This window comes from Stenella coeruleoalba (genome assembly GCF_951394435.1).
Source record: "Stenella coeruleoalba genome assembly, chromosome: 3".
In the NCBI taxonomy this organism is placed as follows: Eukaryota; Metazoa; Chordata; class Mammalia; order Artiodactyla; family Delphinidae; genus Stenella; species Stenella coeruleoalba.
The window spans coordinates 93,549,268-93,621,356 of record NC_137148.1 but is presented as its reverse complement, the minus strand read 5'-3'; positions in this window follow the sequence as shown (position 1 = coordinate 93,621,356).

Sequence of the window (72,089 nt, the reverse complement as noted above, 5' to 3'; positions counted from 1 at the left end):
TGCCTCACTCTGCCCACTTCCTATGTCCTAGAAGTGAAGGGAAAGTTGCTAAAATATGAGAGTAGTAAATTCCTTAAAGCCTCAACTTCCTAAAAGATATCTTCTTGACACACTTTTCTACCTAAAGGCTGGGTTCTCTAGTCAGCTGTTTTGAATGGTGATGTTCATTGTCATACCTATTCCTCATTTTTTTGTGTCAGTATCTCAGAAAATAAAAAAATAGCTGAGCCAAGGGTGGATATGTAAATTTGACTCTCCCAACTTCTCAAAATAATAAAGAGCAATAAAAACACAACCGCACAAACTTTTCCATCATCATAACTATAAGTCAGACTGGTCCAAACCTTGAATTACCAGCAAGTGGAAGAATAAATATGAAATCCCAGCATGCTATCTCTTGTGTTCCCCACTGCAAGCCTTTGGGAGACTGTATGGGTAGTTCAGCAAAAACTACACAGAAGAAGTAAAATGGGGAGATAGCAGTAGGGGGAAAATAAATCCAATAGAAACCACCAACAGAAAGAAAAAGGCTGAGAAAATACAGAAAAAGTATAGTGGTGGCAAGCCAGAGCTCTGACTGCAGGGGAGGGACTTAAAAGTATGTGTGAGACATGAATAAAGAGTAGCTGAGTGGTAACACTATAGGCAAAGAAGAAGGTTAAGGTAATGGAGAGCCATCCTTGGAAAGTGTCTGGTGGAGGGAAAAGGAAACAAGATGGGGATGTTTGGACAGAAGAGAATCAAAATATGAGAGGACACACCACACCCCTCCCTCATTTACCTCTCCCCCCAACCCCCAAAATACAACACTTGGTTAAAAAGAAAAATTACTCCTTGTTACACTGTGGTAAGAAATTATTTATTCTTTCTCACAAGCACCTCAAACTGCTGGCTCTGTCTACAGAAATGCAGAAGCATGTTTCCGTCTTGTTTTTAAGGTTATTACAAAAATACAGAATGAGAATAATCCAAATGTTTAGCTGATTAAAGACTCATCCTCTAAAGAAGGTGTGGCACATATATACAATGGAATATTACTCAGCCATAAAAAGAAACAAAATTGAGTTATTTATAGTAAGGTGGATGGACCTAGAGTCTGTCATACAGAGTGAAGTAAGTCAGAAAGAGGAAAACAAATACCGTATGCTAACACATATATATGGAATCTAAAAAAAAAAAAAAGGTTCTGATGAAACTAGGGGCAGGACAGGAATAAAGATGCAGACGTAGAGAATGGACTTAAGGACATAGGGAGGGGGAAGGGTAAGCTGGGACGAAGTGAGAGAGTGGCATGGACACATATACGTTACCAAATGTCAAATAGATAGCTAGTGGGAAGCAGCCGCATAGCACAGGGAGATCAGCTTGGTGCTTTGTGACCACCTAGAGGGGTGGGAGGGAAGGAGGGAGATGCAAAAGGGAGGGGATATGGGGATATATGTATATGTATATCTGATTCACTTTGTTATGCAGCAGAAACTAACACAACATTGTTAAGCAATTATACTCCAATAAAAATGTTTAAAAAAATTAGGTTATCAAATAATAATTAATAAAAAAGTTTTCGTGATATTAAAAAAGAAAACTCATCCTCATCAAAACCAATGGCAAAAAAGAAAGAAAATGGAATGCAACACTTCAAACTGAATTCAGTATCCTCAAACAAGCTTTTGTGGTTTTGGAGGATGCTTTGAACTATAAGTCCAAAATCTGAGAACAAAAGGCTCATAAACTCAAATGAAACAACTTTACTGAACTGAGGGAAGAAATAAAATAAAAAGTTAAAATCATATTAGAAATGTAGACTAACTTATAAGTTAGCAAAAGAAGAGTAGATTAAAAAAGATAAAAAAGGACATTGGAAAAATGTAGAAAAGCAACGAAGAAAATGTGACAAAGGATGTAAAAAGACTCAGGGATGGCAATTGATTTGGAAGACAACCACAGAAGGAATAACATTTAAATAGTCGGAGTCCCAAGGAACAAAAACAAAAAGTGGAACAGAACTAGTAGTTACCACCATTAAAAACAAACAAACAAACAAACAAAAACCTTTTTGGATGTAAAGGACTTGTGTCTACATTTTGAAAGGGCTCACTGACACTACTGTAAACTAACCCTTAATAACCAACTCAAAGTCATGCTCTCATAAAGCTACTAAACAAAGATAAAGATTCCTTAGCACCATCAGGGGAAAAGATAGAGTAACTTACAAGAGAAGATAACTAGACTGGTATGAGACTTCTCAAATACAACAGAAAAAGCAAGTCAACAATAGAACATCATTTTCAAAAAAAGTGTGAGCCAGCGATTTTTCCCTCCAGCCAAGCTGTCCTTCAAGTGTCAAGGCTATAGAAAAACAACTTTAAACCCAGAAGAGCTCAGGGAATTATGTATCCTTGAGGCTTTTTTGAAGAATCTGCTAGAAAATGAACTCCTTTTAACCAGGAGATAACGAGGGAAACTTTAGCAAAAGAAGCGATGGACGTCATTTAATAACTTAGATCTAAAACTAAAACAAAGGTGAATAAGAAGGGTGAAGAAGGACTTCTCTGATGGTCCAGTGATTAAGCCTCCATGCTTCCAATGTAGGGGGCGCGCCGTGGGTTTGATCCCTGGTTGGGGAAATAAGATCCCATATGCAGTGCCGTGCAGCCAAAAAAAAAAAAAAAATAGTGAATAATGAAATGTTATATGACATATGCTAATGTTATGTGTTCTGTGTTCTGATAAAGTAGACATAATGTGATTAGAAAGGTGAAAACAGAGTAAATTCACTAATTATTGTATAGGTGTTAGATGGGGGCTAAGAATACCATTAGAAACTCATAAATGATTGTAATGATTTAAGAAAACAAGGGAATAATGGCATTTAAAACAGTATAAACAAAAATACAAACCTTAAAAGCCAAAAAAAAGTAAAAACATATAGAGAAAAAAATTATACAGTTGAGATCAAATGTGGCAGTCTTAACAATAAATGTAAATGGGTTCAACTCACTTATTAAAAGAAAAGGCTGTTCAACTGGCTCTCAAAGGAAGGCCTACCTATATGCTATAAATGTAAGAGACACACCTAAAATGAAATAATTTGAAAAGGCTAACAAGAAAGAAATAGGCAAAGTGTATCAGGCAAATGGAAAAAATAAGAAAGCAGGTTAGCAAAATAATATCATACAAAGTATAATTCAATCCAAAAGCATTAAATGTAAAAATGAAGGATGCTTTTTAATGTTAAAAGGCCTAATTCATGATATATAACAATTATGAACATTATGCACCAAAAAAACACAGCAATCATCTTTATAAAAAAAAAAAAACACAAAAAACCTAACCAGAAATGTAAAGAGATGTAGAGAAAGCATGATAATATGGGATTTTAAGACACACAAAACAGATCAAATTGACAAAAGCAAGGATGGAAAACCTAAACATCATAACTAAAAGATAGATTTTATGATATATTGAACTTTATACCTCAATATAGATGATACATGTTTCTCTGAAGCACAGGTGAAATGTTAAAAAAATTAGATAACAAAGAAAGCAACAGTAGAAATATTAAATATTACAAATAACACTATTAGATTACAATGGACTAAAATTAGAAATTTTTATTAAAAAAAAACCCAAAGTACTTGCACCTGGATACTTAACTTTTTGTTATACAGCTCTTGAAAGGGAAATATAAAATTTTATAACTTCTAAAAAATTACATAATTATAGAATTTGTCATTTTATGTAATTAAAAAATATGTAGTTTTTAAAAAATGAAAACATTCAAACAGTGACATGTTTAAAGCAGTGATAATAGGGAAATCAGCAACACAAAATACCTTTATCATAAAAGTGAAAGAATAGAAAAATGAAATTACAAGCACAAAAGTTAGAAAAAACCTCAACGTAAACCAGGAGAGAGAGCACAAGGAAAGGGCTAATAATGATGAAAGCAAAAATTAAAGAGGACAATAGAAAAACAGATCTAGTTAAACAAACTCCTGGTAATTTGAAAACATTAACAGTCAAACCTATAGATACCATGATCAAGAAACAAAGGGACAAATCACAAATATACAAAATAAGAAATGGAAAGGGAGAAATGGCCCGAGTGAGTTGGACAAAATTTTAAAATATCATCAGACTATTTTGCAAAACCCAAAGTAATACATTTGAAAATGGAGATGAAGTAGATAATTTCCTAGGGAGATAAAAGTTTACCAAACTGACCCAATTAAAGATAGAATGTTTACTCAAACAACTTGCCCTAGAAGAAACTGAGAAAGTTATCAAGATACTACCTCACAAAAAGTACCATATTCAGGTGAGAATTCACAGCAAAGTTCAAAGAGTAGATGGTCCCAATGCTTTATGCATTATTCCAGAGCATTGGAAATGAAGGAAGACTTACTAATGTTTTAATGAAGCAAGTATAACATTGACATATAAATTTGATAAAGATAGTACAAAAAATTTATGAACCAATATCATCAATGAACATTGATGCAAAAGTTCAAAATAATATATGGTGAACAGAATCCAGTGCTACTATAAGGAAACAATACACAATGACCTGAGCTTATTTTAGGAATGTGAGGTTAGTTCAATATTTGGAAACCCATTAATATATAGCTAAATAATATACCAAAATAATATGTCTAAGGAAAAAACAAAGGATTGTCTCCACTGATACTAGAAATTTCAAATTGTTAAATCTGTTAAATCTGTTAAGATTTCAAAACATATTCCTGATAAACTACACTCAAGCAAATAGGAATTGATGTATACATTTTTTTGTTGTTACAGATTTAAATAAAAAATATATATACATATCCTACTCCTGAGGCTGGCATCCTCCTTAACTGGGAAGTGCTAGCAGCATTTCCAGTAACATCTGAGAGAAACAACTGTAGTAGGGAATCTGGGTGAAGGTATCTGGGAATTCTTTTGACTAGCCTTGTAAATTTTCTCAAAGTCTGAAATTATGTCAAAATAAAATATTTTAAAATGTGTAGAATGAGGTTACTAATGCTTCTTTTCTTTATTACGACCTAGGACAGATATTTCTAGCTATCTACCCAATGCCTAGTTTTCCATTCTTCCAAATTACTTTTTAGGGAGGTCTGAGGTTAAATACCTTGTAATGCAACTCTGCCGCCTGAGATAAACTTGAAAGGGTAGGGCTTCTGGGAAAAATTCCAAAAAGGGGCAGGCCTGGCTAATAATAGCCTCAGGCCTTTTGCCCTTCAATACCTTCCTGCCGTGAGGCAGCAGCCACCTTATCTCCACAAGGAGGAAATGCTCAGGCTGAAGATGAAATGACAGATATAGAAGGAGCTTGAGTCCCTGGTGGAGTCGGGGAGTCATTACATCAGCCACTGAGGGCCAATTTTTGGATGTTTTGCGTAACAGGAATAATCCTCTTCCTCACTTGGCCGTAGTTGGTTGGGTTTACTGTTTCTTGCAGCTGCGTGAATTTAATTTTTTCATATAGGTATGACATAGACTTTAAATGAGAAAATTAACATAGTTGAGAACCACCACAAGATCCAGGATTAAATCCCAAACTGCATTTCCAAGTGAAGGTTTTAGAGAGTTCACACTATGTTGAGAACCACTCCAGTGACTTGAAAAACGAAGCACAAGGCAATAAGCATGGGTAATGCTTTCATCCTCTCGTTTTATCAATTCCATATGATTTGTTGGGAAACTACTAAGTGAAAAATACTGGAAAACAGAAATGTGTCTCAGTAGTTCACAAGGACCTTATAATACCTGCTAGCAAGTGAATAGAGATGTGTGTGCTTTAAGAAATAAAACCCGCGCATGACATTATGTTAAAAGTGTCAATAAGCAGTATGGATGGTACAAATCCTACATAAATTCAAAGACGTACTGGATTGAGTGGAGAATTCATGGAGGAGGTGGTATCTGAGTAAGTCTTGGCAAAAAGATAAAACTTGGATCATTGGAAGGGGGATAGATGGGAAGGCAGTCTTGGCAAAATAAATGCCATATACCAATGGGTGGAAGTTAGGGACAGTAAGACAGTCAGTTCTTTTGGAGTAGAATGTTTTGGGTTTTTTTTGTAAAGAAGATGTTGGGGGTAGGAGTTTATTTATTTATTTACTTTGGCTATGTTGGGTCTTCGTTTCTGTGTGAGGGCTTTCTCTAGTTGCGGCAAGCGGGGGCCACTCTTTTATCGCGGTGCGCGGGCCTCTCACTGTCGCGACCTCTCTTGTTGCGGAGCACAGGCTCCAGACGCTCAGGTTCAGTAGTTCTGGCTCACGGGCCTAGTTGCTCCGCGGCACGTGGGGTCTTCCCGGACCAGGGTTCGAACCCGTGTCCCCTGCATTAGCAGGCAGGTTCTCAACCAGTGCGTCACCAGGGAAGCCCGGAGTAGAATGTTTTTGACATTATAAATTCTTCAGCAGGGTTATAGTCTGACTGAAGCAGAATTTTAGAGTTATCTAATATGTAGGATGAAACAGAGGAAACTTAGAATCAAACAGGATGGGAAATTTAGTAACCTTAATCATAGTTGGAATGGAAAAGACAAATTTAAGAACTATCTCTAAGGAAAAATTCACATGCTTTGGTACCTTATCAGATTTAGGGGTGGATCATAAACTATCCTAAGGTTTCTAATGTAATTGCTTATTAAAAGAATAGTGGTGTCATTGACAGAAACTGGTAATTAGAAATGGGGCTCTTTGCTTGGAGAGAGCTGTGGGAAGAGTAAGAAGATACTAGTTTAAACAGTTACACTTACTGTCAAAGCTAATATTGGGTCTTTTTCTATGTGTACATTTACAAACTTGGTTTAAACTCTACTGTTCTTTTTTTCTAGTAATTTGAAAGCTGTGACCCTACTCTAAAATGTAAATTTTGGTTTCAAAAAATACACTAAAATATGATGTCTCCGTTTGTTAGTATTAACAATGAAGTAATAGTTAATAAAAGTATATTACCATATTACAGGTTGAAGCAATTTTCTCCATTTTGATCTAATCCCATTTATCTTATTATAATCTGACTTTTAGACTTAAATTGTTTTCAACCTATCTTATTGTAGACACCTTTTATTTTGTATACATTCTTTGCTAAGCTGACCAGAAAGAAATAACTGTGTTCAGTGCTGTTATAAAGTGGTATTTAAAACATCACTTCTTCAGGTTTTTATTTAAAATTCTTATTCTCATATCATGTAATTGGGTATCCCTCTGTGTGTGTGTGTGTGTGTGTGTGTGTGTGTAAGGATAAATTAATGTAATGTTTTGAGTATTTGATTAGCTGAGAAAGATTTACTCTTGCTTTCTTACATTGACTATAGCTTAACTACTCAGAATTATTAGGTGTAAGAATTACCTTTAGATAAATATTTATTTATTATCTCTGTCCTTCATAGTATATAAGAAAGCACAGTTTCTTGAGAAACTCCTTCCATCGAAAATACATTTTTTCATCTTTGCTCCTTTTTTTCTTGGTGCTTGACATATCAATATTGTATGTAGGTATGTTTATATCTTGGTTAATTTTAATAAACAATATTGTATGACACTGATAGAACTCTTCCAAATTATTGTTTGTCCTTTTTAGCTCAAGCAAGTGTTGTAAACTTTGACTACTACTTTTGTTCTTTTTACCCCCAGATGTTATCTGTTAACAGAAATGGTAATAAAACTCTAAAAAACTTTGAGAAATCTACCAGAGTTGGTGTATTTTATCTTACCTTTCGTATAACATATTTGTAGTTTACATTTGAGGTAGCAGAGATGTTAATATTATTACCTAGGCACAGTCATTGGTAAATAATATGATTAATCATAATTATAGACACTTCAGAGGTTTAAGGTAGTTGCTCTCTCTAGATAGCAATTACATCTGAATTCTAGGTGTTTCATAAAACTCTTTTTGCAAGGAGAGTTGGTGATGTGGAATAATTTGCTTTTTCTGCTGCAGCAAAAGAATAGGATATATTTTCTTATCATGCAGATACCTTTAATAGTAGTTAGAAGAACATAATGGCTTTAGAGTAAGTGCTAAATCCATTAGCTTTTGAAAAAAGGGACATCTGAAAAACATTAAAAAAGAGGTCAAAATAAGATTATTAACAAAAGGAATATATGGCATGTAATGCTTTGCAGCTCTATTTTTGAAAAAAATATCAGTAAGATCTAGGCTGACTTCATTCTCTCTTCATTTAAGTTGTTTTTCTCTCATAATTTCAGTTGTCACTGTGTCTGCATTCTGAGAGGTTTAAAGTTTCTCTTCCATATAACTGATTGTATTTTCAGCAATGTAAAATACACTTTTTATTGCTTTGCCTGCTCATCTTAATTCTAATGTTGCATTTAAATTTTATAGTCATTCTTAATCCTATCCAACTTCCTTTTCATTTCTGCCTCTATCTTGGTTCTAGTTAGCTTTTCTATAATGTAAGTTCTCTTGATTTTTTTTTTTATCATCTTGCCCAGAATATATTTTCAGAAGAAAGCTTTTCTTCTCTTTATTGGGTGTTGTGTCCTCATTTAAGTTGTAGAATCTCTATATAACCCCACATTGACAGTTTCTGAAATCCTTGTTCCTATCCTATCCAGGCCTATGTAAAGAGGTAAGTATTTGTTAACAGACCAAATGGTTAGGTTTGCCTCACCCTTCCTGCCTTTTCATCTGTGAATTAACACAGCCCCACTAAGGTGTTAACCTGAAGAACAGATTGGTGTTCATAGCTCCATGCCAAATTCCTGGCCCTTTTCCTGGGGTGATTCTGCTAGACTGAGGAGGGATATTATCTTCCTCCTGCTTTCTACTTTTCTATTGCTATTAGACTATTCATAAGAGGACACACTTGATCCTTTTCTCCTGGTCATGAATGATCTCTGGGGGCCGTGGGGTGTGGTGGCTTGAAGTGGGGTCTTAGTTCCCTGACCGGGAATTGAACCCCGGGCTGTGGCAATGAGAGTGCCGAATCTTAACCTCTAGACCACGAGGACCAATGGGCTTGAAACAGGAACACGGTCCTTGTCTTTCTTGAGGAAAGAATTCAGCAAAGAGAAAGAAGGTAGTGAAGCTTGTCAAGCATTTATTAGAAGCTAAGTACGTGTGAAAGGACACTGGTGGGCTCAGAGTGAGCTGCACTTTTGGGGTAGCTTATTTGGGGGCAGTTTTCTGGGTTTCTTCTGGCCAATCATCTTGCTCGTTGTTCACATCTGGTCTGACTCAGGGCCTTTCTCGATGTGCACACTCACCTTTTAGCCAAGATGGATTCTAAGCACGAGGGTCACTGGGAGGTTGGCAGGACATAGTACGGGCTGGCACCCCTTCCCTTCCCTGGCTCCTGAGGATATTTTCTGCGCATGTGTGGTCTGGGAGGTCGCCTTGATCCCAGGAAAAATGTGGCTTCCTTATCTTTTACTCAAGCAGAGCTCTGCCCCTGCTGTTATCTTTATCTTGAAGTAACAGGAGACAAGTTCCAGTTGCTCAGCCTGGGGCCCGGCTATCTCCTGTCTCATTACCAGCACACACCAGGCTCTCAGAAGGCAGTGCTTTCACATATCTCTACTTCTGCCCCTTCCTATCACCAAGCTCTTCCTCAAGATGTGGAGTCTGCCTGCTCCTTCCACAAGCAAATAGGCATTGCATTCATCAAGTTGGATGTTCATCGAGTAGGTGCAGTGAAAGAAGCACTGATGAGGGTAGTAGGGACAAGAAATGCTTTCGTCTGACTCAAGCTGATTTGGGCAGTAGTTAGGTCACTCCTTTAGATCAGAGAAATCCTGTGTGTCTGAAGTAAGGGTCTGCCATACTGTTGGGTAGAAATTTTCCATGTCTTTTTCTAACTCTTGTAATTCAGATACATTCTCTCCCTTTTCTTAGTCAAAATTCCTCTGGGTGTATTGCAAGCAGCTGTTTAATATTACCTGTGTTGCTCTGTTTTGCATCCCTCAGGCTTCTATGAATATTTTAATAAATGGATGAAGGAAATAAAAAAGATTTTATCTGCTTTTTAAATCAAGAAGTCTCAAATTTCCTTTATTTTAACAGAGTGTTCATGGTATTAGGAAGTTACTGGTTCACCAGTAACTGCGTTCATCTGTTTTGGGCCATTGACACCACAGCACAAGTCTCTGGATTGAAGTAGAACTATGTGAAGTCCTCAAAAGATGTATGGAGGCAGCAGGCACCATACTCAGGACTTTGTCCCATGACACACATTACACATATCACATGTGGATATTTAATAAAAAGCCAAAAAACTCTCCAACAGGCAGTGGTTCCAAGCAATTAAATTTAGATTGTTTATTTTGCAGAAATAGGATCATTAGAAGGAGAATTTTAGTTGATTGCTGAAAAGAATAATGGGTGTGAAAATTGCCTTCAGGGATCAGAAATGGACTTTAATGGCATACTAAGGATAAAAATTTGGTATGTTATAAAAAACTGTGACTGGCATGGTTTAAAGCAATAAATGCTGATACCTCTTGTGAATCCATATATGTAACTCACTTAGGACATAATCAGAAGGTGCTGGAACTCTGGAGAACTGTTTGCATTGCCAGAAGCTATGTGACATCCTTCTAGGATATATAACAATAGTATCGGTTAGTTGCCTTGCAGAGATCTCTCTTTCTGTCTCCCCACCCCCACCCCATTTATCTATTTCCACAGTGTTGTATATGTTTCTTCTCTAATCCTGACTTGTCCAGAATCAGGATCAATAGTAGTTGGTGGAAAAGAAGGAATAGAGATGAGAGAAAACAAGAAGTATCTCCTATTTGTAATGCAATGATAATGTTGGGACAACTTAATTACCTGAGAGCAGTTTTCCTAGTATCATGGTCATGGTTGCAAATGGTAGCCTAACCTATGTGTGTCACTTGGAAAGTTATTTCAAATTCCAGGGCATTGAGAAAATTTTCATGACTACACTGAGCACACACTTGCCATAGCTTTCCAGAAAAGAGCAGCGGCAGAAGTTTGCTTTAGTAAACACAGAATGCTGGTGCTGGAAAAGATCTGACAGTTCATCTGCTTCTTTCTCTTTATTTTACAAATGAGGAAATTGAAATCAGGCAGGTGAAGTGACTTCTCCCAGATCAAATGTGAGTTTAAGGACACATTCTGGGCCTAAACCCAACTCTCCTGCATCCTACTCCAGCACCCTTCCATTTCCCCATACTTCTGTCAGGAAAAGCCCTTTTGGGAAAGGCAACAAAAAATTGCCTTAAATATTAAAAAGTGCCACATTATTTGGAAAAGTAAAAAATCAGACAGTTGAGGGAAAGAAAAATTCCTTTAGGTTAAGGAGCAGAAATGAAGAAAAGACAAAAAGGAGAAACTTGGTTCTTTTACTTTTCAAATCTTTTTAACTTATGATAAAATGTCTGGGGAATTTTTTAAAAGCTGAATTTAACCCGAACTCTACTATAGTGCCCGTTTTTCTTCTTTTTTTAAAAAGCAATGGTCTAGGGCTTCCCTGGTGGCGCAGTGGTTGAGAGTCCGCCTGCCGAGGCAGGGGACGCGGGTTCGTGCCCTGGTCTGGGAGGATCCCGCATGCCACGGAGCGGCTGGGCCCGTGAGCCATGGCCGCTGAGCCTGCGCGTCCGGAGCCTGTGCTCCGCAGCGGGAGAGGCCACAACAGTGAGAGGCCCCATGGCAGATGACAGTTTCTGTTTTAAACAATCCAGTAGTTTCAGTTCTTGATTGCGTCTTCCGACTCTTATTTTAGCTCATTATGTGTATTTTTGTAATACTGTTTAAATTATTTTTGGAAGGTGACAGAAATAAATGCAGTGATTCTAAACTCCTATTTCCTTATTTGGATTTCTTTAAGATCATTATTTTCATTCCCTTTTCTGAACCAAGTCACTAATTAGCATCATGAGTGGATTTGAAATATTCCCATAAACTCTTGGTTTCATCAGGATTGATGAGAAAGCCTCTAAACTTGATATAAATATCTTAAATTATTATTTTTCTAATTAAAATAAAACAGCTGATGGGGAGAGGAAAGGTGGGTCCTGCCTTAGTTTATTTGATGAGAAAGTAAAATACCTGTTCTAACTACTTCAGAAAGGAAGAATAGACCTACTCCTGGCCCATTTAGTACCCTTTTGAATTCAACAGTTGTATAATTCAAAGGAGCAGAAGCTTTGAGAAGAAATCAGAATGAAATCGCTCCCCCACAAGACCTTCCTCCTCTCCCAGAGAGGACAGTGGAAACTGAGACTCAGAACATGGAACAGTGCCAGAGTCTCTCGGGAAGCTCAGAGGCTTGAAGCTCATGTGGAGATGAAATTCAGGTCCAAGCTTGGCAGAGTTCCAATCTGTTGGCCTTTAGTATCTAAAGAGAATTTCCTTGACGAGGAAAAGTTGTCTTAGTTTAGGTTATTTTCCTGTGAGCTAAGAGACCCTGAGTGCCAGTTCTGTTTTTGTGTGAACTTGGGCAAGTTAATGAACCCCCCTGGTGCTGTGTTTTCATCTGACAAATGAGTTAACAGTGCTGTTCTACCTGCTTTATGAGGAAGAATGAGGTATTGGTAAACGTGCTTCAAAGAAATAAAAAGGCTTTTCGAAATATTGTTATTCACTAATTCATTCTCTTGGAGTAACTCCTTTGTCAAAAAGAGTTGACTCCTCTTTTCATGGGAATCACATCTGATGGATTGTCTTTTATCCTCTTTTTTCTGTGCATTTCATTTCTGATCCTTTTTTTTTTTGAGATGGGGGTTTTATCATATTGGCCAATTGGGTATGGCTACTAAAAATGAAAAGCAGATGTTCTGAGCTTACCATCACATGGATTCTCAAACTGCCCCAACATTTGGAAGAAAAAGAACATTGATGCTTATATTAAACTGAGCATTCAAGTTCAGCTGGAATATTTGCTATGAATTGTTGCCCTTAATCAAGTTAGATACAAGCTCTTAGCCAATGAAATTGTTGACTGAAAAAAAAAGAAAAAAACAATGCACAACCTAAAAGCTGAGAATTTTATTTGGGGATGTTACTGAGGACTACAGCCTAGGAAATCAGCCTCTCAGAAAGCTCTGGGGGAACAAACGTATGGACACCAAGGGGGGAAAGTGGCGGCGGGGGTTGTGGTGGTGGTGATATGAATTGGGAGATTGGGATTGACATGTATACACTGATATGTATAAAATGGACAACTAATAAGAACCTGCTGTATAAAAAAATAAATAAAATTCAAAAGAAAAAAAAAAGCAAGCTCTGAGGAACTGTTCCAAAGAGGTAAGGGAGGAGTCGGGATTTATAGGAATTTTTGCTGGAAAACAAACAAACAAACATGTAGTTGAACATCAAAAGATTACTGCTAATCACAAAAACAAGATATCTCAAGTTAACGATTTTAGTGCTTTTCTATGTATGGGAAGATGCAGGAATCTGGGCTCACTGAAATTATCCCTTTGCTCTGCATCATAACTACCTAGGGCCATTCTCCTGTTTTTTTCCACCCTGAATTCCCCGCAGGGTGCACCACTTTGGGGCAGCTACAGTGGCTGATGGCTTGATGGTGGGCATAAGATGTTGTTTACTGGAATGGTAGGCAACATTCTTTGTTTACTGAAATGGCAGGCAACTTTTTTTGTCCACAGAATAAACGCTGGATTCCAGAGGTCTTCCACAAAGGAATTCTCAGAAGTATTCTCTACCTGCCTGGCTCATGTGCATGGGAGTCCTATAATTAGCGTTATTGTGAGAGTGTGTGGCGAGAGGTGGGTCCAGAGCGACCTTGGTAAATGCTGACGACCCATTTTCTCAGAGACAAATGAATGAGTGGGAGATTGAGAGCACTGAGAGGGGAGACAGGGAGAGGAGGGCTCGTGAATGCCCGGTGGGAAACTTACTGAGTAGGGGGAACACACACTGGTCACTAGAGGCAAGAATCGAGAAAGAAGGTGGTTTTCAGCTTTAGAGTGCAGGGGAAGCTAGAAGGTGTTTCTTCCAACGCTAAATATTTCAAGGCTCTTGCTTTTTTTGTGTAGAATTTGACCCATGAAAGGCAAATGAGGTGATGTGAGACCTCTAATCCGCTCAAGGAAATGCAATGAGAGAACTGCGTTACATGATTTATTCATCCGCAGTTTCTTCTCTGGCACCTGAAAGAGCATTAGTACTCCAAACAGCAGATTGAGTTCCTTTGGAAAGGCTGATAGACACATAGGAAGTTAAAATTCAAGTCAGAGGCTCAGATTATTTTAATTTTGAGTTCTTGAATATCTGGAGGCAAAATAAACTTGAGGGGTAAAAAGAGGTGGGTTTTAGTTTGTTTTTTCCAGTGTTGACTGTATCAGGTCACATCATGTGCTCTGGTGACATAGCATCCTGGGAAGGTTCAGCATGGAGGGAGCCAGCCTGCGAGTTTTATTACCAAAAACAGGAGTTAAATTGAAAGGGAGCCTCTTCTGCTTTCCAGGAAAGACAATACACTTAAATTAACTTGTGACCTCTGTCTCCCTCTTTATCAACTGTCAAAGGACCAGTTTTCCCTAGCTCCAGGCTCACTTCAGTAGTCTGTAATCACCAATCTCGTTTTTCCCTCTCCTTGTTCCAATCTAGTTAGCGTTTCCAATCATTCTTAGACAAGATCTCTGTCAGCTGGGGGTAGGATCTTTCCAGTAAGCACAGAGATTAAATTTGCTAGGTTTGGGTTTGCCAATTTGTTAAGTGGTGAGTAGTTTTGCCTGCTTTTATTTGACCAGCAGCGTGAACTCCTGCAGATTGCAAGTATATTTTGTTTGCAGGGAATCTGTGTGTTGTATGGGAAGGAATGCTGACTTACTAGCGAGGACCTGAATCTTACCCTCAGTTCTTAGATCTACTTATGAGTTATTTTACCTGTTTGAAGTTTAGTTTCTCATCTTTAAAATGCGAATGACAATGAAAATAATAATAGATGGTTTTAGCACCTTACCTGTATTAATCTGTGTTACACGTATTAACACAGCTATATGACTTGGGTGCTATTATCATTTTCTCAGATGAGGAAACTAAGTCCAGATAGTTGTAACTTATTCCCAAGGTAACTCAGCTAGTACGTGGTCCCATAGGGATTTGAATCCAGGTGGACTGATGTTTCGTGAAGCAGAAGGAAATGTTAAGGCTTTCTTGGTCACCAAGATGGGGGCCAAATGACTGTATCTAGACCAATCACTGGAAGGATATACTGAAGGAGTTCTTCTCCCATCTGTGCAGAGTGGCATTTGTTGTCGTGGGACACCTTGTGGCCACTAATTCAGCTTTATGTTCAGTTTTGGGTCTGTAAAAATTATCCCTTGTTCAAACAAATTCTGCTGATTTATACTTGACTGAGAATACCAGGATGTTTTCTTCTCAAATCTAACATTTAACTCTGGGCAAGACACTAAAGTTAGGTTGCCTAAATTCCCTTTACTATATCATTCTCAACATTTTTCCTTTGAAGCCTAACTCTAATTTTTTTTATGGGGCTTTATGAAGCATTATTTATATACACTAAATTGGTTATGTATGAGGTATGCAATTTGATAAATTTTGACCCATGTGTATACCCATAAAGCTATCACTGTAATCAAGATAATGAAAATATTTCTTATTAGATTATAGTTGCTTTACTAGATTATGAAAATATTGATATCCTCACAAAGTTGTCATATACACTTTTAACCTCAATACCTATCCCCATCCCTGAAAAACCTTGATCTGCTTTCTGTCTCTTGAGATTGGTTTGCATATTGTAGAGTATTTTATGAATGGAATAATACTGTATGCATCATTCTTTTCTCTGGCTCCTTCTACCCATACTCTGCATGATTATTTTGAGTTTCATCCTGGCTGTTGGGTGTGACAGCTGTTCTTTTCTGTCGCTAAAATGTTTTTCATTGTATGGTTATGCCACAATTTGCTTAACTATTCACTTGTTGATGGACATTGGCATTGCTTACTGTTTTGTTTTTGTTATTACAAATAAAACATGAATATTCATGAACAAGCATTTTTCCAGGTTTATTGAGGCAAAATTGACGAAACTGTAATATATTTAAACTGTACAATGTGATAATATACACACATACATTGTGAAAGGAAAGAATTCCCATAATCAAGTTAACACATCCATCAACGCACAGTCCCTTTTTTTTTCCTTAGTGAAAATGCTTAAGATCTACTTTCTTAGCAAACTTCAAGTATATAATACAGTATTATTACTATAGTCACTATACTATACATTAGGGCCTCATAATTTATTCATGTTATAGTTAAATGTTTTGCACCATCTTGCCAGTCTCTCCCCATTTCTCCCACTCTCCTCCCCAGCCCCTGGCCACCACCATTCTATTTCTATGAGTTCACCTTTTTCTTTTTTTTTTAAGATTCTACATATAAAAGATATGAAAATACACTATTTTTCTTTCTCTGCTTTATTTCAGTTAGCATTACGCCCTCCAGTTTTATCCATGTTGTCGCAAATGGCAGGTTTTCCTTCTTTTTTAAGGCCAAATAATATTTTATTGTATACATATACTACAATTTCTTTGTCTTTTCATCAATTGTTAGACATTTAAGTTGTTACCATACCTTGCCTATTTTGAATAATGCTGCAATAAATATGGGAGTGTATGGGAATAGTATAACTATTCTTCCAGATGGTTATTTAATTTCCTTTGGATATATATGCAGAAGTGGGGTTGCTGAATCATATGGTAGTTACAGTTTTAATTTTTGAGGAACCTCCTCTTTGTTTTCCACAGTGGTTATACCAATTTATATTCCCACCAACAGTGTACTAGGGTTCCTTTTTCTCCATTACCTCAACAACATTTGTCTTTTTAATAATAGGCATCCTGACTGGTGTATGTTTTGATTTGTACTTTCCTGATGCTTAGTGATGTTGAACATATTTTCACATACCTATTAGTCATCTGTAAGTCTTCTTTGGAAAAATATCTATTCAGGTATTTTGTCATATTGGGTTATTTGTATTTTATTTATTACTGAGTTGAGTTCCTTATATAATTGGATGTTAACCCTTTATTACATAGTTTACTAATATTTTCTCCCATCTGTAGGTTGCATTTTCATTCTGTTAATTGTTTCCTTTGCTGTGCACAAACTTTTTAGTTGGATGTATTCCCACTTGTTTATTTTTGCTTTTGCTGCTTGTGCTTTTGGCGCCAAATCCAAAAAGTCAGCACCAAGGCCACTATCAAGGGGTTACCTCCTATGTTTTCTTCTAGTAGTTTTATGGTTTAAGGTCTTATGTTATATTCCTCAATCTATTTTGAATTGATTTTTGTGTATTGTGTGAGATAGGGGTCCAATTTCATTCTTTTGCATGTGACTGTACAATTTTCCCAGCACCATTTATTGAAGAGACTTTCTTTTCCTCATTGTGTATTCTTGACACCTTTGTTATAAATTAATTGACTGTATATGCATGGGTTTATCTTTGGGTTCTCTCTTCTGTTTCATTGATCTATGTGTCTGCTTTTATTCCAATACCATATTGATTTGATTACTATAGTTTTGTAATATAGTTTGAAATTAAGAAGCATGATGCTCCCAACTTTGCTCTTCTTGCTCAAGATTCGTTAAGCTATTCAGGGTCCTTTGTGGTTCCATAAGAGTGTTAGGATTGTTTTCTCTATTTATGTGAAAAAAGCCATTGGAAATTTGATAAAGATTGCATTGAATCTATAGATCACTTTGGGTATTTTGGACAAGTCTGCAATATTAATTATTCCAGCTCATGAATGCAAAATATCTTTCCATTTATTTGTGTTTCCTTTAATTTCTTTCATCATAGGTTTTATAGGTTTCAGTGTACAAAACTTTCACTTCCTTGGTTAAATTTATTCCTAAGTATTTTCTTTTTTAATGCTATTATAAATGGCTTTTCCTAATTTATTTTTCAGATAGTTGGTTGCTAGTGTATAGAAATGCAACTGATTTTTGCATGTTGACTTTATTCCTGCAACTTTACTGAGTTCATCTATCAGTTCTAACAGCTTTTTGGTAGAGAATTTAGGTTTTAAGTATATCTATATCTATAATCATATCATCTGCAAACAGAAAATTTTAGTTCTTCCTTTTTAATTTGGATTCATGACTTTTCTTTTTCTTGCTTAATTGCTTTGGATAGGACTTCCAGTACTATGTTGAAAAAAAGTGGCAAGAGAGAGCATTTTGGTCTTTTTCCTAATCTTAGAGGGAAAGATTTTAACTTTTCAATATTGAGTATGATGTTAGCTGTGTGCTTGTCATATATGGCTTTTATTATGTTGAGGTATGTCCCTTCTATACCCAATTTGTTGAGAGGTTTTTAATCATGAAATGTCAAATTTTGTTAAATACTTTATCTGCCTTTATTGAGATAATTGTACTATTTTTATCCTTCATTTTGTTAATGTGATGTATCATAATTACTGATTTGTGTATGTTGAACCATCTTTGCATCCAAGGGATACATCCCACTTGATCATGGTATATGATCCTTTTAATGTGCTGTTGAATTGGGTTCAATAATATTTTATTAAGAATGTTTGTTTCTTGGTTCATGAGGAATATTGGCCTGCAACTTTCTTTTCTTGTAGCATCCTTTTCTGGTTTTTCTATCAGGGTAATGTTGACCTCCTAAAATGAGTTTGGGAGTGTGCCCTCCTCTTCTGTTTTCTGGAAGAGTTTGAGAAGGATTGGAGTTCATTCTTCTTTAAATGTTTGGTAGAAATCATTAGTGAAAACGTCTGGTCCTGGACTTCACTTAGTTGGGAGGTTTTGGATTACTGGTTCAATCTCTTTACTCATTATTGATCAGATTTTCTATTCCTTTATGATGCTTTTTTCATAGGTTGCATGTTCCTAGGAATTTATCCATTTCTTCTGGATTTTTAAATGGTCCCATTTTTCTCTGAGTCTCTGAACAAAGATAATTCATAGAAATAATGTTCCCCAGGCACAGACTGTTTTATTTTCTTCATTATCCTTTGGGATTATAATAATTTCAGAGAGTTTTTTTCTGCCTCCACCTAAGAAATTGTTAATGTATGGTGACATCACCTGTATAGTATACTCTAATCTACAGACCATAGGTAATCTCAATGGTCTAAAACTCAATAAAATAGTGAAAGAAATTCTAAAACGTTTTTAGGTCTAACAGTTAGAGCAAGGGTAGTGGAAAGAGAGAGACAAAAAGAAGACATGCTGAGTGAACGGGAAGAATGTAATTTCTCATCAATCCTACTTTCTTCATGCCTTGTTCCCAATAGGAATATTAGTATTTAGAAGGGGAGCAAGGGAGCAGGGACCTGAGCAGAAATGGCCAGTGAGGTAGGACAAGAGCCAGGAGAGTGTGGCCTCAGGGATTCTCAGAAAAGATGGTTCAATCACTAAAGTGTGAGAAATAATCAGAGACTATTGAGGTTTGAGTGAATGAAGGATGGAAATGATCACTGGATTTGGTGACATTGAGGCAACTGGTGACCTTGTGGTCTCAGGGACATGGTGGAGAGTTGGAAGCATGTTTGGAAGGGATTGAAAAGAGAATGTGGGAGGAGGAGGAGACCACAACTCAGGCAGTTCTTTGGAGATGCTTCACTGCAAATTAGAGCAGAGAGCAGCTACAGCAGCCAGAAGCAGTTTGCCCTGCCCCCTAGCCCCTAGTTACTATGCTTTGATAGGGATCATATCAGCAACAGTCCCAGAAACTAGATTAGTGTCACTTTCTCCCATGGGATGGAACAAATGGGAAGAGGCGGAGAGAAGGTTTGGAAGATTTTATAATTCTACTCACTCCTGAAGATTATAAGAAATTTTAACTTATGTGATTAAACCCTGCCACCAATGAAATCTAGTATTTTTAACTCTCCTGCAGATAGATATCCCCTTTCTAATAATGTAGTCACAGCAAAGAAAATCATGACAGAGGTTCTTATTTTAATGCTTAGCTTTAGTAAATTTTTTTAAATTAAAAAAATTTAAATATTTTAAATTAAAAAACATTTAAAAATTTTTGAAGAAAAGCAGGCTTTTTCCCTGTAAAGAAACAATATCTAGTGGAACAAATATCATCATACTTTAGGCTTGTGGGATAATTTGTCATTTTCATTATTATTCATTAGCAGTTGGGTGACAAAACCCTCCCCTTGTAAGAAAAGAACATTTCAGGACAAAACAGCGGAATCATTTGCATTTTCTTCAATGTCTGCCTTAAAAACATACTTCTTTCTTATTTTTCTGATAGTGATGGGATTCAAGCCAAATTTATTTTTAGTCAGGTTTGATGTCCTCTTTTAAGATATTGCTTGAAACATTTTTGAGTATTTATTTTCTACTTCAAAGATGAGAGGATTTTTAAGAAGCCTTTTGCCTTCTTTGAGAGCTGGACAATTGTGTATATGATGCCAGATGATCCAAGGGGAGGTTACAGAAAGGCAGGAGCAGGGGACACACCTAGAATGTTTCCAATCTCCCTTTAAGCAGGTAGTTTATAAGTCATGGAGGAGAAAATCATCTACCTTTACTTTGAAGAACAAAGCAGTGTTATATTTTAATTGTACATTTCAGTGTTACATAACATTTGGACAAAAAATATTTCCCTTTGGCTAAATAAATAACTCCTTATAATTTTCAAATTTTATTTCAAGGGAAATGGTGGGTAGAATCTCCTGTATTGGCTTTTTGTAGCTATAATATTGTTGACAACATTTATCTTGGATTTTGATGTAATCCCCACATCATTTATTTCAAATCTGATGTGATTTGTATGGAAAGATAGCAGTTTCTTTCTTGATTAAATTCTGTGTTTGCCTTCAGTGATAATCATTTTGTTCATGTCCATTCCTTTTATCAACATATCCTAGGTATTTAAAATTTTTTTTTAAGATTCTAAGTAGTAACTATTACTGTGATTTGATAATACATTTCTCTTAAATCCAGTCTTTAAAATATATTTGTAAATAAGTATCTAAATCTGGATTGATTAAAGAAATGGTGAATAAAATTGCATACAGACCAATTTATAAAGTTAAAAAATTATTTTCATTAAAAATTTTTTTAAAAAAATCAGGAAACAAACTATCTCCAACTGTTCTAAATAAGTTGTTTTTAATTTGCTACTGAAGAGTTTCTTTCTTCCTGGCTAAATTTTGAAAACTTATAACCATGAGCCAGTGCAGTTATCTTGTTTTGATATTCTGCTCTTAAACACATTTTGTTATTGAGTGAGATATTTTTGAAAGCTGGCTCCTCTTGTTTTCTCTTGTCTGACTTTTAAGTTGCTTAATTGCAATATGTGTTTTGTCTCACAGGGATTCTCAATAGTATGCTCCCTGAAGAGAGAGAGAATTTTTCTTTGCAAAGAGCCAGACTTCAAAAATTCATTTGCAAACTTTCAAATATACATGAAATAGAAAAGAATAATGAATATCTTTTTGCCTGTCACTGAATTTCATCATTTATCAAGATTTTGCCCCATTTGCAATACTTATCCTTTATTTTCCTTTGCTGAAGTATTTAAAAAACAAACATGTTGTTTCACTCCTACATACATCAGTATCCTTCTCTAAAAATTATGGACCATAATCTAACCACAATCTTATTATCGTAACTATCATAATTCCTTGATAACTTCTTATAATTATTCTACAATCAAATTTCTTCATTTCTCACTGAAGGTCATTTTACAGTTGGTTTGATTGAGTCAGGACCCAAATAAAGTACACATTAATATGTAGTTGATCTTTTTCTTGAATCTCTTTTGATCTGGAGTAGTCCTCTTCCTCCTGCTTTTTTGTCTTCTGCAGGTGACATGTGTTAGAAACTGAGTTCATTCTTTAGAATGTTTTCTTTTTGGATTTGTCTGTTGGCTTCTTTTTGGTGATGTTTAACTTTCTCTTCTATTCCTCTCTTGCCAGTAAATGAGAGATGTCTACAGGCTTGATTTTATTCTGGTTCATTTGTTTCCACAAGAACACTTCATAGCCAGGGCTATGTGCTTTGTGTTGTGTCCCATTGTGAGACACACACAGTCTCTGGTTTTCTCACTTCGAAGGATGCTAAGATTGATCATTGGTTCATGTGGTAACACCTAGTCCCTCCATTTTCATGTTCCCCATTCTTTTATCTAATGCCTCTGTCCATTGGTGACTGTTGCAAGGGATTACACAATGGTGCTTTTCTAGTTCTGTTTTTCTTTTCATGTCAATTACCTTCAATTCTTCAGTAAAGAATAACTTTTCTGTTGTTGAACATACTATACGGTTCCCCTAATGTATAAGTTCTTCCAGGAAAGGTGGAATAAACGTTTAATTCTTTAATTGCCAATAATTGCTCCTTCAGCCCTCAGAACTGTTTGCTGCTAACAATTTCCCTGCAGAACCCACAGCTGGCTGTCAGGCAAAGTAAGTGACCAATCTCTCTTTGTCTGGTAGACCTGGCCTGTGAGCCCTTGATTAGAACCTAGCATGGGGTTCCTGATCCTAGCAGATTGAGCCCAGCCCTCTCTGAAAAGGTTTCTGAAATTATGCCCCAAGTCAGATTGCAAAACTGAGGGGGTTTGGAGATTGCTCAGCCAGTGATGTAGGGTTCGTTTTCAAGGTTTCTGATGAACATGCTATGTGAAGTGTTAAAGTCTGTGTCACATCCCTTCACAGTACTTACACAGCTTGAAACCACAGATGTGCTTATCATTTGATTGATATTCTTTCTCACTAGACTGTAATGTCAGAGGACAGACCAGGTGTGTTTGGCCACCCAGTATAAGAAGCTAGAACTTTTCTGGTTTTAAGAGATAGAAGTTCAGCTCAAACTACAATTGGCCCTTGAACAAAATGGGGGGTAGGGGTAGGTGTGCCAACCCTCCACGTAGTCGCAAATCCATGTATAAATTTGTATTCATTCCTGAAAAAAAAACCTGCTTGGGAGTGGACCGGTGCAGCTCAAACCTGTGTTGTTAAAGGGTTGATTTAATGTATAACACGAGGAGAAATTATTTGGAGAGCTATGAGGGTAGCTCACTGGGCTGAAGGACAAGTTACAGAATGTTCAGCTGCTCTTAGAATTTCAAGCAGTTCAGTTGGACTTGAATGTCTTCAACGCTCTCTGTCTCTTTTCTTTTTACCTGTGATTGACAGCTTTTTTCTCTCAAATGCTTCCATGTGGTGGTGGCCATGGTAACAAGCTGCACAAGGAGTTGTGTCCTTTTAACATCAGGGCTCTTGATTGATCTATCTGGAGACATGCTCATCTCTAGACCAGTTATTATCACCAGGGGAAGTGGGTGCTCTGGTTGGCCTACTTTGGGTCAAGTGTCCGGCTCTGTATTCATGAGGGGGGAGAACAGTGATAGTTTCCATCATTCTAGATGATCAGAGTAGAAGTGAAGCAGTTCCCCATAGAAACAGGAGGGTGCTCTTAAGCAAAGAATGGAAGATGTGTACTGTGTAGGCAAAAATAGATGTTACTATACATTTGTATCTCCAGCATCCAAAAAAGTAAATATTGCATTTAGCAAAATTTTGTGGAAGACTCAGTGGAATCAAAGAAGGCTGATAGCTTTCATGTAATGCATTAGGTATGTAGAATCTATTTTGACACAACATACTCCATAAAATCACGAAGATTTTTATTTGCTCTGTGGATTATCTGATCCACAAAACATTTTACTTAAAATTGCTGTTTTAATTTTTCTTTAAAAAACACTTTGCTCTAGCCTTCACAAATTCTCAAAAGTAATGTTGAACTCTCAAAGTTAATCTTTTATAATGACATAAATAATTTCTCTAGTACTAAAAATAGCGAGTCATCAGGACCTACAAATTTCAACATATCTCAGCATGTATTCAAGTGCTGGATCCTTTCATGTTGGTTATGGTACCTGCCACTATTCTGTGCTTCAACGTGAGAGCTGATATACATGAAGACTCAGCCAAATAAAATTTTGTTTTCAAATTTGTTCATCAAGTGATTTTTTAAAATTCCAACAAATAGACATTTTTCATTTTTTTCTGGGACAATGAAAGATCACAAAGTTTTCATCATCATTGTTTTCTGATCCTGTGTATAACTCAGTGCCAACTGAGAATTATGACTCCCTGCTACCCACTGCTTCAACTTGACCTAAGTTTATCTAATGAGGAATCATGACCCTAAATTCATTCTTCATGTGTGAATTCATTCAGATCACTTAAAATTATAGGACTCTCTAGGAAGAAAACAGCACATATTATCAGTGGCAGAAAAGTATAACATTCTTCTTTTGTTTCCTAAGTTAATGAAATCTTTGAGCAACTGGATGCAATCCTTTTTTTTTCCTATTAGTAAATGTATCATAAAATATTTCATATAAAAGTTGGGGCCTGTTTGCCTTGAATAATTATTCAACTTTTAAATTGGACTCCTTACAATCATCATAAAAATATGAATTTGGAATTATGTAAAAAATTAAGTAAATACTCAAATGTCTTTAACATTTCATTCCCTTAACTCTTTTTGATATCTATCGTCAAAGGGAATTTCACATTTAAAAGGTAACAAAGTGTTGAATTTATTATCCCCCCTCTCTCCCATTATGGTAAATGTAAATCAAGTTGATGATGAAATCTGCAGTAATGTTGTTTTGATGGCTTTAGATGCAGGAGAATTTGGAAGCCAATATGCAGTTCATTTAACTTGTGCCCAAGCCATCTGTTTATCTGCATCACTCAGCCAGCCAGCTTGCTTCTTTGCTCCTAGAGTCTACAGAGCTGATTAACCTGGATGAAGATTCCTGGCAGCCTCAATTCACTTCCTGAATCTTCCACACCATCCAGAATTCCCTGGTGGAGCCTGGCAGGATATTTGGAAAGGCAAAGAGGCTCTTTTGGCCTGAGATGTAGTGTAGATATAAATGTCAGCTGCTGAACCATTGCTGGGGAGAATGACTTCAGGGTTCAAGGCTTGTTAGAAATAAATTTCGAGTTACCAGCCAACTATAATATAGAATCACCAAGAAGGGGAATATTTTGGTCTTGATCATCTCATTTCTTTGTTTTATAGCAATAGGAATAGTGTAGTTCAACTAAGTTTAATGTGCCAAGAAATTATTTATCAAAGTCACTTGGAGGATAAGACAGGTGACTCTGTTTTACCTTCCATCCCAACCTATATTAGAAATGACCTGGAACTAGAAGTCTTATTCCTTTGGATGGTGGAGGCTGTGCTTTTTAATATCCCCTGGGATATAATTGTATTAAGATCCATTATAGGGGATCAGCCAGGGCAGCAGTGGTATTTGGCCTGAGTGACTTCGAATCTTCTCTAAGCGAAGCACAGAGTATTTGGCCATTAATTTGTACCATGAATATGAGTCAGGGACCTGGCCTGCCTTTCTCCCTCATGACTGTGGTTTTAGTCATCTTGTCCATTTGACCTCTGGACTGTGCAACTGCCAGGAGCTGTCCAGTTGTCCAAATCAGAGGCAAGGAGGAGTGTGAAAGCCGATGATAGAATACAGGCCTGTAAATCAGAGAAGAAAAGTCCCTTATTGCCAACAGCCCTTAGGCAGCGGCAACTTGTCTTGCCGTGCTGTCACGCTGCTGCTAAGCGTCCAACCACAGGGCACACCCACCCATCACTGGGTCATCAGTCAGAATAATTCATGGCAATTCTATATTGCCTTGTGTACAGTCCAACAGCATTTAAAAACAAATTTGGCTTATTTCTTCTTCAATGGCAAGCATGGAGAAAATAGTTTTCTGATGAAATTACCAGTATGAAAAAGAAGGAAGACAAAAAAAGGCAGGTCTAAGAGTACTGTATATCAAGACAAGGGGGTGGTTTTATGATAAAAGCCCAATCACTTAGTGAGGATGAAGGCATCCCATCAGACGTGATCAGGCCCCTCCCTCAGACTAAATTGTGTACAGTTCATTGACATTCCTCGGCACCACTGCCCTGGACTGAGCCTTCTCAAAATTTTGAAGTCAGTCGTGTGTGTTTTCGGTGCCTCCCAGCTTCCCTTGTTTAGCCCCATGTCTGTCTGCATGATCCCTCTCATGGCCACCCAGAGCCCTCCCACCACAGTGCCCCTCAGAGCCTTGCTCCCTTGGGTTGCTGTTTTTACTGCAGTGCGGCCGTCCCTCAGTCCCCCTCAGTCCTATGCTTTGTTCTAAAAGCACTGCTGAAACTGTGCAACTAAGTACCCAAGAACTGGTGAAGTGTTAGGGATAAAGGTCTACTGATCTATGTGCCTTTTACAGAGGACCCCGGGATGTCACTGGTATTGACTCTATGAAAGAGCACATAAATGGTGGGATATCCCGCTTTTCACCCTTCCCCAGTCCAAGATAATTAGTCCCAAGTTTTGACGTTGGAGCTTGTTAACTATATTCCTTGCTCCTAAAAGTGTGGTCCACTGACCAGTGGCATTGACATCACCTGGGAATTTATTAGAAATGAAGAATCTCAAGCCCTATCCCAGACCTACTGAATCAGAATCTGCTTTTTTACCAAGAGCCCCAGGTAATGATTTTTCATATTAATATTTGAAAAAAAATTGATCTATTCCATACCAGGTTTCAGTGAAAATAAGTGCTGTGTTGTGTCAGGCTTCTGATGAAAATAGAAAAGAAGTATCCTGACATAGGTAAGGGTGAAAAGCTTGGTATGGAACAGTTGGTCTCAAAATTCCTTATGTGTAAGAGTCAGCTGGAAGGTTTATTAAAACATGGGTTACTAGGACCCACCCTCAGAGTTTCTGATTTAGGTCTAGGGAGAGCCTGAGAATTTGCATTAATAAAAAGTTCCCAGTTGATACTGATCCTGCTAGTCCACGGATTACACTTTAAGAACCAGTGACATATAGTGATGCATATAGTGATACAATGGAAACAATCTATGCTGGTTGAGGCCCTGGACAGGAGCTTTGTGGCAGGAACTCTGGTAGGTCCTTGTACATAAATCAAGAACACTCCATTTAGAAGCTTTAGATCAGAGTTTTAGGGCAATCTTTACCATTGCCGGTCCTGGTGACTTAGTACAGGTCACACTGCCTCTCTTGACTTCTGCTTCTGTACCTGACAAAATAAAGAGCAGCTTAGATGCTCTATATCATACCCACCATTTCTAAAATTCTATGCTACGTAATTTTTTTGGTGACTCCTTGAGACCTAAGTCAGAGAAGTAATTCTAAGTAGAGGATCTCAGATCCAGGAGATGGAAAGGAGCATGAACCATGATGAGAGTTAGTTGGGGATTATTTGAGACAATCAAAAATTATTTCTCTCAAAGTTGGCCAACATTGTGCCTGCAGGTGGACCTAGACACACATTTCCTAACAATTCATTACCCCTGGAATTCTTTCTTTACTGGGGAATTGGAAAAAATCAAAGTCTAACTTTTCAGCAGTATGAAATATCTTGGAACCAAAGGATAGAGAGGTCTCAATATATTTGGAACCCAATCAGATAGTTTCAAGTTTTTGGATTTCTACCATATGGGAAAAATATATTTCTCAGTAAATACACAGCTCTAGTTAACAAATTACTGCACTGTTTTCATAGATTAGGTGTTAATATTTAGGAATAAGTACACTCAGGGATTTGGTCTTTCTGTAGGTATGTCTGGGAGTATCAAAATCTGAATCTGTGTTCTAATGAAATTTTACTTCTGTTGTGTAAGTAAATGCATCAGCTATCACGTGTGATGGTAGAGTCTGATCATTGGTGTCAAGGCTCATACATGTTGAAGTACCTTCACCATGTCAACCTGAAATATATTACCAGTTCTCTTGTTAAGGAGATACACCTTCAGAGGAAGGAGACCTCAAGGGTCAGGTTAAACATCCAGATGTCAGAGCTGGGGGTAGAGGTGGGCAGTGTTCTAGCAGAATATGCTGAGAAGCAAGCAGAGAGCTATGGATTTGTCATAAGGAAAGTTAAGAGTCATCACAGGTGATGCCTCAAGCATAAGGAACAACAACGAGAAACAAAAAGAAAAAAAATGTGGAGTCCGTGGTTGTTGAATAGTTTGTAGGAACATACTGACACTTGGGTTTCTGATAACTGCCTCTAGTATATGAGCCTTGAATTCGCTTTCTTTTCCCCTTCTTCGCAGTGCAGTTTCATATGTGAAAGAATTTCTCTGGAGAGGGCTTTAAAAAAACTAACTAAAAATATCCTAGAACATGAGAAGATCCTTCAAGTTTCCGAGGTTTATTTTATATTTTAAAACATAAATTAAAAAGCATTGAAGACCTGATCTAACCCAAGATAAGACATGAGTTCTGGCAGTTGCCACTTCTGCAGTGTGTAGGGAAGTAGGAGTGTGTAATCAAATAGAATAAGTAGCTAGGATGATCCCACATAGGTCCTGGGCGTTAACACTTGTGCCTTGCTTCTAGGCCCTCTTGCCAAAACCCTATTGCTTTACTTCTCTACTAAAATAACAATCCTCTGTCCTACTTTTTTGTTATTATATTTTTTTTATTCGTAGGAAATGTTCTCACTTCATGGCATCGTCTAAAACTTTATTTACCCTTGTTTTAGCTACTGTGTATCTAAGTGAATTATAGTGAAAGCTGCCTTATCTAATACCTGGCAATCCTGTGGAAATCAGCATTTTGAATGTTAATCTATTAACACAAATTCTTTTGGAATAAAGTGGTCAGAGCGTGGTGCGGTTGGTGGTGTAAAGTTTAGAGGAAACAGGATGTTTTAGTCTGTCACAAAACGTCTACAGATAATGTTAGTGTCATTGGGTTTTCTGTTCATTTAATACTGAACAATGAAAAGGTGACAGCCTGGTACAATATACACGGCCTCATAGGTGTCTATCTATATTTTTACTAATTGGACAAGCATGCCAAATACATAAAGATTTTATAAAAGTAATTCATGCATGTTTTGGGAAATTTGGAACAAGCAGAATATATAAAAATGTAGAAAAAGATTTAATCATGACCCCACAACTCAGAGGGCACCATTCATTTGTTCAGTGTAAATCATTTATAATATATTAAAAACTTCTATAACCTGTTTTGCTGTTTCTTCATGGATTTGTTTAATTCTTGCTACAGTGAGGGTGTAATGATATGGCAGCAATCTTGCCCTGTGGATTATTTAAAAAGTAATAACTTTTCTTGACCCCATATTCAGGATTGCCATTGGTAACCTGCACCTCCTTCTTCAAGTGATTTCCTCTCTTGGCCCCCTGGACCTTATTCTCCCTTTCGATCCCCTCTTCTCTGTATTCTCCACTAACTGTTTTTTGGTTTTTTTTTTGGATGTTGGGGTAGGAGTTTATTAATTAATTTATTTATTTTTGCTGTGTTGGGTCTTCATTTCTGTGCGAAGGCTTTCTCTAATTGTGGCAAGCGGGGGCCACTCTTCATCGTGGTGCGCAGGCCCCTCACTATTGCGGCCTCTCTTCTTGCGGAGCACAGGCTCCGGACGCACAGGCTCAGTAGTTGTGGCTCACGGGCCTAGTTGCTCCACCGCATGTGGGATCTTCCCAGACCAGGGCTCGAACCCATGTGCCCTGCATTAGCAGGCAGATTCTCAACCATGCGCCACCAGGGAAGCCCTCCACTAACTCTTCAACCTCCACTTTGTGCTTCTTTTTTAAAAAAAAAATTTAATTAATTAATTTGTTTTTGGCTGCATTGGGTCTTTGTTGCTGCACACAGGCTTTTCTCTAGTTGCAGCGAGCAGGGGCTACTCTTCGTTGTGGTGTGGGCTTCTCATTGCGGTGGCTTCTCTTGTTGTGGAGCACGGGCTCTAGGCACCTGGGCTTCAGTAGTTGTGGCATGTGGGCTCAGTAGTTGTGGCTCATGGGCTCCAGAGCACAGGATCAGTATTTGTGGTGCATGGGCTTACTTGTTCTGCAGCATGTGGGATCTTCCCAGACCAGGGCTCGAACCCGTGTCCCCTGCATTGGCAGGCAGATTCTTAACCACTGCACCACCAGGGAAGTCCCCACTTTGTGCTTCTTGATGACCGCTTCCCAGGCTCAGTTTTCAGCCCTCTGCTTCCTGCATTCTTCACCTAGGTGATAACATTCTTTCTCCTGGTTTCAGCCATCACCTCTGTGGGCTGGGTTCTAAATTTGTGTATCCAGCCAAGACCCACTTGTGCATCTTTGCCACAGACACTTACCAGGCATCCTTTTGCATGCAGCCCTGGATCGGCACTGAGTGTGGAGTGGCTAGGAGATAGGCAAAGTCCATTCTCTCAGAGTTGTATTCTAGAAGGAGTAGACAGACAATACACAAAGAAACAAATAAACCTATAATTTAGGATGGTGCCAAATGTTTGTGAAGATTAATAAAGCAGAGTGATCTGAGAAAGAGTGATGGGGGTAGCCAATATTATTTTGATAACGTGGTCTTGAAAATCTCTCTAGAAAGGTGATGTTTGAGCTGACACTTCAAACAAGAAGAGTCTGACCATGTGAAAATTTTGGAGACACTCATTCAGATAAAAGAAAACAAAAGGACAAGTGCACAGGTCCTAAATGGAAAAGGCCTTCATATGCTCAGAGAATCAAAAGATCAGTTACAGAGTTAAGAGCAAAAAGACTTAATTCCAATTGCAGTAATTTCTATGACAGAGAGGTATGGAATACTATGGGAACATCAACAGGGGAACCTCATCTTAATAATGTATTGTAAAACTTTTACAATATCAGTATAGTATGTTATTTTATAGCAGTATTTTTAATGTTTACATCTGTATTCCATTTTATGATTATACCACAATGTTTAACCAAGAGTCTTGTAAAAAATTGAATTCCACAGAATCATTTTTTTAATTACAGGAATTCCCAGTGTCTCAAAAGAAAATTATAACCACAAGGCGAGCATATATAAGAAAGCAGCATAAAGATGCTGGCAGCAAACCAATGTGGGTGGGAAATCACCAGCAAGGGGAACTCTGCTCCTCCTCTGGTAGTTCTGTAATTGTTTCAGGAGTGTTATTCCTGTTCCTAAACCATACTGTAAGATTATTTTTTTAAATAAACTTATTTTAGAATAATTTTAGATTTATAGAAAAGTTGCAAAGATAGTACAGAGAGTTCCCATCTACCCTCACCCAGCTTTCCCTATTGTTAACATCTTATGTAACCATGGTAGATTTGTCAAAACTCAGAAACTAACGTTTGTATGCTACTATTAACTAAATTCCAGACTTCATTAGGATTTCACTAGTGTTTCCACTAATACCCTTTTTCTATTCTAGGATCCAGTCCAGGAGACCACATTGTACTGAATAATCTCCTTAGTCTCTTTCCTTGTTTTTCACCATCTAGACAATTTTGGGAAGTACTGGTCAGATATTTTGTAAATGTTTCTCAGTTTGGGTTTGTTTTTTGTTTTTTTTTTTTCATGATTAGACAGGGATTATGGGTTTGGGGAAGAATACCACAGAAGTGAAGGGCCCTTTTTTTCACATCCTATTGAGAATACATGGTATCAACCTGCCTTATCACTGGCAACGTTAAACTTGATAGCCTAGCCAAAGTGGGGTTTACCAGGTTTTCCACTGTAAAGTTACCTTTCCTTCCTGTTTCCATTCTCTAGTCATCAGAAGCAGGTCACTAAGTCCATCACACACTGAGTGAGGGTTGGGAGGAGTAAAGGTGGGGTGCATAAGTAGAAGGGTTAGGAAGGGTGAGGTCTGTCTCCTTAACAGTGTTATCTGCATAAATATTTTAGACTTCTTCTGAAGGAAAGATTTCTGTTTTTCCTTCTATATTTATTAATCATATATTTATATTAGTGGGAACTTGTGCATATTTATTTTATACTTTGGCTTATAATCTATTACTCTATTATTAATTTTTCTAGTCACAATGTTCCAGCTTTGGCCATTGGGAGATCTTTCAGATTGGCTCCTTTGGCCCTTTGATAATCCCTTATCCTTTTGCATTTTGATAATCTCTCATCCTTTCTTACTGTTTGCTCCATGTTCATCTTGTGTTTTCTCTGCCCCGTACCCAGAATCAGTCTTTTCTTTAAGGATCCCGAATTCCTTTTATAAGAAAATCATATTTAGAAACCAGGACCTGAGCAACCACCAGTCTTTTGATGATATTCAATCTTAGTTTATAACATTGTTGCTCTAAATATCCCTTGAGCTAACTCTTTGCTCATATCTGTGATTATTCCTTATTATAAATGTCTAGAGGTGAAATTGTTGGGTTAAAGGGAATATTAATATTTTAAAGCTTTCAAAATATTGTCAAGTTGTATTATAGAAAGATTTTATCCATTTATACGGCGATGAGTGGTATAGAGATTTCTAGTTTTGGGTTTTGAACACCCGACCTACTTTATTTCCCTACCAAGTGAGCTCATCTTCATTGCCAACATACTAGTCTAAGTCATACTCACCTCTCGCCTGCATCTCTGCAATGGACTTGTAACTAGTCTCCTCCTCTGCTCCCACTGTCTCCATCCTTTAGAGAAAAGTCAGAACAATGTTTTGAAAAAATAAAAAAGAGAGACAATGTTGTGCTCTTGCTTTAAAACCTTCCACGAGTGTTCAATGTACAAATAATAAAGCACAAAATCTTTGATGAGGACATAGGGCCATGGGTTTGTCTGGGTCCTGTTTACCTGTCTGGTGTCTTCCTGGGCCTTTGTCCCGCTCACTCAATAAGTACGTTGGGAAAGCATTGGCCTTCTTTATGTTTGCCCAGTATGCCAACCTGTTTCCTGCTTCATGGCTTTTACATAAATTCTCCCCACTGCCTAGAAATCTTTCCACCACCCCCTAAATAGTAAATTTCTAGTAATTCTTCAGGTCTCAATTTAAAATCTCAAGTTCTTGATTCCTACTATAATTCTACCTGAAAATACTTTCATAGTTTCCTATACATTATTTAAAAGCATTTCTCACAGACTCTAATTATAATTATATAATTATTTCGTATCCACCTCTCCAGTAGATTTTAAACCCATGAGAGCAGGAATGGTGTTCATGTTAATCAGCATCTAGCAGAACTCCTGGCACTTAGTAGGAACTCAGTAATTATTTGTTGAATGAATGTGCGACTCATGTCTTGAATTCACTCAGTGAAACACACTCCAGGAAAACATCTGCATTAAATAAGGTGCTATAAAATTTTATTCATATTTAGAAGATTATTAATTGATGTATATGAGAAGTGAAATGGTTCTGTCTATTCCCCAAGTAGAACATGATTTGATTTAGAGAAAAAAATCTTATTTTCTTCATGTAAGGATTAGAGCGTTTATAACACCTCTGGTTTACATTGTCGGTGTAGCCTTCAGAAAGATACCCGTTCACATTTAGCATTCTATGAGAGTATGCATTTTCCTACAGTTTTTCTGTGGCAGACTGTATCTTCTGAGAATGGCCACAACAAAATCTCCCCTCTCATACGGTCTTTGTACAATATGACTTTGATATTCCTCCCATTGAAAGATGGGATTTGTTTCCTCCTGGTGAATCTGGGCAGGTTTGTGACTTCAGTGGATTTGATACTATGTGAATCTGGAGGCTGGGTCACAAAGGTGATAAGCTTCCACCTGCTTCCCTTTGGACCCTTGTCTTTGGAGGCCTGGGACACCACTGTGTAATAAAGGTGAGGGCTACATACCAGGCCACATGGAGAGGAGACAGGGGGGTGTTCTGGCCCATAGCCCCAGATGAGTTCCTAGGTGACAGCCAGCATCAACAACCAGCCACGAGTGAAGACACCTCCAAGTGACTCCTGCCACCCCGCTGTCCAGTCATCTTCAGTTCCTGAGTCTTGTTATCTGAGGCCACAGATATCACAGAGCAGAAACAAACTGCCCCACTGTGCCTTTTCTGAATCCCTGACCCACAGAATCTCTAAACAGAATTAAATTGTTTTAAGTTGCCAAATTTGGGGGCAATTTATTTTCCAGCAGTAGGAACTGGAAGAAACTTCAGGATTATGACTTTCAATTTTTCTTACCTTAGTCTGAGAATAAAAACCTAGTATTTAGACTTATATTCCTTTCAGTACTTGGAAGATTGAATAAGTATTAACCAGTTGTATCGCTTTTCCTATTATCCTTTTCCTGTTTTTCATAGTCTTCTTTTGGATTTGTAAGACTTCTTTGTGTATCAAGGATATCAAACTTCCTTTCTGTTATGTGTTCCAAATATTTTGCTGTTACCTTGTTACCTGTGTTTATTCTTCTTTTTTTAAAAATTAATTAATTTATTTTTGGCTGCATTGGGTCTTCGTTGCTGTGCGTGGGCTTCCTGTGGCTGTGGCAAGCAGGGGCTACTCTTTGTTGCGGTGCACGGGCTTCTCATTTCCATGGCTTCTCTTGTTGTGGAGCATGGGCCCTAGGCACGCGGGCTTCAGTAGTTGTGGCACATGGGCTTAGTTGCTCTGGGGCATGTGGGATCTTCCTGGACCAGGGCTCGAACCTGTGTCTCCTGCATTGGCAGGTGGATTCTTAACCACTGCGCCAACAGGGAAGTCCTTGTGTTTATTCTTTAAAGTGAGACTTGTATATTTTTTCGATGTTCTTCCTAGTGAACTCATGACTGTTGAGTCATTGTCTCTTTAATCCCAAGCCACTTATGTTTAATTTCTTCTTCCATGTTGAAGGGTGCAGTGTTCCCTCAGCTAAGAAAACGATCCCCATAACACTTCTATTTTTTTCTTTCATATAATTGACATACAGCACCGTACAAGTTTAAGGTATATAGTATAATGATTGTCTTACCTACCTCATGAAATGATTACCAGAGTAGGCTTAGTGAACATCCATAATCTCATATAGATACAAGATTAAAGAAATAGGAAGAAAATTTTTCCTTGTGATTAGAACTCTTAGATTTACTCTCTTGACAACTTTCATGTATTGTAAATATAACATACACAAGTATTAATTACATTTATCATGTTGTACATTATATCCTTAGTACTTATTTATCTTATAACTGGAAGTTTGACCTTTTGACTGCCCTTCTCCAATTCCCCCTATACATCCTCCACATCCCTGCCTCTGGTAACTACAAATCTGATCTCTTTTTCTGAGTTTGTTTGTTTTTGAATGTAATTGACTTACAACACTATTTTAGTTCCTATTATACAACATAGTGACTGCATATTTCTATATATTTCAAAATGATCACCATGATCTAGTTATGCTATGTCACCATACAGAAAAGATATTATGTAGTCCTATATACCTCAACTATACATTTCATACCTGTGACTCATTTATTTTGCAACTGGAAGTTTGTACCTCTTAATCTCCCTCACCTATTTCTCCCCTGACCTCTCTCCCCTCTGGCAAACCCCTGTTTGTTCCCTGTATCTATAACTCTGTTTATGTTTTTTATGTTTGTTCATTTGTTTTACTTTTTAGATTCTATGTACAAGTGAAATCATATGGTATGTCTTTCTCTGTCTGACTTATTTCACTTGACATGATACCTTCTAGGTTCACCCCTGTTGTTGCAATGGAAAGATTTCATTCTATTTATATGGTTGAGTAACATTCCATTGTACGTATATAGACCACAGCTTTTTTAACCATTCACCTATTGATGTGTACTCATGTTGCTTCCGTATCTTGGCTATTGTAAATAATGTTGCTATGAACATAGGGGTGCATGTATATTTACAAGTTAATGTGTTTGTTTTCTTCAGGTAAATACCTGGAGTGGTACTGCTGGATCATATGGTAGGTCTATTTTTAATTTTTTGAGGAATCACCATACTTTCTTCAACACTAGCTGCACCAGTTTACATTCCCACCAACAGTGCACAAGCAGTCCCCTTCCTCTACATCCTTGCTAACGTTTGTTATTTGTTGATTTTTTGATAATAGCCATTCTGACAGGTGTGAAGTGGTACCTCATTGTGGTTTTGATTTGCATTTCCCTAATGATTAGTGCTGTAGAGCATTTCTCATGTGCATGTTGACTATCTGTATGTCTTCTTTGAAAAAATGTCTATTCAGAACCTTTGCCCATTTTTTAATTGGGTTTTTTTTTATGTTGAGTTGAATGAGTTCTTTGTATATTTGGTATGTTAACCCCTTATCAGATATATTGTTTGCAAATATCTTCTCCAGTTCAGCAGGTATCCTTTCATTTTGTTGATAGCTTCCTTCATCATGCAAAAGCTTTTTAGTTTGATATAGTCCCATTTGTTTATTTTTGCTTTTGTGTCCCTTGCCCAAAGAGACATATCCAAAAACGTATTACGAAGACTGACATCAAAGAGCATACTGCGTATTTCTTCTAGAAGTTTTGTGGTTTCAGATCTTATACTTAAGTCTTTAATCCATTTTGAATTTATTTTTGTGCATGGCATGAGAGTAGTCCAGTTTGATTCTTTTGCATGTAGCTGTCCAGTTTTCCAAACACCATTTGTTGAAGAGGCTCATTGTGTATTTCTCATTGTGTATTCTTGCCTCCTTTGTCATAAATAAATTGCCCATATAAATTTGGGTTTATTTCTGGGCTCTCTATTCCATTGATATTTGTATCTGTTTTTGTGCCTATACTATATTGTTTTGATGAATGTAGCTTTGTAATAGTTTGAAATCAGGGAGCATGATACTTTGTTGTTTCTTCTCAAGATTGTTTTGGCTGTTTGGAATCATTTGTATTTTATACAAATTTTGAAATTTTTCTAGTTCTGTGAGAAAAGCCAGTGATATTTTGATAGGGGTTGCATTGAACATGTAGATTGCCTTGGATAATATCGTAATTTTACCAGTGTCTCTTCTTCCAATCCATGATCACAGTATATCTTTCTATCTATTTGTGTCATCTTCATTTGCTTTCATCAGTGTCTTACAGTTTTATGAGTACTGGTCTTTTACCTCCTTAGATAGATTTATCCCTAGGTATTTTATTCTTTTTGATGTGATGGTAAAAGGGATTATTTCCTTAAATTCTCTTTCTGATAGTTCATTGTAGTATATAGAAATGCAACAGATTCCTGTATATTAATTTTGTACCCTGCAACTTTACCAAATTCTTTGATTAACTCTAGTAGTTTTTTTGATGTTGTCTTGAAGATTTTCTAATGTATAGTTATCATGTTATCTGCAAACAGTGATAGTTTACTTCTTCCTTTCCAATTTGGATTCCTTTTATCTCTTTTTCTTGTCTAATTGCTATGGCTAGGATTGCCAATAATATGTTGAATAAAGTGGCAAGAGTGGACATCCTCGTCTTCTTCCTGATCTTAGAGGAAATGGTTTCAGTTTTTCACCATTGAGTATGATGTTAGCTGTTGGCTACCATATGTGACATTTACTATGTTGCAGTATGTTCCCTCTGTACACACTTTGTTGAGAGTTTTTTTTTTTATCATAAATGGATGTTAAATTTTGTCAAAAGCTTTTCTATATCTATTGAGATGACTGTCTGATTTTTAATCTTAAATTTATTAATGCGGTGTATCACACTGATTGATTTGCAGATACTGCAACATCCTTTCATCCCTGGGATAAATCCCACTTGATCATAGTGTTATGATCCTTTTAATGTATTGTTGGGCTTGGTTTGCTAATATTTTATTTAGGACTTTTGCATCTATGTTCACCAACAATATTGGCCTGCAATTCTCTTGTTTTGGGGTGATATTTTCATCTGGTTTTGGTATCACTCTGATGCTGACCTAATAGAATGAGTTTGGAAACATTCTTTCTTCTGCAAATTTTTGGAATAGTTTGGAAAGGACAGGTGTTAACTCTTCTCTAAATGTTTGGTAGAATTCACCTGTGCAGCCATCTGGTCCTGGACTTTTGTTTGTTGATAGTATTTTTATTACTGATTCAATTTCATTACTGGTAATGAGTTTGTTCATATTATCTATTTCTTCCTGATTAAGTCTTGGGAGATTGTACATTTCTAGGAATTTGTCTTTTTTGTCTGTGTTGTCCATTTTACAGGTACATAATTGTTCATAGTAAACTCTTAGGATCCATTGTGTTTCTGTGGTGTCAGTTATAACTTCCCCTTTTTCATTTCTGATTTTATCGATTTGAGCCCTCTCTCTTTTTTCTTGATGAGTTTGGCTAAAGATTTATCAATTTTATCTTTTCAAAGAACCAGTTTTTAGTTTCATTGGTTTTTATTTATTTATATTTTTGGGTCTGTATTTCATTTATTTCTGCTCTGGTACTTATTATTGAATTGACCAAAAAGTTTGTTTGGGTTTTTCCATACTATCTTATCCTGAACGAACTTTTTGGCCAATGTAATATTTCTTTCCTTCTTCTAATTGGTTTTGTTTGTTCTTCTTTTTCTAGCTCTTTTAGGTGAAAAGTTAGGTTGTTTGTTTGAGATTTTTCTTGTTTCCTGAGGTAGGCTTTTATCATAAAAACTTCCCTCTTAGAATTGCTTTCATTGCATCCCATAGATTTTGGATCATTGTGTTTTCATTTCCATTTGTCTCCAGGTATTTTTATTTCTTCTTTTATTTCTTCAGTGATTCATTGGTTGTTTAGTAGCATATTGTTTAGCCTCTGTAAGTTTGTGCTTTTTGCAGTTTTTTCCTTGTAGTTGATTTCTACCCCTGCAGTGTTGTGCTCAGTAGATGCTTGATATGATTTCAGTTTTCTTAAATTTATTGAGATTTGTTTTGTGGCCTAGCCTGTGATCTATCATGGAGAATGTTCTATGTGCACTTCAAAATACTGTGTGTTCTGCTACTTTTGGATGGAATGTTCCATATGTATCTACTAAGTTTGTCTGCTCTAATGTACCGTTTAAGGTCAGTGTTTCCTTATTGATTTTCTGTCTGGATGATCTGTCCATTGATGTAAGTGGGGTGTTAAAGTCCCCCACTATTATTGTATTACTGTCAATTTCTCTTTTTATGTCTATTAATATTTGCTTTATGTATTTAGGTGCTCTTATGTTGGGTGCCTATATATTTATAATTGTTATATCTTTTTCTTGGATTGATCCCTTGATTTTTATGTAAGATCCTTCTTTGTCTCCTGTACAGCCTGTTTTAAAATCTGTTTTGTCTGGTATAAGTATTGCAACCCCATCTTTCCTTTGATTTCCATTTGCATGGAATACCTTTATCTATCCTCTTGCTTTTAGTCTGTGTGTCTTTAGATCTAAAGTGAGTCTCTTGTAGGCAGCACATGTAAGGGTCTTGTATCCATTCAGTCACACTGTCTTTTGATTGGAGCATTAGGTCCATTTACATTTAAAGTAATTATTGCCAGGTAATTATTGCCATTTTGTTAATTGTGTTTGTGTTGTTTTTGTAGTTTTTTGTTCTCTTTCCTTGTGATTTGATGACTCTGTTTAGGGTTATGTTTGGATCCCCTTCTCTTTTTGTGTGTATCTACTACAGATTTTTGATTTGTGGTTACCATGAGGTTTATATATAGCAATCTATGTATAAAAGCATGATTATTTTAAGGTGCTGATCAATTAATTACAAACACCTTTTAAAAATCCTGAATTTGTACTGTCTTCCCCCATAATTACTGTTTTTGACATCATATTTTATATCATTTCATTTTGTGTCTCTGAACTACTTATTGTGAATATAGATGATTTTACTATTTTTATCTTTTAACCTTCCTACTAGCTTTATATATGGTTGATTTACTACCTTTACAGTATATTCACCTTTACCAATGTGATTCTTCCTTCTGTAATTTTCATGTTTCCAGTTGTGGCCTTTTCTTTTTTGTTTAAGGAAGTGCCTTTAACATTTCATGTGAAGTTGGTTTGGTGGTGCTCAGGTGTATTAACTTTTGCTTGTCTGTAAAACTTTAGATCTCTCCATCAAATCTGAACAACAGCCTTGCTGGGTAGAGTATTCTTGGTTGTAGATTTTTCCCTTTCATTAATTAAAATTTATTGTGCTTCTCCTGTATGGCCTTCAGAGTTTCTGCTGAAAAGCCAGCTGATAGCCTTATGCAAGTTTCCTTCTATGTAACTTTTTGCTTTATCCTTGCTGCTTTTAATATTCTTTCTTTATTTTTAATTTTTGCCATTTTAATTACAGTGTGTCTTGGTGTGGTCCTCTTTGGGTTGATCCTGTTTGGGACTCTGTACTTTCTGGACCTGGATGTCTATTTCCTTTCCCATGTTAGGGAAGTTTTTACCTATTATGTCTTCAAATATGTTCCTTACCCTTTCTCTCTCGCCTCCTTCTGAGGTGCCTATAATGTGAATGTTAGTACACTTATTATTGTCTAAGAGGTCTCTTACATGATCCTTAAGATTCTTTTTTCTTTTCTTCTGTTCAGCTTGGGTGATTTCCACTACTCTGTCTTCCAGCTCACTGATTTCTTCTTCTTTATCATCTAATCTACCTTTGATTCCTTCTAGTGTATTTTTTCATTACATTTATTATATTCTTCATCTCTTTTTGGTTCTTCTTTATATTTTCTAACTCTGTTAAAAACTTCTAACTTCTCACTGTGTTATACCATCTTCTCCTGAGTTCTTTGAACATCTTTATGATCATTTCCTTGAATACTTTATCAGGTAGATTGCCTGTCTCCATTTCACTTAGTTCTTCTAAGGTTTTATCTTTTTCCTTCCTTTGAAACATGTTCCTCTGTCACCTCATTTTGCCTAATTTACATTTTTATTTCATTTATCTGGTAGGTTGGTTATGTTTCACACATTTGGAGAAAGGGGCCTTTTGTAGGAGCTCTCCTCTATATCCCTTTGGTACCCCCTTTGGCCACCAGAGCTATATGATTTAGAGGTGAACACTTGTGGGATGCACAAGTCTTCTGTTGTGGTAGGCTGACCACTGTGGGTGGTCTGGTAGACATGGCTGGCCCCATCTCATTGGTTGCCAGGTCTTGCCTTGTATGAAGGCTAATGACTACTGGTTGGTGGGGATGGGTCATAAGGTTGATGGTTGAGGAGCCTGGGGAATCCTTGGGCTAGTACTGGCTCACTGGTGGGTACAGCTGGGTTTGGGGATGGGTGGTTGTGGGGTTGGGGTTCCTGGATTAAGTGATGGCCTATGGGTGGGTGGATCAGTTCCTGACATGGCTGGCTGTGGGTTCCAAGGTGTCCCAAAACTGGTGCTGGCCCACTGATGAGTGGAGCTGGATCCTGGTGTGATTGGCTTAGGGGTACAAGGTGTCTTGGAGCTGGTGTTGGCCTCCTGGTGGGTGGGGCTGAGACCCAGGTGGTCCTGTGGCTAGTGCTGGCTAACTGGTAGGTGTAGCCAGGTCCCAGAGTCTCTGGGTCCATATCCCTACGGATTTTGGAGTTGGTATTTTGGCCTGCTAGTAGGTGGGGCAGGGGACTAAGGGGTTCTGGGGCTGGTGCCTTCCCACTGTTGTGTGAGGCTGGTCCCATGGCTAGTGTCGGCGCACTGGTGTGTGGCCAGGTGTCCTGGGGATGCTGTGGCCTTCTGGTGTCTTAAGGCAGCCTGGTGGCCAGTAGGTGGGGCTGTGTCCCTGTCCAGCTCATTGCTTGTCCTGAGGGGTCCCAGTTTTGGTGACAGGCTGGTGGATGGGGTTGGGTCCTGGTGCTGATAAGCTACAGGAAAGGATTCCAAAATGGTGCTTGCTAGCAACAGTGTACTTGTGGTAGAATGAGTTCCCCCAATGGCTATCACCAGTGTCTCTGTCCCCAGGATGAACTCCATTTGCCTCCTGCCTCTGGAGTCTCTACAAGATCAGCAGGTGGACCTGACCCAGGCTTCATTCAAATTATTGCTTCTTCTCCCTACCCCAGAGCATGAGAGATTTTGTTTGTGTGCCCTCTAAGAGTGGAGTCTCTATTTCCCACAGCCTGTGGCTCTCCTAAAAGTAAGCCCCACCTGGCCTTCAAAGACAAGTATTCTGGGGGCTCTTGTTTCTTGTGCAGGACCCCTGGCCTGAGGAGCCTGATGGGAACTGAGATCACTTGCTCCTTGGGGATAACCTCTGCAAGTGCAACTATACTCCATTTGTGGATTGCCTACCTGAGTTATATGTCTTGACTATACTGTGTTTCTACTCCTCCTACCCATCTCCCTGTGGTTATTTCTTTATATCTTTAGTTGTAGAAGATCTTGTTGCTAGATTCCAGTCTTTCTCATCAATAGTGACTCTGTAAATCATTGTAATTTTGGTGTACCCATGGTGAGCTCAGGGCCAACTTGGCCTCTCCCCACTTCTAATTTTTCTTAAAACTTTGTTATACTTTGGTTAAACGTATTTTCAACAGTTACATTTTAGTAAAGCTTATAGTTACTTTTAATATTGAGCCTCTTAACAGAAAAGTGATTTAGTGTAATCTTAATAAAGTGTAGGGAAAAAAGACTCAATGATAAATTGATGTAAATCACATACTAATCAGTGTAATGTGGAAATGAAGAACCTTATAGATCAAGGTAAAAATGATTCTTGAAAAATTTAGAAAGGAGATACTAGCAAATTACTGGAGAGAAAACAGTAATTATGAAAATATGTGCTAGCAAAAATTCAGGTGAGGTGTGCTGATGTATTAATTATAAGTGATGAAATGGGGGAAATCCAGGTGTAAGGTAGGTATAAAAATAGAGTAGAAATTTAGAAAAGAAGAAAGGCCAAATATAAAAATGTAGCTAAGGAAGTGACATTTCAAGGCAGTCAATGGGGAATTGAAGTAAGCGATGGGTAGATAAGAAAGGTGCCTGCTTTTGATACATGCTATCTTTAGGCCTAAATTGTAGAATTAAAACCATAGATAAACTCTGGAGATGTATCTTGTGAAAGATATTTAACTAGAAGCATAATGATTAGGGTAGGTAGAAAGACATATATAGTTCAATTCTGGTTTTGAAATTTGAAATTATATTCTATAGTGAATATTGCTAATTAAAGGTTAACAGAATGCCATCTTAAATACCCTATGAATTTATAGTCTTAAAATCATGTTCAAGTGAATCTTTTCAAGAAGGATATTTTCTGAGTCTTTGCTGATTTATTTTCAGTTATCATAGGGAAGCAGATATAATTGAGAAGAAACAACATATTCTCTGCATTTAGATAATATTACAGGAAATGTAGGTGGTTAGACCTTCATATTGTAACAGCTAAGTATTTACCCATTTATTTATTGTCATTTTATCCTAACTACAAACAAGATTCTTGGAGGAACAAGCTATGTCAAGAAACCCACAAAGAGACATGTATTATACTCTGAGACAACCAAGTAGCAGCAGCATCAACTGTTACTCAGGAGAAATCCATCCAAAGTGAAAGGGTGATCATCAGTATTTTACTTGCATGATTGGAAAGAAATGTGATTGAAGGTGAGTGTCTATATAATTTTAAAATCCTTCTACATGTAATGCATCATTGTTGATTTCAGAGTGTTTTTGAAAACACTCAAATAGAATAATTTCTATTACGTTTAAGGACTTTAAACATGCATAGTTTTTAGGAACAATGGCCAGAGAATTCTCAATTCTTCCCTTTTTGATAAAGAGCTTCATCTATCAAGCATGGTTTCTTTTAAATAAAAATGTTTTCCCACCACTGTTGCTGGCTCCTAGTGGGTGTGAAGAGGTATCTTGTTGTGTGTTGCTTTGCATTTCCCTGGTGGTGAATGATGTTGAGAATCTTTTCATATGCTTATTGACCGTTTGTATATCTTTGGAGAAATATCCATTCAGATCACTCAAATTTGCATTATTTGTCTTTTTATTATTTATGAGCATTCTTTGTATATCCTAGATACAAGTCAATCATCAGATAAATGATTTCCAAATATTTTTCCTATTCTATGTGTTTTCTTTTCACTTTCTTCATGGTATCCTTTGAGGTACAAAAATTTTGAGTATTGATGAAGCCCAGTATAAACTTTCTTATTGTTGCTTACGCTTTTGGTTTCATAATTAAGAAGGCTTTGGCTAATCCAAAATCATGAATATTTAGTTCTACATTTTCTTTGTAACCTGGTAGCAAAGTTGTTGGGGAAGAGCTAACCCTCATCCACCTAAGATTTTTGTAAGATCATCTTATTTGCCAAAATAATCTAAAAGTTGTGCTTGATCAAGTTGTCTAAGGTCATTTTGGAATAACCATTTGAGCCATAGAATTGAAGCTTCATGAATAGGGTAAATTGAAACTCGAGATCTGGATGAAATCAGCAACATAGTTTTGGAAGGAAATGAAAACTCAGAACTTCCAGCTCACTCAGGTTGCCATCAAGTTACTAAGTAAAACCCACAGTACTTACATGGACCATATTACTCTATTCCCTGCTCAAACTCCCACAGTCTCTTTCTGCAGATCCAGGTGAAAAAAACTGGAAAAAAAGAGGAAAATGTCAATGCCTACATAGGGCTTAACTTGAAAAGGTCCTAGGTAACCCAGCTCTCTTGTTAAGCAAAAGTACGCTGGCTTTAACAAGTCACAACAGGGATTTTCAAGTGAGTCCAATGAGTCAAAGCCTTTTCTGTTCCATAGGATCATAAGAGGATTATGAGGCAATTATATCCTGGCATAATTTATTAAAATCAATGCATTCCTGCAGTGACAGTCTCATTTCCTTGATCTTAATCCTTCCCTAGGTGTCATACATGGGAGAGTGGTTATGAATGTTAACATTTATTAAATATGTTAAGAGTGCTGAGCACCACAGAGTGAACACAAGAGAGGCCACACCAGTAACCTCAATGAATATGGACCCTAGAGCAGTTTCTTCCCACAGCCTGCCCTAGCTGCTGCTGTACGGAGAGCACACTGCAGGGTTTCCTACCAAGTTAGACTGAGGTCAAAGTCACTCACTCGTTCACTGTGTTAGATACTATTTAGCTGGATTCCCCAACTCTACAGAAGAGGTGATTAAGAATCTAGTAGGGTGGGGAAGGACAATACAGGCACAGAACAATGTATTCTAACATTATTGCCTAGAAGCTGATTCCCTACCTTTTAAGAGTTAGCTTATTTCATGGTTCCCAAGCATCAATTTTGTTAGGAGTGTCCTAAGCAGGTAGATTGAAATAGAAGTAGATTGAAATGGAGATAGACTGGCTATCAATATATCATTTAAAATGTCAAGAAAAGAGCAAAATATACTGGAGGTTCTAATCAGGCAATTAAGGAAGAAAATGTCAAAATTCACATCTTTTTATATTGGGTATCCATTAACAAATTACCTTTTTAAAATAATCTTGTCCTTTAACCTTTATACTAGAATTAAGTGGTTAACACATGACCATATTGTGGTATTAGTGTATTCTGAGTTTGACTACATGCTTACCTTTACCAGTAAAAAATCTTTTTGCTACTTAACATCCTTTCATTGTACCTCAAATAACTCTCTTCTGCATATCTTGTAAATCAGGTCTACTGCTGCCAAACTCCCTCAGCTTTTGTTTGCCTGGGAGAGTCTTTATCTTTTCTTCGTTTCTGAAGGACAACTTTACTAGGTAAAGTATTCTTTGTTGGCAGTTTATTTTCTTTTAGCAGTTTGAATAGATCATCCCACTCTCTCCTGGCCTAAAACGTTTCTGCCTTATGGGGTTTTCCTTGTATGTGAAGAATTTTCTTTATCTTGCTGCTTTAAAACTTCTCTCTTTGTCTTGATTTTAGTTGGTTTAATCACAGTGTACCTTGGAAAACATCTTTTTGAGTTGAAATTTTGGGGAGATTTAGGAGCTTCCTGACATGAATGTCCAAATCTCTCCCCAGATTTTAGACGTTCTCAGCTATTATTTCTTTAAATAATCTTTTGCCCCCTTTCCCTCTCATTTCTTCTGGGACTCCAAACAACTTCTGGTGGTTTTTCTTAATGGCATTCCAAAGTTCACATATTCTTGATTCTCTGTCATTCTTTTTTTTTCTTTGTTATCCTCTGGCTAGATAATTTCAAATGAACTGTCTTCTGCTTTCCAGAGTCTTTATTCTACTTGATCCAATCTGATGTTGATGCTCTCTATTGCATTTTTCATTCTCTTCATTGTTTTCTTCAGCTTCAGAGTTTGTTAGGTTCTTACAATTTCTTTTTCTTTTAAATGCTGTTTTGTTTGTGTATTGTTTTCCTGATTTTGTTGATTTGCTTTAAGTGTTTTCTTATAGCTCACCGAGCTTCCTTAAAACAACTATTCTGAATTCTGTATCAGGCAAATCACAGATCTCCATTTCTTTGGAGTCGGTTACTGCAAAATTGTGTTCCTTTGCTGGTATCATGTTTCCTCGATTTCTCATATTCCTTGAAGTCTTGCTTTGTTGTCTTTGTCTTTGCAGTCACCTCCTCTAGTCTTTACTCGTGGGCTTCAAGAGAGAAATACCTTCTGTCAGCTCTGTTAGGGATTCTGAGGCTTTCTCAGATCTTTTCTGTGGATACTACTGCTCTGCGTTTCTTGTTCCCTTTGGTGGGGCATTCTTAAGATTGTCTGTCTTCCTTTGATCCTGCAAAGCCAGGCCACTTGCTGACCACCTCCTGTTAGCTTTCTTGAGGGTGGTACTGAATACTCAAGTTCGTGTGCTTTCTCCCAAACCTGCAGGGTCAGATCAGCTTTCTGTGTGTGCTCACTAGCTCTCACTGCCCTTGGGGACATGCACAGGGAGCTGGCCACAGGGTAGGGGTGTGTATGGGCTAGTAATGTGGAGTATTGGGAATGTCACTGGGCCAGTTGGTCAGACTTGTAGGCAAGGCATCCCCAATGGTTTGTGGATGAGCTTCCTAATGGAGTCTGTGGTTTGTAGGGTCTGTGTCCGTTTGAATGCCCTCCAAGAACCCTGGTTGCTGTTCTCCCAGTCACTCTCTGCACTCTTACCCAGTGACACAGTACACTTCAGTATTTGGAATGGAGTGAGAAAGAAATGGCCCTCTTTGGCAGCATCCTGCACAGCTGGGGAAGCTGAGGGCTCACTCACATGCTCTCACTACCCCAGTGGGAGGAATCATGGGTTGAGAAGGTTTCTCGTGGCCCTGAGCTGTGCTACCTTAGGGGGGAGATGACAAGAATAAAGTGAAACCATTCTTCTGACTCTCTTCAGTGAATCCAGTCTTGGATAATTTGCTGTTGTTATTGTTCCAACCGTGTACTGGATCTTCTCCATTGGACTCATAGCCTTCCACAGAGGCACTCTTATCCATGGATGATTGTCAAAATTGATGTTCTTTGGGGGAAAGGTGGTAGGAGATTCCTATTCTGCCATTTTGATGGTATTGTGTAACAAGTCTTAATATCGCTATTTTCACCAATATAAATGTAATATTGAAATTGCTTATGCTAATGAAAAAAGTCTGTGGTGTTGACTGAGATAGGAAAGCTACCTCTGGAATATGGCCTCTCAGATTAAATGAAGCTGTCTTCTGCTGGAGTGTGCACTTGTAATTAGTGTCCTTGGAGTCTTGCTTTAACTCCCTGACACCTTATATGATACTATAATAATTTAAAAGTGATTTACAAATATCATAACTGGGTGGATTGGGAACTGCAAAAGATTAAATGCTGTTCTTTTTCAAAAAGCTTATGAAGATGGGAGAGTACATGCAGTTAAGATTTATCCGATACTTTCTATGGAAGAGTCTGCATTAGGCATTGGGGATGTGGAGATGAGTAACATGGTAGCCATGCTTTCAAGGGCAACACCCTTTAGTGGAGGAGAAGGACATGCAAACAAATAATTCTAATGCCATGGGAAAAGCACAAAGCCAGGAAAATATATAGGTAGTTGGAGGAGGCAAAACCACCACAGAGGGGTGCTGAATCAGGGAAAGCCTTCTCAGGAAAAGAGACATTTGATTTCAGTTTTGGAGGCTGGGCAGAAGGAAAGGATAGTTCAGGTAGAAGCCCAGCACAGTGAAGGCAGGGAGTCACAAGACAGCAGGTGGTGTTGGAGAGATCAATGTTAGTGTAGGGTGGCTGGGTCATGAAGCACTATAGCTTTTGTGGCTGGAATTTGGGTAGGTAGGGGCTAGGTTGTAAATGGCTTTGAGGCTCCACAAATGAACACAAGTAACTAGGAAAAATATTTCTGTTATTTCACTTAGATGCTGAGGATGTTGTTAGATGTACTGGCTTTCTACTGAGTGGCAGAGTTTTCCTTTCTAAAAAACCAAGGTGCAAAACCGACTGAATGTTATGTAAGAAAGTTAAGGATCTTAATTAGGACCATCCAATGGTGAAACTGAGAAGCAGGTGGGATTTGGCTTCTGGTGGCTTGCCGACAAGTGTTTCCAGGACCCTGTCACAGCTTTCCCAGACTCTGGGTTGGGGGTGTTTTACTTGGCTGTCTCTTCTATGAAAGCTCCCATTGCTTTCAACTCTCCTCTTCTTTACTGATTTTTATCAACCAAGGTGTCAATATCAGTGTTTACTTTAGCACAGGCTGTGAAGGTGAAGAGGTGAACAAAATAATGACCAGAATTCCTGCTAGAGGAAGCCTGGACTTTGAAAGAAATACTTGCATTTTTTGCTTGGAAACAAAGTATAACCCCAAGAGCATGTTTAAGCCACACAAAGTACTCAGGAAGCAGCTATGACTAAGAAAAGAGGAGCCATTTGTTTTATTCCAGAGAAAGAGAGAGAAAGAGGGAAGAATTAAGAGAGAGAAAGAAGTGGAGGTGGTGGAAAGGAAGAGTGGGGCTGGAGACAAGGTAATAGAAGACTCTGTGTTCTGTGATGTCACCCAGGTCTTCAAGTGAAAGTTGACTGAATTTCAAAGTGCTCGGTGAATGGATTGTGTATGGGTGTTTTCATAAATCATTAAAATCACATGAAAACTGTTGTTGGACTTGGAGGGGAGGTTTAGCTACAGGCTGTGAGGCAGATAAAGCTAGAAGGATCCAAGCCCTTTGAGTATTAATAGAAATCTTTAGGAGAATGTTGCTTTTCTTCTGGCTGCATTAAAGCTAATCCCACCCAGGTTTAAGGAGAGTTGGTGTGGGGAGGATTCTCATCTAACATCTGGATTGCAGTTGATTTTAAACATGGCTTCCTGGAAATAATATTCCAAACAAAAGAATAACTATAAAGTTGAGAATTTCAAGTTATTGTCTAAGGAGATGTGTTGGTGAGCAAGCAGGCCTTTTACAACTCCTCCGTTAAAAACGTCACTCACTGAACATGTATTTTTCACTCATTAAGGCCAATCTAAAGCAAAATAGTTGAACAGGACCCTGAATTTAACTTTGCTTCTCAGGGACTTTGCGTCCTTAGGTAATGTTGTCTCTGTATTCTGCAAGAAAGCTGCTAAGTCAGCCCTCTCCTTTTCATGTGTTGCTCAAGTGGTGTGACCTTGAGCCTCTGCCTTCCCAGGGCAGATACTCCACAAGTCAGAGGAAAGCTATCTGATCAGGTATCCCCTTTTCTGCCCCCTCTCCTGTTGCGGGGAAAGTGATCAACCAGCTGCAGGTACCAGCCACAGTTAGCTGTACCTGTCAAGAGCTCTGAAAAAGCTATTCTTCAAAAATAAAGAAATTCTCATTTCATCCCTTTCCACACAGCACTCACTGGAGAAAGAGGTAAGGAAGCTGCCAGAAGTCCTTTTGGATTCTCTCTGTTACACCCAACTGCTTTCAAATGATGAATTTTGAAACTAGAGAGTAAAAGAAGAAAGGGAACTGAGACTCTCAGGTTCTGAGAGAGAGAAAAAAATACACTTCCCTTCTTGCCTTCTGGCTTGGGAATCCTGCTGGCTGACTTACAATTTGGAGAGAAGATTTCTTTTAGGCTTTTCTAACGGGTTTCCCAGGTTTTCTTGTACTTATATATGACAGTTAACCTACACGGTAGCAAGTAGAGGGTTTAAATTCAAATGCCATGGGAGTGAAGGGGTACAAGCATCATTATTATAAGAATGATTGTTGTTAAAAATACAGTTCATAAATTAGCTTAGTTTTTGACCACGTTACTTTAATATTATAATTAGGTGAACCATTAATCAAGCTTTGACAAGTTTGCCATAAGCATTTTTAATGAACTTGTATTTGTTATCACGGGATTTGGCATATGTAGTAACAGTCAGAAATAAGGACAATAAATAACCAAAATTTATTAACAACTCACTAAATTATGCCAAGATACTTTTCTTTATGAAAATAGGGGATATTGAATCCTATGTTCATGGAATTTTTATTTTAGTTATAGAGAAGAATGTGAAATGTAGACAAATAGTATGGTGCCTGATGGGAAAGGAATTCCGTTACAGAAGAATCATTAAAGTTTGGATTGTCAGGGAAAGTACTTCTCTGGATTTGGAAAGAGGATGTTTTATATGAAAAGAAAAAGTATGGGATGAGGAAATAATATTGGAGAGTTTGTAGGACAAAGGCAGCCAGCCACCCTGGAGTGGAAGGCATGTCTCCAGGAGCAGAGAGTGATGGATCTGATTGTATGGACCAGCAGGCTCAGAGGGGCCTTGGAAGACAGATTTGACTCTGGTAGGGTGTTGGTATCATTGAAGGTTGTTGAACAGAAAAATAGCTCAATCAAATGATGGGGAAGTCCTGCTTTACACACAGTGAGCTCTACTGATGTTTAATAATTCTGGTGATAGTGTTCACACATCGGATAACCTGGCCTCTGCTGCTATTTAGAACATTTGTACGTTGGAGTCAGGTTATCCCTGGGTTTATTGTAACCCCTTACCAAAACTCTTCCTTTTTCTCACATACTTGCAAACTCACTCCATTTCCAGGCTATTTCTCTAGGTCCACATGGAATTATTACATAAAACAAAGTAGGTTTCAGTTTGTTGAGAAAGGACGCGGCATAGAGTGGTTAACTGGCTGAATTCAGGACACCTGGTTTACAATTATGTCTGGAGCTGGGACTAGAAAACTTTCCCTTTTTAAAATAAAATATTCAAAATTAGAAATATCAGGGCTGACTTCTCAGGCTGACAACCTCATTGACTTAATTGGTTTATAGTCCAAAAAGAGAAGATTTTTTTCAAGTCCTAAAGACTGTATCGTCCCCTGATTGCAATCCAGGAACATAGAGTGATGTTCCTGAATGTTTGTTTTTCAAGTTTTGCCTCGACTTCATAGCTGCTGCCTCTGTGGTTTTGCCTCTCCTTGGAGAAACTTTATGGAGAGTCAAGGCTTCAAGAGGAGCATCTCACCCTGAATCTTCTGAGTGCACACACTCCTCCCTAAATCTACACACCCTTCCCCGTTTCTCCAACTGGACTGAAAACAGAAAATGTGGTTTCGGGTTTAGTTTAACACTGTTGAAACTTCACGAAGGCATGAGAACACTTCTGTACTGTGGATGTTCCTTGGTTAGTCAACCTCCCTTTGAGCTTCTGCTGTGTTGGAAGCATGAGAGGCACAGTGAGGAGGCTGACCATTCTCTTCCCAGGAGACTTCTCCAAATAGAGAGACAAAAACACTGCTTGAGTCTGAGATTACCAACCCTTTCCAGCCCTGTGAGTCTTTAATCAGGCTGCTACTTTGTTCTCAGAATGAATTGTCCAAAACTGGATGCAACGTCCATTTTCTTTGTTTCTTTTTTTTTTTTTTTGATGTGGACCATTCATAAAGTCTTTATTGAATTTGTTACAATATTGCTTCTGTTTTCTGTTTTGGTTTTATGGCCACGAGGCATGTGGGATCTTAGCTCCCCAACCAGGGATTGAATCTGCACTCCCCTCATTGGAAGGCGAAGTCTTAACCACTGGACCACTGGGGAAGTCCCTGCAGTGCCCATTTTTTAGGATGTCCCTAGAAAGATTAACAGTTTTATTTTTAGCAGAATGTTTTATGGCTCTTGTAAGAGGAAACTTTCATGTTTGCTTCACTGAAACAGCTCATTTTTTTTACTTTATTTGGTTGTTTTTGTTTTTACTGATACACTAGTGAACTGCTATGACGTAGTTCTCAGCTCTGAATACAGCTCTGAATTTTTGTCAATGGGGAGATTCATACCACCAGCTTACAGGGATTCATTTGACCCAGGAGTCATTCAGGAGTAATTTAGTCAATTAGCAACACTGGCAGTTACTTGCTTATTTGGTGGAGTCTGAGAAAGAAAATTTACTCGTTAGCAATTTGACTTCTTAGGAGGATAAAAAATTATATACATTTAACTGTAATAGCATTATTATTGATATATTATGAATCTTATTACTATAAGTGGCTGAAGAGCCATGTGAAATAGTGAATGATAGCATTGGATGCCATTCTTTGAAAATAAATATTATTAATACAGCTAATGAACATTGCATTTAGTTATAATGGTAAATATACTACAATTGAATGACTATCTGTTGATTAGACTGCTCCTAAATAATTCTTATTAAATTTAATGAAATCAGTGGGCAGCCTTTAGAATCTATTAGAGATTGCGTTTTCTTTGAAAAAACTTTTTCACCAAATATGGATATGGATGTATATATCGATATATAAAAACATTGTATATATAATGTGTATATATATAATATACATATATAATATTGTACAGTCTTACAAAATAAAAATCTCATTAAGACTGACAAAATAAAATGGTGCCCACAGTATTCATCTGTAGTTTTCATTACCTTCTAACCACTTTTAGTAGAAGTTCCCTTTTACTGAACTAAGGGTTTATGAAGAAGGTTCTGAATTGAGTTCAAGGCGTGTGGATTGCATGGTGATCTCTGCTTCCCATGAGCTGTGGGACTTCACATAAGCCATTTTCCCTAAGTCCCACTTTGCCACCCACAAAATTCAGTCATTCACCCAATGAGCTGAGAATATAGTCGTGAAGGAAGACGTGGTCCCTGTTCTCAAGGAGATGGTATTGCTAGAGGTTGAGACAGGTAAATGAGCAAGATGCTTTCAGATGGTAATGAGTGCTGTGAAGATCATAAAAAAAGAAGAATGTATCAAATAGGGACTGAAGGATACTTTTAGATCAGGCAATCAGGGAAGACTTCTGTGGCACGGTGACATTTGAACTGAGACCCGGATGACAAGGAGGAGCCAAGCTATGAAAGAGCTGGGGGAGTGGCATTTGGAACAGCAAGCGAGTCAGCCCCACGGCTAGAGCACACATGGTGGTTCAGGAAGAGAAGGGAGGTCAATGAGCATGATGTACAGCGAGGAACGGGACAAAAGGGAGACTCAGAGGTCAGAGTAGGGTTGTGGCTGATTCTGTGGGGCCTTGAAAGCCATGCCAAGGATTTTACTCTAAGTGTGTGAGAAGCCATTGGAAGGTGTTAAACAGGTGAACATTAGCAGCTGATGTTTTATAAAGAATCCCCTGCCCGCCCTATGGGAGAATTGACCACAGACAGGCTTGATGGAGGCAGGGAGACTGGATGAGAAGGCTTGCATCCTAATCCCAGGGGCAAGTGATAGGGTTGAACTCTACTTAGTGTTCCTTGATTTCTGAGGATACAGCTCCTTTCCCAAGAAAAATGCAGAAATCCACTTGTATAGCCTTATAAATTCTCAGGGGATTGTTATACATCTTGAAGACAATCCATGGATTGCCTCCAGCTAGGGATGGATATTTGCCAAAAGTTTCCTTCACCTCTGATACTATGTTTAAGTGTTTTCTAAAAAAAAAGGTACTTACATTTTTTTTGCATATCCAGATTAACATGAAAACCAAAGACAACTACGAATTTTTTGTATGTGATAGTTTAGTAACTTCATTTTTAGGGCTTAAAGCACTTTATCAACAATTTCATTGTTTCTGATGCTCAAACATTTTGCAGTCTGTTTTGATAACTGCCCATTTTAGATGTAGAAGATGTCAAAAAGTCAGGTAAGGAAGACTTCAGATTTTTATGATGATATAAAAACATTTTTACATACTCTCCTCTCTTTAAATACACAAAATAATAAAAAGAATAACAAATAGAAGGGACTTCCCTGGTGGCACAGTGGTTAAGAATCCACCTGCCAATGCAGGGGACACGGGTTCGAGCCCTGGTCTAGGAAGATCCTACATGCCACGGAGCAACTAAGCCCGTGTGCCACAACTACTGAGCCCACGTGACACAACTACTGAAGCCTGTGTGCAGCAGCTACTAGAGCCTGCGTGCCTAGAGCCTGTGCTCCGCAGTGAAGCAACTGGAGAAGACACCTCAATGAGAAGCCAGTGCACCGCAATGAAGAGTAGCCCCCGCCTCCACAACTAGAGAAAGCCCCCGTGCAGCAATGAAGATCCAATGCAGCCAAAAATAAATAAATTTTTAAAAATAACAAATAAATATAAAATAAGTAAATTAAAACAGATACAGAGGAAACTTAAATGCATAAAAAAAGAATAAATAGAAAAGGTGGCTACAAAATACCTTAAATAACAAAAAATAAGAAAATTCACCTTGAAAGACAAGAGGAAAAAAAAACCCAGCCACAACCCCCAAAATAAGGTATAAAAATGATCTGCCAAACAGAATGTAATGTGAACTTGTGGAAAGATGATTAGAACAATACCACATAGCTCCTCTAAAACCAGGGGCCAGGTGACCAGCATACTGAAGGGAGCTGAATTTAAGGCAGCAGGGAATAGGGAGGGGGGAAGTAAATGGCACACCCATACAAAGAGGACAACTGTAGCTCAGTTCCAGCCAATTTTGCCATGGAGGAAAAATTGCCGTTGAGGACTGCCAGATCATCTGTTTTTTTTTTTTTAAGGTAGCTGGAAGATGGATTTTTATATGAAATGTTCCTATCTTTCAAAAACTGTGTGGGCCAAACAAAATTATCTGTCAGCTGCATCCCATCCGTAGGCTGACAGTCTGTGATCCCTGTTCAAAAAGTAAGTGGTATAATCCTCAAAGGCCCATCTAATCATTCTTTGATTAGGTGAATGAGATCTAGGAGTGGAAAAGAAGCATCCCTGAGACGTCTAATTCCACGTTGTAACAAGGTGGGAAGGTAGATTGGTTTATGACTAGGCTTCGAGTCAAGGGGACTGCGTTAGGGAAGGAGGGCGAGAGGGAGCCGTGACATTGATCAGCAGTTTCTGGGACTTTCAGGGCTTCGCTGTGAACTTCCTGACTCCCCAGGGTGTGAGCACTGTGGGGAGATGTGACTCGTGGCAGAAGACACATTCAATCTGGTTGGGTGTTGGAAATAAACCCAAAGCAAAACTGGAAGTGCTTCAGTTCGTCGTTCTCTTCACCCTTCCCCTCCTGTTCTTTGGCAGTTGTTGGCCTGGATGGAACTGCTGCAGAGATGATGAATCACTAGAAGACGCAGCAAATATGAGCAAGTGAACAAGTAGGCATCCAGGCTTAACGTAAATAAAGGAATAGAAGCAAAGAGGCATGATACACCTTAGATGGAGACTTCTAGAAAATAAGGAAGAAGTCAGATGCTTTTCTCTAGTCTCAAGGAAATTCAAGACAACAAGCCTGAAGCAGAAATGTAAACCGTCAAAGAGAAATCACGAACACAGGAAAGATACAGGGCTATCTGTTCTCTTCACAAGCTGCTAAATCAGGGATTCCTTTCTCTGATTATGATGCTCTTGCTTTTTGGCTGACTTGTTTGCTCCTTCCCACAATGACCGTCCTTCAGACTCACAGACAACTCAGTCCATTCCTGGATGCATCTACATTCTCGCCATTTCTCTCTCCTTTCTCTTTTCCCTCTTTAGTCATATTTTACAGGCCATTCTTTCAAGAACCCTGTCTTTTTGGGGGTTCAGTTCACTTCCTCGTGCTTTGGGTACCAATCTTACCCATTTCTCAAGAAAACATAAACTATTGTTTATATTTTCTGTATTCAACCTCTCCCTCTCAGCAGGAGCCTATCATTTAAAAAAATGCTCATTTCCCTTATTAAAAAATAATGATCCCAAGCAAAAAAAAAAAAAAGAAAAAAGGTTTGTGCCTACATCTACCTCTAGCTACCAGATCTCTTCCTTTTTTACTGCTCTACAGTTTGCTGTCTTTTTCCTCAACTTCCTAGCTGCTTAACTCTTTCGGGATTGCCCCACCTCTCCACCAGATTGCCTCTGCACAGCAATGACTCCTATGTCACTCTATCCAGGGACATTTTTCAGTCAGCTTGTCCTCTCGGTTGCATTCAACCCTGCTGACTACTCCACCCACCTGAAACCCTCTCTTCTCCTGGCTTTTCAGGCTCCACACTTCTTGTCACTCAGCCTCTCTGGCTTCTCCCCCTTTGACTCCTTCACAGGCTCGTCCTCCTCTGATGGTCTCTGTAGACTGAAGCTCTTCAGGACTTAGTCCTAGGCCTTCTTCCCTTCTGCTCAGATTCCATCCTCTCTGCCTAGTTGGTTGCAACAGTAATCACCACTGAAGTCATCATGTGTGAGCTTGATACTCTCAGAATCCACATCCTCAGCCTCGCTTCCTTTCCCACTGTGCACCCCACTCTGGGGGCTTTACACGGCCTTCTTCCGGAGCCATGGTTTGTCCCAGTGCGGGCCCTTTTCTCACACTTTCCTTCTGACTAGGGCAGTGCTCCTCAAAATCTCTGGGATGAAAGAGTTGTTTTCTTAAATTTTCTAATCCATCACAGACTGATATTTTTATAAGGACAATCAAAATGAAACACTAGAAAACTAAAAAAAAAGACACACAAAAAAGCCTCACTTTTTATTATATTCAAGGGATATAAAATGACTCTGTCAAATTGCTCCAAACTTCTAAATGCTTACATTCAATTATTGTACAGGTGTTGCTGCAGCATGGTAACAAGTAGTCCAAGGACTGGAATGGGTCAAAAGACCCTCGCGTGAGTGGAATTCTGCCTGCCTTTGCTTGGTGTACTCATCAGATTTCAACTAAAACATCTCTAATTTAAGACAGCCTTCCCTCATCTCCCTAAGTCACTTACACCTATGATTTATTCTGAAAGCTTACATGCCCCTCCCCTGTACTACTTTGAGCAGTTCTGACATTCATAACCTTTGTGCCTTCCAGGTAAGCACCATGATGGCAGGAACTGGGTTTCTTCTTTTTCTGTTCACTACCATATTCTCGGCACAGAGTGCGCACTCACGATTACTTACTCGTCGTGTAAAGAGGACAGGCATGCAGAAAGAGGTGACTACAGAGGCAGTACATAATTCTGCCCAAAGATTTCAGGCAAATTGAGTTTTGAATGAGAGTTCCAGGTACAGATGGTGGAAAAGAGCATTTTTGGTGAAGGAAGTAGCGTATAGAAAAGCACAGATGCACAAAAGCACAGAGCTTGTCAGAGGAAGGGTGAGTGTGTTGGGGGTGCTTAAAGCGTGAAGTGAGCTGAGCTGGGGAAAAGGGCTGTGATTCTGTCAGATGGGGATAAAGAGGAGAAGATAGAGTGTGGGTGGTTAAAGTCCTTGCTGTCAAACTAAGGAGTTCAGATTTTATTACCTCTAGCCAGAAAGTCATTCTTTTTATCTAATGATAGAAAGTCATTAAATAATTTATAGCAGTAGAGTTCATGATTAGATTTGATTTTGTCAAAGATGATTGGTGGTTTTGTGGGACTAAGATTGGATGGGTCAAGGTGGGAGATTCTTGGAATAGCCTGCCTCATGAGGACCTATGTGGCCATTGGGATGGAAAGGAGCAGGTGAACTGGGGAAGTATTTAGAACGTGGAACTCTAGGATGAGGTTCCTATTGTCTTAGGGATCTGAGGATGAGGAGGGGCCACTCTAAAATTATATTCCCGGAGATGGCAGCATTGTGAGTTTCTGTTGTATTGCTTCAGTTCTCTGACCACGGAACTCTTTGCTTCACCAGAGTGTTAGAAGTGAGTTCTTGGAGTATATCTTTCTTAAGACCCTAAGTCATAATATTAGCACAATTAACCTTACAATATCTGATTGGAAATGTTGATTAAAAAAAAAGTTATGCTTTATCCTCTGAATGTGATACACATCTTTATCAAATATTATTTCCTCTAAATAACAATAGGCATTGATAAAACTAGTCTCTTATGCCTGGATGATAATCAGATGGTTTTACATTGATTTATGGTTCCATGACCTCTAAAATATCAGCATCAGAATTGTAATATTGTACCTCCCAGATTTTGGTGAAGTTGTCCCATTATCCCATTTCAGCTTGGCCAGTCATTCTGAGCTGCTCCAGGAGAGCTGCTGGTGACTTTGACCAGCCATAGGTCCCCAGATGAGAGACAGGAATCACCTCAAAAGGAAGATTGGGAGGCAGCCATGGTGGAGTGGGAATCACCCCACCTCTTGAGTGCTGCATTCTTGATCTCTAACATGTTGTTAGTAATGCCCACCTCCCAGCCCAACTTGCAAGATGTCATCACTGCCTTTTGATTTCCCATTTCAGCTGCCTTATTCGGTATGTGCCTTTTATTAAAAGTTGCCTCATGTTCTCTTCAGATGTTTTTGGGGTATACTTTACACATAAATATCTTGACCATTATATTGTGTGTAAATAACACTACATCCTTTGACATAATCTGCTGTAATGTTTTTTTTTGTTTGTTTGTTTTTGTTTTTAAAGAAAGAACTTGTATTTTTCTAGCTTCCAATTTTGACGCCTTGCATGAGAGCTGGAAGAAATGGGCTGAAACTAAGACAGAGGCATTTTCAACCTCAAAGGAAATTGTGGAAAATTTTTACAGAAGTGTATGAGCTGATTCAGTTTGGTGGGGCAGGGAGAAATGCACTCTGCCTTGCCTAAATGATGTTCACTGCTTCTTTATGGACCACTCTATCCTGGTGGAACCAGACCTGAGTTTGCCTACCTAAACAGGAACCGTCAGATACTAAGCTAATGAGCTGAAGGTAGGGGCAGTGAGGGAAAAAATCCCAGGAAACCCTAAGGAAAAGTAGGGTCTCTTACTCTTTCTTATTTTCATTACCTGGATTTCTATTTCCTGGGAGGAGCTTACATTCTGGGATTCTTTCTGCTCTGACCCTTATGGACATTTTAGTTGTTTTTCAGATTTCCCCAGGATCTAAATGAGGCCTTTGCGTTGATTTCCTACTGCTTCCAGATAGAGACCAATTCTGAAAAGTCAACCACGCAGCTTCTCCAGATTTGGGAGGCAGCAGAGCTCTCCTTAATTTGGCCTCAAAAAAGAGAGCTGGCAGATTGAGTACTGGTGAGGTGGTGGTGGACCTTCATTCTTGTCCTGGAAAAAGTCAGGGGTGGAGGGGCAGAAGGCATTTGGGGGGAGGTACGTAATGGGGATGAAAAGAATGAGGTGGACTGGAGAGGTATTTAGAAGGTAGCAATTCTAGGATGAGGCTCCCAGTGTATTGGAGATCTGAGGATGAGGAGGGGTCACTGTTAATTCATACTCCCTGGGAAGGCAGCCTTGTGTTCTCTGCCATCCCCGAACTCCTTATTCTCTGTAGCAGCAGCTACACTGATGAGTTTGTGTCAGCTGGAGTAGAAGTTTCTGTGAGGGGAGGCAGGCACTATTCATAATGTTTGTAAAGAGAAAGTCAACAGCTGCCCCCATGTACCGATACATGCAGGGAAGTCTCCCAATTCCTTATTCAGCTAATTTAAGTTAAATTGTCCTAAAAAGTAGCACTACATATTCAGGTTTGGACAAGAAACATCGTGGAGAAACCAGACTCAATAAAAATGTGGGACCTTTTGGTCATGGGATAGTCTGTCCAAAGCAAACAACATTAAGTATCTCTATCAGGAAAGGCTGAAAGTCAGGTTCTCCGTCTCCAGTCATTCTCCTTTGGAAATGATACCGACCAGGGTTCTTGGTCTTCCCCAATCAATAGAAATTGATCAGAGGCCAGACAAGAAATTCAGGCAAGGCTTTTTGGGGGCCCCTTCTGCATCAGTGGGGAGCCAGAGCAAGCAATAGGTTCCCTTGCTCACTCTCCAAGGAGGGGCAAACTGGTTCCTTATATGCGGTGAGGGTAGAGGTGTGTCCAGGGGTGGGACTGGAGGGGTGGCTTAGGTGTTTTGCCCACTCCTTTGGTGGTGTTGAGTGCAGGGGCTTGCACAGTATCCTGCTTTTGCTCCCAGCTCTTCAGATATAGCAGCTGGGCTTTGTGTCTCTTTGTATCTTGTTGTCCATAATTTGCCCCAACTGTGCATGCATGCAGTTATTTTTAGTCCCTTATAATTTCTTTGTATTTTATTGCTCAAGGAGACATTTGTCCAGGTGCAAGCACTGCAGCAAAGGATCCCAGGTCCCAGCCTGTCTCAGAATCAGACAGATTTATCTCAGAACACAGTGCAGGAGTAAACAGCCTCTTCCTCTGTGGTCCCATGATACTTGGCCATAGTGTTCATTGGACACATCACTGTGTATGGTTATATCTTCTTCTCCAGCTGGAGTGTATCAAGGGCAAGAGCTGCTGCTTACTCATCTTTACGTACTTGGGCCTTTATGCAGAGCAAGGCCCAGAGGTGCATTCTATAAGCTTTTGTGGAATTAGTTTAATGATACTGACTGTTCTTGAAAACCCCACGAGGGATCTCAAGACCACCTGTGTTGCTGGTAGCGCTATGGCCTCTCTGTGGGAGGGGGTCAATAAGACTCTATCAGGAAGTAGGGTCACTCATCCTTGATGACTCATCCTGAGCTGAAATGAGTAATGCTTAAAATCTGAAAAATCTACAAGGTTCTCTCTTAGCCACGAAGAGCTCACATTGCTGTCCAAAGCAATGTGCATTTGCATACCTAGGAAAAAATGAGTCTATCGAAGTTTAGTGGCTGGTCTAACTAACTTGCTGATAACAGAACCCAGGAACTATGTGACACAGGTAATACTCATCTGGTGCTCTTTGCATCTAGAGGCAGTGCAACTGGCAATCATAGGTGATCACATTAATCCTCATTTACTAGATCATTTGTGTGGTTATTTTATTAACGTTAGTCTCCCCCAAGGACTATGTCAGTTCCTGCTCACCACTGCATCACACAATGCCTATAGAAAGTGGTCACAATAACTATTTGGGGAGAAAGGGAAGTTGGGAAGGAAAGACATGTGATAGCCTACTTTGGCTCACATCTTTGTTTCTCTTCATCTACTGCCTCTTTTCCAAATCCAACCACTTGATGTCCTCCTGTGTCACAGAATTCCATGGATCTTACTAGTACTTAAAGAGGGATTTTCTCCTGTTATTCTCTATCCACCAGATGTACATATCACTTAAGTAATTTCTTTGATCCCTTTCAACAGCACAGGGCTGAGGTGAATTATAGTCTTTCGTCTTAATTAAAAAATGAGGAGGAGATTATGACTTTCTAACACGGAGAGCTAATTTGTTAATTCCAGACAAGTAGACAGTAGGTCAGAAACTCGATGCTCTGAGAGATGGTGTGGCAGCTGTCTAACAGTAGCAGTATTCAATAAGGATGCTGTTGTGCTATTTCAGTTAGGAAATTCTCTACTGTGAGGCACCCTTCTATGGCACGTTGCAGGACATTTAGCGTCACTGGCTGCCATTCATTAAATGCCAGCAGTGCCTCTCAATCATTGTGACCACTCACGAAAGTTCAAGTATTTCCAATTGCCTGCTAGTGGGAGGAGCATGGTACTGAGCTGGGTTGAGCACCACTAGGGGGAGAGGGTACAGGAGATGGAGATGATTTTGCTTCCTCTGGTTGAATTGCATTTTTAGTGTATCATTTTGGAAACTACATTTCTCATTCCTAATGTATGATTCACTTCAGTTATCTCAAAGCCAGAGAGTGGGGCAGGAAGTTATCTCCCTGGATTCTTAAATACTAAATATGACAGTCCCTTCTCAGTAAGTAGGCCTCCTAAACTGACTTAGTGCTTTCAAGCGTTAAGAATTTACTGATAGAAATTTATGGTGGTACATTTGCCATACTCTTGTCTTTTCTGGCTGTAACTTAACTTCAGTTTCTATTAAATTAGTTTAAGTGGCTAGATCACTTAATGGTAGTCTATGATAATGATTTCACTTGCAGCTTTGAGCTCTTCTCTCACACCAGCAAAACGACTCCTTCAATCCCTTCAACCACTTGAGAAGGAGAACTTGTGTGTGTTTATAAGATTAGTGGAAGAAAGTGAGAGGAGTAGTAGAGAACATGGGTAGGTGAAAATTAAACATCATCTCTGGGATTTATAGTTGACCAAGTATCTAACCAACAAGAAATAGAGAAAGGTATGTTTTCAGAGCTGGTCCTCAGTTTCTACAGTGGTGAGTTGCTCTGGCCCTGGCAGAGAGGCCACCTGACCCATTGGGCAGGGTGAGACTGCTCAGAATCCCACCTTCTGTGGTGCATGGGGGTGTCGTAAGTATGCCTGGGTATCAGGCAGTACAACTTTATGAGACATCCTTTGGTTTAAAAAAATAAGGGAAGAAACAGTGCTTCTCAGAGATGGAGATCTGTTTTTCTAGTATTTTTTTCAGTACTGCCTTCCTGACCATAAATTTTGGGTCACTTTGAATAAACATTAGAAAAATAGTTTCCATGTATTATTTTTGAAGGAAACATTTTTTGTGTGTGTGTGTGTGTTACGTGGGCCTCTCACTGTTGTGGTCTCTCCCGTCGCGGAGCACAGGCTCCGGACGCGCAGGCTCAGCAGCCATGGCTCACGGGCCCAGCCGCTCCGCGGCATGTGGGATCTTCCCGGACCGGGGCACGAACCCGCATCCCCCGCAACGGCAGGCGGACTCCCAACCACTGCGCCACCAGGGAAGCCCAGGAAACATTTTAATACTACTTTTAATTTTATAAATGTGAAGCACACACTATAAAAATTCTAACACCAATAGTAAATTCAGTAAGAAATAACTAACTCCAGATTCAAAATTTTCTTTGCCAGTACTGAAAATCTTAACCGTGTAGCATGTTCTCTGAATATGTAAGCACCCAGGTATATAACGGTCCTTGGTGAGCATCACAGTGCAGTGATAAATGGTGGAGGCCTTGATTTCTAGCCGTCAGACTGCCTGGGTTCAAATTCTGGCTTCACCATTTACTAGCTAATCTGACTTTCTGGCCTCAGCTTCCCCACCTCTAAAATGGGGATAATAAAAGCACCTACATCGCAAGACTTTTGTGATGACCAAGTGAACTAAAATATGTCAGGTTCTCAGAACATAACCTGACTCATGGGCAGCACAGTATAAATATTAGCTATTTTTGGTTTACAGTCTTGAGTAAAGCTTAATTCAGAAGTTTTTCTTTTAACTCTCTTTGCTATGCACACTGATTCCTTACTATCTTCTCATCCTGGTACTAAAAATCATTATGAAAAATGTTAGTTTAAGAATTCTTGAAATGAAAACTTTGGAATATGTCCTTTTTCCCCTCTCCCACTCCTTCTCTTCTCTCTACTGTGCCTTTTCTTTCCCTCCAACAAACAACCTTCAGAACATTATGAAATTGGAAAGGTGTGCCCTATTTCTTCATCTTTCTCTACCCTTGGGGTGTTCAGACCTCCAGGAACATACAGCCTGTCCACAGGAGACACCCACACCTTTCTGGATGACGATGACCCCATATGTTCCCATATCCGAGGGTCTTTGCATTCTGTCCTTGAATCTCGAGAGAACCAACACCATAAGTGAATGAAATGAATCTCTCTGGTGGAATTTCAGGCATCATGTCATGGCAGCTGTAAGGATTATTTTTGGACAGGACCCCTTCTTAGTATCCCTCAGAATGTAGTACATAGGCAGCTGCCCAGCCCACTCAGCTTTCCCTTGTGCTTCAAGTGGTGAATGAGGCAAAAGAAAAGCTGGCTCCTTTAAGGGAGGGTGATAATACTGTTAAATAAATAGTTAGCTTTTCTTTCCTGGACATGGCATATTCTAGGCTCAGAGGTCAGTTGGAATGTTGATAAGAAGGATACTTGCTTGCTTCTCAGGAAGGATTGTGAGTGAGGAATGAAAACATGAATCAAATTAGAAGTTTCATTTATAATTTACTGAGTAGCCAGGGAATATAATATGTCCATAAAGGAACTTAATGTTAATCCAGGATTCCAGTCACCTCCTAAAAAGGCTTACCCTTAGAAAATAATAGGGTAGAAGGAGTTAGATGCTCATTGAGTTTGTTCTAATTGGAGCCAAGTAGGGGTCTGTAATGTTTTTCCTTTATCTTTCTGAAGGATCATATAGGTCCAGATAAAAAAAGACTGCATTTTGAATTTGCTGCTTTGTCAAGAATGATGGTGGTGGCTTTTTCCTGTTTACCACCCACTGAAGCCATGGAATGTGAAATGTTGGATATTGTTTTAGGTGGTCTCCATAAATAACCATCTACAGCCCTCCCGTCTCCCTATGTGAAATGCTTTTCTCATATCAAGAGGTGAAGTCTGGACCACTGAATCTGGACTGACCTTGGAACTTGCCTTGACCAGTAGAATGCATCACAAATGATGTTCTGGGACTTTGGAGCTGAGGCCCCAAGAGAACCGGGAGTTCTCGGTCCCCTTCTCTTGGGGCCCAGTTTCTCTGCTGTGAGAAAGTTCACACTAGACTACGGAATAGTGTGAGAGACCCTGGAGGATCAGGGGTACCTTACATATCCCAGCCCCAGGTAAGTCCTCTGTCAAATGCAGCCACATGAATGGCCTCAGCTACACCACAAGGAACACAAAACTTGCAAGCAGGGACCGGCCAACTCTCAAAATTGGGAGCAATAGTAAATCATTGCTTTGTACCTCTAAGTGCTGGGGTGGCTTTTAACACAGTAGTAGCTGACTAAGACAGGGGTTGATCTTTCTAATTCCCTGCAGTTTTCACTTCTTCTCTTGCACATCACCTCAGGGACTTGCCTGGACTGAATCACAGGTCCTTCAGACCCAGGGGCTGGAAGTGCCTAGCTGAGAAGGTGGCAATGGGCCAGTGATCCTCCAGAAAAGGGCTGGCTGCTGCCGAGGTCACCTTCAAGCAATTCATAGCCGAGTTTTTCCAATGGGCCTGAGGGAAGTGAAAAAGGATTAATTCTCTTGCATGTGTGGGGTTCAGATTACAAACTGTTCCATTAAATCAGGGCAGCATGCGTCATCTAGGTATCATGGTGCTGCAGCCTTCTAATTTCCGGTATGTTTGGCTACTCAACCATAAACACAGTTCTTCCTACATGTTAACAATACATTGGACCACTCAGATGTGCTTGTAGGAGAGCTCCTTTGTTTCTCTTCTTTTTTTCCCTCTCTTCTCAGCTGCCCTGGGGATAGGAAATGAGAATCAAGACCCCCACACATACTTCCAGACGGGACAGAGTTTTCCAATATATGCCCTTCTGAATATCAGTTCTGTGATATGAGATGCTAATAGCTATTAATTACATGGCAAAGAAAGATTCTGGGCACTCAGGTTTAGGGGGGAAAGGCTAATCAGAGGTTTTTTTGTGGGGGTTTTTTTGCCTGGTTTTTCAGAGCCTTTGATATACTAACATGCCTGTGAATATCCAGGAGAGTTTGTTACTTTGCTTTCTTTAATAATATATGACCATTGCAAGTTCTCCCTTCTTCTCAAAGAAAAGAGCATCTCTAGGGACACGTATTTCATAGGAAATTCTTTGGGCACTGCCCATTTTTAACAGAAGGTTGTTGATGAAGTGTGGAAACGTACTGTTGGAAACTCGGTTACAAATTTGTGTGAAGGAAGTGCAGATGTTATGATCAACTATTTCTTGAACAAAGAGAACAGTAGGATTGATATCCTGCCAGGATATCAGATGAACACCTTTTATGGAAATCAGTACTTTTTCCATATGGAGAGGGGAAGAGTAAAGGATCTTTAAACGTGTTTATTCCTCATTCTCTTTTTTGAATATCCTGCTCTACAGCAAAATGTCAAGAAAATGTTTTCACGGTCTGTCTTGCCACCTAGAATGTTTGGGTGTCACTTGACAGTGGTAGTCATTGTGATCCTAGGTCTGGAATTCTCCTTTCAGACTTCTTTCCATGGTGAGAAGCAGAGAAACTTCTGACCATGGTCTGCATTCCCTATATCCATGCTCATTGAGTGCTTGCTACTGTCATCCTGAATGTTTGACATTGACAAACCCTTATGACCCACGGTAGTGGGTCAGAGGTTATCCCCTAGCTGCCTGATCACAGATGTTGCCTAGTTTCTGACGCTCAACTGTAACCTGATGTTAAATTCTGTCTTGTGATTCTGGGTTCTGACCTAAATGGTAACAGTTTCATTCTATTCTCAGATTTCCTCAGAATAGGGTTTTGTAGGCTGCTAGGGAAACCTGATACTCCCAGCTACAGGCTGTAAGGATCTGGAAGGAAAGTCCACTCATGCTAACCAAAAGGTGGCATTTTCTTCAAGAGATGCTTCTGGATGACAATTAAATTTGATGCAATCCTATTGTTGCATTATCCAAGAACGTTGCCCAATGCAATGTGGGGTTGACCTAGCAGTGTGGGCTGCATGAGCCTGCCTTCGTTCCTCACAATTACAAGGCACATACTCAAACTCATGACCCCAAATTGAGGTGATACAGATGCGCTTTTAGATTTCTTTCTGATGAGAACATATACAGTGCCTCTAGACTAATGGAAAACAAGTACCCTGTAACTCCGAATGCAAGGATGTCTGGTAAAACTGAACTGAAGGCAAGGCAGAGGACTGAGACTGAATTCAAATACCTATTTTTCTCTTCTGCTGAGTTGAAAACAAGAAAGCCTGCAGTGCTGGCCTGAAATGAGTTATTCATCCAGCTTCATTGATTAGGGACTATGTCCCTACTTCATAAAGGAAGACAGAAGGAGATAAAATGGCCAAAGTGGCAATCATGCCAAAGAGTCAAGTGGGATGCTCTGAAAAATCAGATCAGTGACTTTTCTTCCCTTGGTATGGACTGAGTAAAAGAGTGGAAAGAGAAGAAAGGAATGGATACCCTGACATTCTTACCTTGTGGGGAGAGCGAGTTTGAGCTGAAAGTCAGTAGAATTATGAGATGGGAGAGAACATCTCTTTTTCAACACAAATACATCTTAAAAAAAAATACAAACCCCTCCAAATTAGGTGAAACTGGAAACATCAATCTGCCAATTGCAAATGCTACATTACTCTGTAAAGAGAAACAAATAAAATTTGTCAGTTTTATTGCAATGATGTTCCAAAGCATGCAATCTGGCATAGCTGTGGCATAGCCTTAGGGTTAGGAAATACTTCCTTACTTATAATTCATAATTACTTCCGTTCAAAAACTTGACCCTTCCTGGTGCCATCTGGATGAACGACATGACTACATGACTCAGTAATGTCTGGTTAACTTGTCTTTTGAGAGGTGTCTATCATCTGGTGGTCTGCTTGTGAACGGTGCATATTCATTTAAACCAAAAGATAGAATTTAGACACATCAAAACTGAAAAGCTCCGAGGTGCAAAAGCTCAAATACGTTGACATTTCATAGTGTGTTATGAAGATATTAAATGGCCGGTCGAGAAGATGTAAAAGGAACTGGAAGAAATGAAATGAACATGTAACGACTAAAGAACATATAGGGAAAAGAACGAAAGCTGACTTAAAGATAAATTAGGTAGTGCTTTCAAGGTTTAGACTAGTAGGTGAGCCAATGATAAGCATTTTCTTTTATTGCCTATGCCCATGTAGTATTTTCAACATTTCACAGCATGCAAACCACACAAAACTCCTGAAAGAAAAAGTCATTACCTCGCTCATTTTGCAGAGAGGAAAGGGACTCGGGGTAAAATGAATTACTTCTGGTTGCTCAGCCCAGTAAGTCAGAATCATAATACAGAGCTTCTGACTCTAAACTTATTGCTCTTTTCACCATATCATACTTACCTTGGTCTTTTCATATGGTTGATTTGCTACCATGTCTGTTTGGATCCATCTCTGAGGTCCTCTATTCCCACCCCCGACTTTTTAAAACTGACCTAGAGCTGGGAGAGAATTGGAATCAAAGGAGATCAGGAACAGGTCTACAGAGAGCTGTCTAATCCAGCCTGTCTCAGGTTGGATGCAGAACATTGGGCTGGTTTGTATCTGTGTTTAAGCTGTTCACTTGGTTCTGTCCTGTACCATGGTTATCTTCCGCTCTCAGCCAGGACATGGGGGAGGGTGGAGTATTTCCTGTCAGTCTATCTCTAATGTTAGAGGAAGCGATTCCTTAAGTGGAGGTAAGCAAAGGCTAACTGAAGCATAATGAAAGTCCCAGCACTTCTGGTACTTTCTTATAAAACTGAGCTTAAAAGGCGAAAGGAAGTGTGAAAAGTCAACTCTTCCAGTTTTGTATCTGCATCTGAAAGTCTGTCACATAGAAGACCTTGCGAGTGTAAAGTTAATCTTATTTATTATCTTTTCTGTGATTTGGGATCAGTGAGAGGTGAACAGAACCACTTGTAATTTGTTTTCCAAGGAGCATCAGACTTTGATGGAGACACAAGAAGGGCAGGATATTCTTTCTGAAGCTTCAGTTTCAAAATCTATAATATTAAAGGAAAACTAGAAACAAGCTCTCCTCATTTTGCAAAATTTTCTTGAATGGAATTGAAGGGCTTGTTGCAAATAGCATATTTTGCCTTGGCAGGGAGCAGAATGAGAAGTCTATTAGGGAAGGCAAAGCTTTATAGTGTTTTGCAAGAGGTATTGTTAATTATGTCGGTTGAACTATCCTCTTGGTAGATCAGATCCCAGCTCCAGATAATCCACATTGCTGGGTTTTGTGTGTGTGTGTGTGTGTGTGTGTGTGTGTGTTTAAGTATAAAACATTTGAAAGAGAAAAGTAAAGAGTACAACAATGAACTGTGTACCCATTGCTCACCTCTATCAAATTGTATCATTTTACCATATTTGTTTCAATATAATTTAAAATAAATGAAACATTACAGATACAGGGGAAGCCTACTGGTACCCTTCTCCCCTTTATGGTCCCCATTTCAAAATATCAGTATCCAGAAATGGAAGTTCATTTCCATTGCTTTTTATTTTTGTAAATGTTTTAACTGAATAGCACACAGAAGTGAGCAAATCATAGTGACATATAATGATAGATAATATACATATAATGAGCATATCCATCTCAATCGATGTTTGCTAATGAACATACCCATGTAACTGCCACGCTGATCAAGATACAGACTTTTACCAGGACTCTAGAAGCCTCTCTTGGGTGTATTTATAATCATTATTCCCGCTGAAACTAATTACTCTTCTGACCCCTGTTGTAATTGATCAGTTCTGCCTGATTTTGAACTTCGTATGAATGGAATCATGTACTATTTTGTGAGAGACTTCTTAGGCTCCACACTGTTTGTGAAATTGTTATGTGTTGTTGCATATTACTATTCATCCTTTTCACTGCTGTATGATGAATTTTAAATAACAGTTTACTTAGTCTATTCTACAGTTGATGGATATTTGGATGTTTTGGCTCTTATGAACACTGCTGCCAAGACCAGGGATGGGACTAGAGTGAGGCAAGAGAGGTGCCTGGGGTGCAAAATTTGAGAAAGCACTCGTTCTCAGGATCGCACTGGCACTTTTATGACCCTGGGAGTGAGCACCTCCTCAAATTTTGGGTACTAGGCATCTCCCTTACTTCACCCTACTCCTGGTACTGGCCAAGAACACCCTTGCCTATGTGTTTGTTTGCCTGCATTTCTGTTAGGATATACTTAGGAATGGAGCTGACAGATCACAAGATCCATGAACATTTATCTTTTAAAGGTACTACCAAACCGTTTTCCAGAGTGATTAAACCAATTTTATATTCAACAGTGTATGAGAGTTCCAGATGCTCCACATCTTTGCAACAGTTGATATTAAGGGATTTTTACTGTTGTTTATTGGTCATTTATTCTTTTTGAAGTATTGTATCTTAAGTCCTTTCCCCCATTTTTAATTTAGTGTCTGTTTTTCTTTTTTTCTTGTTCACTTGTAGGAATTTATATATTTTAGACCCTTTGGCTATATGTGCATAAAGTCTTCTTTCTCTTTAAGGCTTGACTTTTCATTCCTTAATGACTTATTTTGATAAACAGGAATCTTATATTTTTAATGAATTCCAATTTATCAATCTTTCATTTATGGTTAGTGTCTTTTCCTCCTGTTTAAGAAATTTTTGTCTAACTCAAGGTCACAAAGATACTCTTCTATGTTACCTTCTAAAAATTTTATTCCTTTTTTTTAATTGAAGTACAGTTGATTTACAATGTTGTGTTAGTTTCTGGTATACAGCAAAGTGATTCAGTTATACATAAATTCTTTTTCATAGTCTTCTTCATTATAGGTTATTATAAGGTATTGAATATAGTTCCTTGTGCTATACAGTAGGACCTTGTTGTTTATTTCATACATAGTAGTTTCAGTTAATCCCCAGCTCCTAATTTATCCCTCCCCACTCCACTTTCCCCTTTGGTAACCATAAGTTTGTTTTCTGTCTCTGAGTCTGTTTCTGTTTTGTAAATAAGGTCATTTGTGTTTTAGATTCCACATGTAAGTTATATTGTATGATATTTGTTTTTCTCTGTCTGACTTACTTCACTTAGTATAATCTCTAGGTCCATCCATGTTGCTGCAAATGGCATAATTTCATTCTTTTCTATGCCCGAGTAATATTCCATTGTATATATATATATATATATACCACATCTTCTTTATCCGTTCATCTGTTGATGGACATTTAGTTGCTTCCACGTCTTGGCTGTTGTAAATAGTGCTGCAATGAACACTGGGGTACACGTATCTTTTTTATTTAAATAAATTTATTTATTTATTTATTTTTGACTGTGTTGGGTCTTCATTGCTGCATGTGGGCTTTCTCTAGTTGTGGCAAGCAAGGGCTACTGTTTGTTGCAGTGCGCGGGCTTCTCATTGCAGTAGCTTCTTGTTGCAGAGCACGCGCTCTAGATGCGCGGACTTCAGTAGTTGTGGCTCACAGGCTCTAGAGCACAGGCTCAATAGTTGTGGTGCGTGGGCTTGGTTGCTCTGCAGCATGGGGGATCTTCCTTTACCAGGGATCAAACTGTGCCCCCTGCATTAGCTGGTGAATTTTTAACCACTCCGCCACCAGGGAAGTCCTCATGTATCTTTTGGAAGTATGGTTTTCTCCAGATATAAGCCCAGGAGTGGAATTGCAGGATCATATGGTAACTCTATTTTTAGTTTTTTAAGGAACCTCCATACTGTTTTCTATAGTGGCTGCACCAATTTACTTTCCAACCATTCCAATCCCTTTTCTCCACATCCTCTCCAGCATTTATTGTAAAACTTTTATTCTTTTAATGTTTATATCTAGAATCCATGTGAAGTTAAATTTTATGTATGATGTAGGGAAGGAGTAAAAGCTATTTTTTTCATATGTAAGCCAATTGCTTTAGCATAATTTATTGAGGAGATAAACCGTTTTCCACTGTATTCCAGTGACAACTTTGTCATAAATTAGGATCTGTTTCTAGCTATTATATTCAGCCCAATTATCTATTTGTCTATATTTGCACCAACAAAGGAAGTTTAAATATTTATGTCTAATTTATATGATTTTTTGTTTCTTTCTTTTACATAATTGCAATTGTTAGGCCCTGCAGTACAATGTTGAATAGAAGTGGTAAGAATGGGCATCTTTGCATTACTCTGATCTTAGGGAGAAAGTGTTCAATATTTCAAAGTTGGGTATCTTATTAGTTGTAGGTCTTCCTTAGATGCTCTTTATCAATTTGAGAAATTTTCTTCTAAGTTTGTAAGTACTTTTATCATGAATGGGTAAGTAAAATTGTGTCAAAGTTTTTTTCTATATCTATTATGTAATTATATAATTTTTCTCCTTTAATATGTTACTCTGATGAATTGCATTGTTTGAATCTCATAAATTGTCACTCTTGTATTACTAAAATTAATCCTTATTTGCAACATATTATCGTTTTTATTTATGTCTATATTCTGTTTGCTAATATGATTATTATTGAGTCTATGCTCATAAGGAACACAGTCTCTAATATGATTTTGTGGTCTTGATGTCAGCATTATGTAGGCCTCATAGAGTGAGTTGGCAAGTATTGTATCCTCCTCCATTTTTGAAAAGAGTGGATCTAAAACTGATATTTCTTTCTAAAATATTTGATAGTATTCACCAGTGAAACCATCTTGGAGTGACATTTTCTTTGTGGGGGAATTTTTAATTACAATTTAATTTCTTTAATGGATATAGGGATACTTACATTGTTCTTGTTCCAATTTTTATAAGTTTTTTTCCAAGGAATTTATGCATTTAATGTATGTTGACAAATTTATTGGCATAAACTTGTTCATAATATTTTTCTTTTTAATGGCCGTAGTATATGTGGTGATAATCCCTCTTTAATTCCTGATATTTAGAATTTGTAGTTTCTCTTTATTTC